Source organism: Hibiscus syriacus, unplaced genomic scaffold, assembly GCF_006381635.1.
Source record: "Hibiscus syriacus cultivar Baekdansim isolate YM2019G1 unplaced genomic scaffold, ASM638163v2 tig00110653_pilon, whole genome shotgun sequence".
Lineage (NCBI taxonomy): Eukaryota > Viridiplantae > Streptophyta > Magnoliopsida > Malvales > Malvaceae > Hibiscus > Hibiscus syriacus.
The window spans coordinates 150,270-202,895 of NW_024062813.1; the positions used below are offsets into that span (position 1 = coordinate 150,270).

The following is a 52,626-nucleotide window of genomic DNA, read 5'->3' on the forward strand; positions in this document are numbered from 1 at the left end:
GATAATATGTATATATGTTACATGTATATGTTATATTTCTTTTTAAAAATATTTTATTTTTTTAAATAATTTATAAGTAATTATTTTATAACCTATTATATATATTCAATTTTTAAAAAATATATGATAATTTTAGTATTTTTAATGTATATTTTTTAGTAATTTAAATTTTATTTTTAGTATTTTTACATACATTTTTTTATAATTTAAATAATTTTATATTTATAATTTAAAATATTTTTATTTTAAAAAAGTTAAATAAGGCATTAAACTTTTTAAAACAAACCAATTTAGCCCCTGAACAAAACTAGAAAAACCAATTTAGTACATCTGTCACGTCATCAACTACAATGAACTATCAAATCATCATTGTATAACGCTACATCAACAATGTAAATTGTTACGTCAATACTATAATAATCAACTACAAAAAACGTTAATAAAAAAATACATTAAATTTATTTTTTAATTAGAGGATCACATTCAAAGAAAAATAGTACAAGTATCACGCTAGATTAATTTTGGGCACTACTAAAGTTGTCAAGTTCTACATAAGGTACCAGTCAAACCACTTTCTTTTAACAGCAAAACATCCCACTCACGCACAGCATCGAATGAGATGTCCATACCTTCCAACCCATTCCACTCAATGAGATGTCCATACTTTCCAACCCATTCCACTCACTTAGAAAAAACTAATATACTATTATTGATCAACTAGTGGGGAATCAAAAACTCGTTATAAATAAAGTCATTCGAACTATTTGAAGGGAGGAAGCAATCAGAAAACACGAAAATAAAGGGGGCTATTCAACAGACTGGTATGTTAAGAAGCAATATATGTTAAGATGTTCCATTTGCATTTCAATTGGAAATTTCATTTCTATATATGTTGTTGAATAAAAAAAATTGAAGCTTAGAATAGAGATAGGATTAATTTACCCTCTGTTTGGAGTTTTCTTTAGCACTGTTGATTTTGTCGAGAGTGAAAATCAAAGAATGAAGGGAGTCGTTGAGTCCTTGGTCGCCTTGCATGAGATGTGGGAAGTCCGGTGAGTTGTCGGCGGCGTTGAGTGTGAGTTTGAGAGGTGGTCGTGAATGAAGAAGAAGAAAGGTTGAGAAATGGGGAAGGCGGCAGTGTTAGCATACAAGGATACAAGTGGTTTTTTTTATGAAATCACGCTTATGTGTGATCTTGGTGGTGAATATAAACCGAAGGAAACAAGTAAAAATTCTGCTACCCGAAAAATGAATTGTCCATCCCAATTGGTAGGAAAGTATTCAAGTATATATAATGGTTGGTTGATAAGTGTAATATGTGATGAACATAATCATCTTCCTGCACAACATATGGAGGGGCATCCATATGCGAGACGATTGTCTAATGATGAATATCGATTGGTTGAAGATATGACAAAGAATAATGTGCCACTACGTGACATTCGATCGATATTAAAGTCGCAAAATGAAAATAACGTGTCAACACTTAAAGACATATATAATGCACAATATAAAATTTGCAAGTCCTTACAAGTTGGGAAAAGTACGATGCAGGTAAAACATTACACATCTTTTTTTGTTTCCTTTATATTTTAACTTTTTTATTTTCAAATAATCAAAGTGTAATTTAATTATGAAAATTTGAATGCAGGTTCTTATGTCTCTTTTACACTCCAATGGTTATATTCACGACTTTTCTACAAATGATGTTACGAACGAGCTGGAAGTTTTATTTTTTGTTCATCCGACATCTTTTAAGATATGGCGTGCATTCCCACATGTGTTGATGATAGATGCTAAGTACAAGACGAACAAGTATAATATGCCTTTTGTTGAGATTATTGGTGTAACTTCTACAAGAAAGATATTTTGCATAGCTTTTGCCTTTATAAGTGAAGAAAAGATGGACAATTATAAGTGGGTGTTAGAGTGTTTAAAGTTGACACTAGATGAGTGCATGCTACCATGTGTTATAATTACAAACAGGGAGTTGGCTCTCATGAAAGCATGCGAAAAAGTTTTTCCAAATGCTACTCGATTACTTTGTAGATAGCACATTAGCCAAAATATTTTGAAGAACTGCAGGCCAACAATCAAGACGCAACGTGATTGAGACTCTTTTCTTTTGGCGTGGAAGTTACTAGAAGATTCTCCGACGTGGATATCGTACATGGAGAAAGGTTACTTGGATGAACAATGACTGAATAATTATAAAGAAATGTTTGTGTCTGTATGGAGTGACCAGTCTCTCAACTTTGGCAATCGCACAACCAGAGTTGATAGCCAACACGCCAAGTTAAAAAAGTACTTCAAATCCAAAAATATTCATTAGATCAATTTGTGGGCTATATCAATCAAATCGTGCAGTCCCATGTTACAGCAATAAATGAAAGCTTTGAAAGAAGTAGAATTTATCATTATCATCAACATAATCAGCCATGTTTCAACTTATTACGGGGTTTTGTTTCAAATGAGGCTCTTGATATGATTTTAGGAGAATTACATCGATTGAGTGATCTTGAGTTTAACTACTTAACATGTGGTTGTCAACTTCGTAAGAGTTGTGGGCTACCTTGTGCTTGCGTACTTTCAGCGTACTTAAATTCGGGTCAGTTTATTTAACTAAAATCATTTGATTATTTGGAGGTCTTGGTTTTTTAGAAACTAAAACTTGTTTTTTCAGGTGAGGATATTCCTTTGGATTCAACTGATATTTTTTGGAGGACACTAGATGTTTAATGGTCAACATCCTTAGAAAATGAAGATATTCAATGTGACGATGAACTGCACATTTCCAAAGAAGAATTCAAAAGGCAGTCCAACGCTGGAAAGAAGAGTTTCTTAAGAAAGCTATGCGATATATTCAATCCAATCATAAATCTTATTGGAGAACCCGCAATTAAAAAAATACTCGCGGGCGGCCAAGCTTGAAAAAACAAAAAAAAAAGAAGTGTGTTGAACCGAAAAATTAAGATCCTAGTAAAAGTAGTTATTCCACCAGATTTTTTGATATAGACTTGAATTTGAAACCGAAAAATATTGAAACGACGAGACACAGTTCATATGTAACAAGCGCACGCGACTTGTTCCCGGATTTAAACGAAGAACCCGCGAGACACAGTTAATATGTAAGCCAGTCGTTTGCCAGACCTGGTTCGGAAAGATTTTTGAAACAACTTCCACAAATTTTCTGTCCTTGTCTTATAGGTTTACAAGATGTAATATGTGACGAAAATTGCGGATTTCGATCAGTCGCTGTCGCTCTTGGTTTATCTGAGGATCAATGGCCTCGAATTATGTCAAACTTGGTGCGGGAGTTAGATGTTAACCATCAAAAGTATAAGTATATATTTGGAACGACAGGTTATAAAAAATCTATAAAATCGTACAATTAGCCGGAAAATGAATGGAAATGCCAAACGGGATTGATTATTGCTTCTGGATACAATAAAGTTGTTATAAGACTAGCTAATGGAGGAAACGTCGAAAGTTGTACTATGATTTTCCCGCTTTGGTCCAGTCCACCACAATCAGAGTCACATGGGACAATAGTCATTGCACATGTGAATGATAACCATTATATTAAAGCGGATTTACGCGAAGGTTGTCCTTTGCCGATGACTCATCCACTTTGGATCACATATAAAAGTGACATTGCATCTGCATGGAAAAACCCATATGTTAGTCGTCAGGAAGAGTTTCGTGAATATTATTTTTCGTATTCCTGAAACTTTTGACCTATCGAAGTAATTATGTAATCTTTATTTATTGTAATTCTAGTTTATTTATCAATTAATGTTTTAATATTTACTTTTTTATACATGTATGTATAATTAAATAAGTAAAAAAGATAACAAAAATTTTAAAAATAAATAATTATTACATAATAATTAAAAACTTTAATAAAAAATAAAAAAACATAATCATTACATTAATCTTTTGGTGTTTTAATAAAAAATTGGTAGGTTTAGTAATCTTTTGGTGTTTTAATAAAAAATTGGTAGGTTTAATAATCTTTTAGTGTTTTAATAAAAATTTGGTAGGTTTAGAAAAATAATTGGTATATTTAGACTAACCTTTAATTTTTTTTAACTACAATGGCTGCCTTTTAGGCTAATAATAATATATACTTTGCTTTCGGAAGTGGGGCGATTCCTACAAAGTTGGTGTCAATTCATATTTTGTGGATTTGATGTTCTTCAGCAATGTGTCCTTATTTCCCGGATAATTACAACGAAAACCAACGCGTTTCGAGCAGCCAAGGGACCGATGGTGAATTGGGCACTATCCGTTGAGTGCCAAATGCAGAGCCAGATCCACAGCAAGTGACCCGGTGTGCATCAAAGGTGTCCAAAATTTCAAGCTTGGTTTCAACTTCAAGCCACTATTGATTAGGTTCTTCGTTCCTTATCTGATACAATCAAAACTATGGTTGTTTCGTATTCATGTCAGACACGTGAAAGCATACAGCCCCCCAAACGTGAAAAACCATCACCCGAATCGGCGAATCCAAGTAAGATACTTGAGAATAAGAAAGAATAAATGGAGAGTATAGTAGGCAGCAGAGCGATACAGAAAGAACTAGTAATCATGTATCAATATAAAGTTTTCTGGTTTTCAGTACAAGCCGATAAAACCCATGAAACAAAGTAACTACACTTATTGATCACTTCTTTGAGCTGGCTTTTTGGAATTATTAATACGACGAACCTTTAAAATGCTTTTTTGACAAGTCCTGAAACAAACAAGAGATTAACATATTGACTACGAAATAACGTTTCGAATTTGCAGAAAAGATTAACAGAAAAATGCTATAAAGAGCAAGAAATGAAGCGAACAAGAGACCCTGCGAAGATAAAAGGAGGATATTGGGTATTCTTCTCAACTAAATGAACCATTTCAAGATTGGTGCGTAGACTAAAGGTAATTAACATATGAAGTCCCAAGGGTGAAACCTGGACAATATGTGACAATTATTTGCTTTTCGAACTCAGTGAGTAGAATATCTATGCCCTAGCTCTACAAGTCCATAGTCCAAACATGACATATTCTAAAAAATGATATGTTAAATAAAAGGCTTGCTAAAACAGCTAATCAAAACCTAGACATTTTCTCAGCCATATCAAAAGTCGGGCTAGAATTCTATGACCTACTGCTGTCAAACAAGAAAGGTTTACCAATATGATATCAAGAGGTGTAACCCCATAAATCCAAGGGGATTGACGGGGAGAAGCAATTGTCAGCTATTAGATGGAGAAGCTAAACATGACTATCATCGTCATAGTAAAATATTGCCAACGAAAGATTAGACGTTCATCATTGTAGATCAAAGTATACAAACTTACCTCGACTGGTTCCGTGTGGGCTGTCATGGGAGTCCAAATATTTTCCAAATTGTAATAAGCTCTTGCCTTCCCGTCGAGAGCACGAACTATCAGCCTACCTAAATAAAAGAAACAGTCGCACAAAAAATAAATCGTCAACGAAGTGTACAACATATAGAATCGATGTGGAATATTCGATACTATTATCGCAGAAGATTATCCTAAAACTGCTACCCGTTTGTATGTGTTAAGCCAATTCCTTCAAAGCAGCTAATTGCATAAGCAAATAGAAACATTTTATTTTTGGATAAAAATCATTACCAATGCAAGCACAGAAGGAAAGTGCTAAAAAAACAACAAAGTGAACGAAGCACGAACCCGAGTCGATGACAATCCATTTTCCTGTCTCTTGCCCTTGCACACTGGGTAATACCATCCTCTCAGCTCCTTTTTGCTTCTGCTTAACCTGTTCCAGCAAATAAACATAAGAATAATCACGGAGACGATCGAGGAAACTTGGAAATCAAAAGCAAACATTCGTACCTTGTAAATTAGGGCTTGGGCGATGTTTTTAACGTGCCACGGGGACCTCCCGGTGGCAACAACCATGAAATCGGCCCAATCGCATTGGTCCCCGACCGGAACCACCGACACGTCATATTCTCTGACGTCGCTCAGAACCTTCTCCACCTCTTGCAGGCTTAACAACTCATTGCTTCCATTCACGGCGGTTGAAGAAAACGTCCGATTTAATCGAGAAAACCTTGCACGACTCATATGCGAGAGAGGTCGAAGGTATCGATGATGCAGATATCGGGATCTTAAAGTCGACCACATCAGATCGCGACTCCTGCAGCTCTTTGAACAGACAATCGCCGCTTCCTCGGGCAGTTAGTCAAAAGCAATAACCTTGCGACGCCGTTTTAGTGTTGCTCAAGTATAGTTTTATTAGGATGATCATTTAGGTTCGATAGGATTAAATTTTTTGTTTATTCGAATTTCACTCAAGGGTTTGTTTATTTTTCCGTAATTGGATTTTGGGAAAATGTTTTATTTTTTTTAGTGTTTAATTGACAAAAAAAAATAGTTGTTTAATATAATTCATTTTCTTAGACAATTGAAATATTTTTATATTTTTGAAATTGATTAATTTTTGTAAGTTATTTTACAAATTTTTTACTTTACATAAATACTCAAAAACATCATTATTTTTATATTTAATATTAATATTATTTTGCTATCATTTTAATAAAATATTAATTATTAAGTATATTTATTGATAATTTTAATAATATAATATACTATTTTTATTGTTATAATTTTATTTATTTTATTTTAGAATTATATAATAAATTAAAAATAAAATTAATATTATTTATTTTTTCATAAAATAATAATATTGAATTGTTGAATATTTAAAATATACTCTTTAAAATATTTTTATTTTAATATTATAGTTTTTAATATTTTAATAATATATATTTTAGTAAGTACTTATATAATTAATATAGTATTATTTTTTAATAGATTATTAATATAATTGTAATAATTTATTTTTATAAAATATAATAATCTTAATATTTTTATTTATAAATTACATATATATTTTTAATGATGATATTGACATAGATAATATTAAATAAATTATTCTAATATTTTAAAAATAACTTTAATATTTTGTTAATAAATAATATTGTTTATTGTATTGGATGTTTATAATAAATAATTTTAAAAAAATTATCAACCATTGAAAAATGAATTACACAATATCATTCAAACATTGTAAAATGATTTTCAGAAAATGTTTTTCAGGAAATATAATTCATCTTACGAATTCATTTTTTAAAATCTGTTTTCCGTGAAACAAAGAGATATGTAGGATCATATAATTTTAAAAAAAAAATCAATGTGGTTCTCGTATTCTTTTTACACCTAATATATCCCTTAAACTTAAAAAACATATTTAATATTAAACAATTAAGTGATCTAATTGACAAAACTAAAAGATCGTAAAAGTAAAATGAGTAAATATAAAATAGGTTATATTTAGCTTTAAAATATTATTATTTAATTTATTTTTACTGTTTTATTTTCTATTGAAACTACAAAAGTCAACTTTATAATTTTTGTGGCGCTCAATATATACATCGATCTCTACTAGTTGTCATGTGTAGGGTTGTAAATGAGATGAGACAGATCGTGAGTTATTCGAGATCGACTCGATCAAGGCTCGATAAATACTCGGATCGAATGGACTCGACTCGGACTCGAGCTCGAGCTCGACTCGAGTTCTTAACAAGCTGAAACGAGCTACTCGATATTCGACTAGAAAAGCTCGTAAGCAGCTCGAAAATATAATATATTAAGATTTTATTTTAAAAAAATAAATTAATAATAATATTAATATCTATGTATTGATTTTTTTTAAAATACAGTAAGATTTCATGTATTTAAGGTTTATGTTCGAGTTTGAGGCTTTAATCGATTTAAGTTTAAGAATTTTTTTTTTTCATTTCGAGCCTTTTCGAGTTGCTCACAAGTTTCAGTTCAGGATTTCGAATTCGAGTCGAGCTTGAAAATTTTAAGCTCGCGAGTTTTCGAATCGAGTCGAGCTCAACAATACTCGAACTCGACTCGACTCGTTTACACCCGTAGCCATGTGATTGTTCCAACTTTATCTAAGGTATAGGAACACTCGGTGGTCTGGTAATCCTACTTTTACCCTTTTAATCTTTTTATTTATTTCATCTACTACATCAATAAAAGATAAGTATATATTATGCTCTCCTTTCAGTAGTTGTGAATTCTCATTATACTTATTTTCATTTATACATGAACAACCATTTTGATTGGTTTTCTTCTAATTTCAATGAAAAATAAAATAGTAAATTGAATTAAATCATAATATTTTAAAGTTAAATATAACTTATTTTTTATTTAATAAATAATACTAATAATTAATGATATTTTAATATTTAACTTTTAAATATTTTTATATATTAAATTCAAAATATTTATATTTAAAAAAATGAAATAAGTCCTTGAACTTTAAAAAAAATCAATTTGATTCTCGAACTTGAAAAAATAATTTAGTCAATCTGGCATGCCATTAGCCATGTGACCAACCATCATGGACTACCACGTTAGCATTGTGGATTGTCACGTCAATACCATGAAGTGTCACATCAACAATGTAACAGTCGATGATCGAAACTGTTGGTCAAAAGGTTACATTAAGTTCTTTTCTCCAAGTTCGAGAGCCACATTATTTTTTTCTCAAAAGGACATAAGCTTTCATGTACCCGTTTATCTATTTTTTTATTAATAAGTTCCATCATAAAGTGATTATTTTTCGTTATATTGATAATTTTAGTGACCAACGTATATATATATTTTTAAAAGTAAGATTAAAATAAAAGTTTATTGAAATTTTAACAATTATAACTATACTTTATCAATGATTAAATTTAGCGGTATGTAAATGAAACAGAATATTTGATGAACAACTCATGAAATATTCATACATTATTTGTTTATATTTGATTTATTTAACTAAATAAATGAGAATGGTAAAATAATTAGGATAAACAACATTATTAGTACACAACTATCATTTTTGTTATGTTTTGGTTACCTAACTATTTTTTTCAAAATTATACATAATGTTACGCTTTGGTTTATTTTTATCACCGACCATTAAAAAATTAACAAAACTATTAATGTGATATTTTTTATTTTTTTTAATTGATGACATGTCATTACTTTATGTCGACGCATTAGTACCACCGTTAATTTTTTAACGGTGGATGACCAAAATGAACTAAAACTAAACATTAAGCATTATTTTGAGAAAAATAGTTTGGTAACTGAAACAAAATAAAAGTAATAGTTAAGTTACTAAGCGTATAATTTATCCAAAATTTATGTTCATTTAATAATCGAACAAAACACAAACAGAGAAGTGTCTGATTCGTTTATGTTCATGCAAAAGCTCCTTTTTTGGCTCATATATACTCATTTATAAGCTCATTAATTTTATTCTCATTTTCCTTTTATCTTTTTTATATTTTAAACATGGGTAAAAGTATGGATTAAATTAAACACATTATGAACTTTGGAGTTCAAATTGTAAAGCCTAATGAACTTAAAGAGTAGTGATGTAATTTTACTATTTTTTAAATGTATAAACAACAACAACAAAACTCTATTCCCATATGTAATGGGGTAAGAGGGAGGTATGCTACCCCTAACTCCAAGTTGAGAGCAGCTTCCGTGGAAGACCTCCGGCAGTCAAAAAATTTAAAATAAAGATAAAATGCAATGCATCTATAAATAAATAAATACATAGTGGAACAATCTTCGTATGCAGTCTTCATATGCGCGTCTGTAATGGTAAGTAATCCCTGCAAATAAATTTCTGCATAAAAATCTCTACATATAGACAGAGATGTAAGACCCGACTAAATTTAAAAAGTGGAAACATGAAGAGAATGATACACAGAAGTCAACGATTGCAAGCTACGAGAAGGAATAAAGTCAAATGGGTAACTCTCGTCGTAGTTTGACGACCCTTGACTCCGCTACCGGAGAAGAGTCCTTGTGTCCCTTGCGCGGGTGATGCCTCTTCCATTAGTGCTCCTTCCTCCGTGCCTCCGCTCGGTCAACCGTCTCTGGAAACTTTTTCTATCCTCTCTTGACTCGCTAAGCTATCACTTCCGGAGATCCCGGGAAAGATTCTACTCGCTTCCAAGTCGAAGAAAAAAGAAGAGAGGGCATTCCCTCACAGTGATTCTCAAGAAGCTTCTTCTTGAACTTCCCCTTCTTCCTTAAAAGGAAAATCGTCCACGGAAGGCCTAGAGAGAGGAACAAGCAATGTCTTAATCAAATGCCTAGTGGCATGATCAAAGCCGATGATCGTAAGCTATGTCCTCCATCCATCACGATGTCGAATGAAATTATCCATGGAATCGTGCGCCGTATGAAACTGGAAAATAACTCCCCCTATCCTTTAAAGCCTTGTTCTGGTTCTATACCAGACAACACCCCTTGAGATGTTACACCCTATGGCTGTGACCCGCACAACTCGGCTACCCTGGTCTTAAGTCTCCATACTTTCCTATTACAGGTTATGTCCTCAGTAAGGGCTAAATCCTTCAAATCAGATCTCAAGCAGTCTTCACACTTCCACCTTGGTCGTCCTCTCCTTCTGGCACCGTCGACTGTAATCGACTCTACCCTCCTGACCGCATCCGACGGTTGTCGCCTAAGGACATGCCCAAACCACCGTAGTCTTTCATCCCTCAATTTTTTAGATACATGCACCACCCTCAAGGACATCCTAATAGCAGAGTTTGGTGTCATGTCCCACAGAGTCCTACCACATGCCCATCGAAGCATTCTCATTTCTACGGCCTCCATCCTCTTTACGTGATCCTTCTTGATTGCCCAACATTCTGATTCATATAGCAGCGCTGGTCTTATTGCCATTCTATAAAAATTTCCCTTAAGTTTTAGAGGTACCTTCTTGTCACACAAAACTCCAGTAGTTGCCCTCCACTTTAGCCATCCCGCCTTTATACGGTGTGTAACGTCATCATCTACACCCCCATCTTTATGTATCATAGACCCTAGCTACTTGAAACAATCCTTTGAGGGGAGAACGTGTCCTTGTATACAGACTTCTACATCTTCATCGTTTTGGTTCCCACTGAAGTTTGAACATAAACACTCTGTCTTTTCAATATTGATCCTTAGACATTTTTCTTCCAAAGTAGTCTTCCAGGTAGCCAGTCTACTATTCAACTCAATTTTTGTTTCAGTAACTAGGACAATGTCGTCAGCGAAAAGCATACACTATGGAACACCGTCTGGTGTCGCACAATAGATGTTGTCCATAATCAAGGCGAAGATGTAAGGGCTAATATTGACCCCTGTTAGAGTCCGATTTTCACCAGGAATGCCTCGGTGTCACCAACTATAGTCCTGACGTATGTAGTAGATCTACAGTACATATCACGAATCACTCGGATATACGCAGTTGGTATCCGTCTCGTTTCCAAGGTCTTCCAGATCATATCGCGGGGAACGCTATCATACGCCTTTTCAAGGTCAATGAACGCCATGTGAAGACCTCTATTTTTTTCCTATATTTCTCCATAAGCCGTCGAAGTATATGAATCGCCTCCGTAGTAGACCTGCCTAGCAAAAAGCCAAATTGGTTTTCTGAAACCCTAGTAACCTGTCTCAACCTAGCCTCTATCACCCTTTCTCATAGCTTCATGGTATGACTAAGTAGTTTAATACCTCTGTAGTTGCCACAACGTTGGGGATCTCCTTTATTCTTATATATTGGTATCACTGTAGACTCTCTCCACTCCTCTAGCATCTTGGCAGTCTCTAAAATAATATTAAAGATGTTGATCAAACACTTAACTCTCTCTTCTCCTAGGGCCAACCACACAGTGATAGGAATTTGATCTGGACCGACAGCTTTGTCCCTCCCTATCTTTCTAAGAGCCTTTTTGACTTCCTCAAACCCAATTCTACTTGTAGGGCAGTCATTGGCCGTAGTATGATGGTCGGCTGACCCATCAACGGTATTATCTCAACATGGAGAGGCACCGTCATTAAATGAGCCAAAGAAGTAACTACCTCAAACTCTCTTAATATCATGATCTTTCACTAAAAGAACACCATTGTTATCCTTAATAAACCTAATGCTCTCTAGATCTTTTTTCCTATTCTCCCTGGATTTTGCAAGCCTGAAGATGTCGTTTTGTCATTCTTTGTTGTCTAATATCTTGTATATTTCCTCGTATGACTTATCATTTGCTTTAGCCACTGTTTTCTTGGCTTCCCGCTTTGCCTCATTGTATCTTTGTTTAGCTCTCGATCTTTCTTCTTTGTCATTGATATGTAGAAACTCCTTGAAGTAAGTTTGCTTTGTCTTTACCTTAGTTTGGACTTCGTTGTTCCACCACCACGATTCTTTATGTTCTTTGACCTTCCCTGTCAACAAACCAAGAGTGTTTTTGCCCACTTATCTGATGGAATTTGACATATTTTTCCATAACATATATGCATTATTTGAGTTTGTAGTTCCAAAACCTGTATTAGACAAAACCTTACTCCTAAAGTCATCAGATATTGCTCCATGTAAGTTATTCCAAATGATCCTAGGTTTACCAAGTTTAGCTCTCCTATGAGTGCTCCGCCCGTGGAGTACGCGGAATACCAAAACCAACAATTTGTGTTGTGATGCACATGCCTCTTTAGGGAACACCTTACAGTCAATGCAAGCCCATCGATCCCGATTTCGAACCAGGATATAGTCGATTTGGGTACAATGTCCCCCGCTATGGAACGTAATCAAGTTCACATCTTTCTTATTAAAGAATAAGTTAGTGACAACCATATCGTGTGCAGTAGCAAATTCAAGCAACGTACGCCCCTCCTCGTTCCTACTACCAAAACTGAAACCCCCATGAACACCGTCATACCCGTCGGTTGCATTACCTATATATGGCCATTGAAGTCTCCCCCTATGAAAACTCTTTGGTCCTCCGGAATGCTCCTAAGTACATCATCTAACTGATCCCAGAAGCAACGTTTCTCCCCCTCCCCTAGTCCAACGTGTGGGGCGTACACTGAAAGGACATTCACCACTTCCGATTCTATAATAACCTTAATCATCATGATCCTATCTCGATATCTACAAACTTCAACTACATTTTCCTTGAGCCTAGAGGATACCAAGATACCCACCCCATTTCTAACGTTATCTACGCCTGAATACCACAACTTGTACCTATTACACTCTCTTGCGTAGGCCCCTTTCCACCTAGTCTCCTGAATCCATGCAAAATCTATTTTCCTATTACTAAGTACTTTTGGTCAGCTCCAACATCCTAGCATTTAATGTGCCTACATTCAATGAACAAACTCTAAGTCTAGTCTCATTGACACCACTCTGTCGAGCCCTCCCCCTATACGCCCTATGGGATCTAAAAGAAGGATATGACCTCAAGGAATCATCTATAGCCGAAGCTATGAGGAACTATGAAAAAGGAATCCAAAGAAGACAGAAGATGCACCAATAAAATGCTAGAGAATTTAGGGGTACTAAGAATCCTAGCTGGTTACTTAATAGGATTTTAAGACAAATTAACACTATCTTACTTAACTTTAGGCCAACAGCTAGAAACCAATGATTGAATTTATATCTTACTTAAATATGTTAAAGTAAGATACATAGGTCATTTTTATCTTTGTATCCAAATCCTAACATGTCAAACAAATTTAACTTATTTAGCACCCAAGATCTATAACTTTTAAAACGTCAACAAATTGGATTTAATAAACTTCTAGCTACCATAAACAGACTAAAAATATAAGCCAAAAGAAATCAATCAAATGCTAACTCTAACAGGCATATCTCACTAGAATAACATAGAATTATATTATTCAAAACCAAGAACCCGAGTTAACTATCAAACGCTAACAAAATAGTAAGGGGAAAAACAACTGAAATTGTTGGGATACATATAAAAAGAAAGGCTGAACAATGCTTAAACTTTCTAGCAGATATTACCAATAGAGGGAGAAAAAACAAGAGAAATGACTTTTCTTTTCAAAAACCTTAGTCGAAAATAGAATCGTTTCAAATCATAACAATGAAAACCCAGAAAATCAACAGGTATAGTCGAAATGGTGACACTTGCAAGTAATCTGAAACCAAGTTAAAAATGAAAAGTTCAAAACATATTAATGAAAATCCACAAAGAAAACCAATAGGAAAAGCGGAATCTTGACACTAATATAGTAGATCTAGTTGAAAGAAAAAGGAAAAATAAAACTATAGAGAAGTTGAAGTTAGATCTAACCGGAGTATAAATGTTCAAGTCAAAAAATATTTGCTATGTCGGAAACCTGGCGACAAGGGAGGGTTTTGGTCAGGGACTGGAACCGGAGGCACCGAGACACGAGGGTGGGTCTTGAACAGATGAGATCTCAAGCGATAGAGAAAAACACAATCAATCTAAAAAAATTAAATGTTGAGCTGAATGTGAGTTGTTTGGCAACTAAACAAATAATAACAATTGATACGACAAAAGAGCTGAAGAAACACAAAGCTCGTTCACGAGCTTTTCCTTCCAGATCTATATCGGCTACACTTTTGGACTGGACTTTTTACCTGTTTCTTTGGAAGAGTTATCAAGAAAAAAGAAAAATGAAGTGGAAGAAATTAGATTCTAGATCTCAGAAAAAGGGAAACGAACTTTTTAAAAGACCTATCGAAGAAAATAGAGTCGAGAAAAACCCTTAATAAAGAGAGATAAATTTTACATCTCAATAGAGATAAAGTTCATGTCAAAAGAAAAACGATATTAAAAGTATATGAAAGAAGATTAGTTCAATATCAAGAGATAATATATAGATATTAACAAAGTTGAGATTTAGGTTCCGGAAAAAAAAAACGAATTTATGTCTCAAGAAAGATAGGTTCATGTCTCATAAAAAATGATATTTAGGTGTTAAGGGAAACGAATTTAAACGTATAATGTTACTAAACGAACATGTTTGCTAAAATAGTAAAATAGTATAAAGAGTAAAGTTTAATAAGGGTGTAATTTTAAACTTATGGAATAAGGTGTTTCGCAACTCAGAGACCAGTGTTAGTTGGCTTCTGACAGAATGACACGTGTATATCATACAGTTTATTCTACCTTGGAAAAGTTCCGACATGATTAAAAAATCTAAAGGTTTTAACTACCGTGTGATCTAAGTTACAGCACGATCTGATAAAGAACCAAGCGTCACTTTTACGCCACGTGGGTTGGGAGAAGACTTGAATTCCAACTTCACTTTTTGCTCCCATAATAAGGATCTCATGCTTCACATACTCCGTTAGACTACTTTTACATATTTTAATGAAAATGTTATTAAAAATAGAGGGTAAATTATGTCTTAGTACCTAAACTAATAGTTTTAGTCTACTTTACTACTTAAACTTTAATTTTTTCAAAGTCATAACTAACATTTAATTTTTATTTTATTTTAGTACCATCATTAAAAATGTAATGTGTTTAGTATCTAAACTATCAATTTTGGTCTATTTTAGTACCTAAACTTTTAATTTTTTTCAAAACTTAAGTATAGTTTAGGTAATAAATCTGTTTCGGTACCTAAATTTTCCAATTTTTAACACTTCAGGTTTTGGTACTATAATGAAACAAAAACTAAACTTTAAGGTATGATTTTGTAAAAGTTGAAAGTTTAGATATTATAGTTTACCCAAAATATTATTACATCCGTCCAACTAAAAACATCCCTTCTTGATTTTTTGAAAGTCAAAATTTTTAAACTTTGATTATGATTATTTTATATTTAAAAAAGTTAAATTTTATTAAATATATACTTCAAAATTACTTTATTAAAGCTTTCTAAAATATATTTTTTTCATATTTTTATCAATAATAAATTTTAAATAATAATGAGTCAAAGTTGAAAAAAATTGATCAAAACAAAGCTAATAAAGGACAATTTAAGTGAAACACAGAGAGGATTTTTATTTTCACAATTTTAACGGATTATTTGAAAGATAATTCATGTATATTATTTTTCACAAATTTTTTATATGTAATTTTAATGAATTATTTAAAATTATAAAAAAATATTTTGAAATTTTTTTAAAATTTATTAACATCAAATACAAGTTTATATTTATAATTTACTCGAGACTTTAATGAGTTGAGTCGAATAAAATACAATTTTATTTTATAAGTTCATGAATAATTCATTAATTTTTTATAATTTTTTAATAGTTACCTTACAAAATTATTTCATTAAAAAGTCTAATTAATAAGTATTAGTTTACTAATATAGAATAAGAAAAATGTTAAATTACAAATTAATAGTTTTTAAATTTTATAACGAATAACAATAAAGATACTAAATTGTGAGTTAATAATTATTAATTTACAAGATTTTATGTATAGTTAAAAACAAAGTAAAAATTTTGGTTTGATTATGGTCGACTTAAAGTTATATTTTACTCGAGACTTTAATGAGTTGAATCGAACAAAATACAACTTTATTTTATAAGTTCGTGAATAATTCATTAATTTTTTTATAATTTTTTAATAGTTACCTTACAAAATTATTTAATTAAAAGTCTAATTAATAAGTATTAGTTTACTAATATAGAATAAGAAATATGTTAAATTACAAATTAATAATTTTTAAATTTTATAACGAATAACAATAAAGATACTAAATTATTAATTAATAATTAGTAATTTACAAGATTTTATGTATATCTAAAAACAAAGTAAAAATTTTGGTTAGCGTAATGAATAGCAATTCAAGTCGAGCAAAAAGAAACAAGTCGAGCAATAAGTTCTTTTAAAGTGCATGAGTCAAGTAAAATTTATCGAGCAACGAGTCGAGTCAAATAATATTTTTTTAACGAGCAAAAAACAAATATTGCTTAACTCGCGATTGACTAGTTCGATAAACACTTCTAATCATTGAAATTTTAATATTCAATATAACATTTTAGTAAAAATAATTTAACTACTTTTAAATGGTTAAAAGATGTATTTTAACCCAAAAAAAGTAAATATCAATCTAACATAAGTATAAATATTAAAATTAAATATATGATTTTGGCTTTTCTAAAATAAAGAAGAAAGCTTATTAATGATATGAATGTAACACCCCAAATTTCGGATCAGTACTTTCGAGTTTATCCGAGAGATATGCGGCCATAGTGGAGTTCGTAATTTAAATTGTTGGGCTAAGTCGAACTTCATTAGGTTGAAATTGGGCCCAATTAGCCATAAAATAGGATTTTTGCATAGTAAAAGATGACATGGAAATGATTTTGAGTTGTCTCCAAAAGTTTAAAGGTGTATCTCTAACCTTTTAGACTTAAAACGAGATTGTAATTCCTTTGTTTTGCTTGGTTAGTAAGAGAAGATGGGGAGTGCTCAAAGGCCAAGAACAAAGACAAATTGGTGCTTAGGTGATTCTTGGAGCTTTCTCCAATCAACTAGACCTAAGGTAACACATGAATAACTCCTCTCTACCTCATGTATGTTAGAAAACTGTCATTTGCTTGCTTGATGAGTTTATGTGCTTAAAACGAGCTTTAATGGTAACATGCATGTTTGATGTTTATGTTATGTTTCAATGGCTCATTTTGGTGTTAATAAACCCCATAAGACTTAATAAACACCTTGTAGCCCTTAAAAGGCTTATAAAAGACCTTAGGAAATTATTTTTGTACATAAACAGGGCATCCAGGTCTGTCAGTATCGGTATCGTAAGAACAATATCGATATTGTTCTTTGTGTAAGGCAAAATTGGGGAAAAATTAAGGGTAAGTATCGATACCTCTTCAAGGAGTATCGATACTCGGGGTTCGATATCAATATTCTTCATCAGGGTATCGATATTGGGATAAAAATTTAATCATCGAAGTTAAAAACATTATCGATACTAAGGCCGATATTGATACCCTAAGGCCAGTATCAGTACAAACGAACTGTTTTGGGTAGAAAACTTTGTTGATTTTGTAAGCTTTAAAGAGGGTTTATGGGAGCATTGAGGGTTCTTAAATAAGACTATAAGTGATGATATTAATTGAATCTCTTATGTACAACGACATTAAATGGTATGGAATAAAACTAGCCTTTGTTTGATGCTCGGGAAACAGTGAGGACACCCGAGTTACTTGAGCGATCGCATGTACTATTCGAATGTGTATGTAAAGATGTTTGAATTCTCTCCCTCAATGTTACGACACTTTTGTATCAGTGTGAATGCACTTTAGTACCGATGCTTAGGCACTTTAGTATTAGTGCTAAGGCACTTCCGTGATTCAACGACGAGCATATATTATGATGCTTTGTTACATACCCTTATGCTATGATCTATGCTTAATGCATCTTGTTGTGCATGGATTAACTTGCTAAGCAGTTGTGTTTAATTGATGCATGTAGTATAGTGGAATCGTTTATATGGCACTGAGCTTGTAGCTCAGCATTTGAAATAGTTTTCGTTCGCAGGTTAATAGGTACTAAACTCGGAAGCTTATCGACATTCTGTCAGATTCCAGATACCAGCAGTTGCAGAGGATGACTTGATTATCATAATGGACATGTATATTCATAGACCCTTTTTATATTTCGAGTCATAACTTTGGATTACTATATTTTGATAACTATTTTGGGAGCTCCCCTATTTTGTAAACCTAACTATCACTATCTTATTTTGTTTAAACTGAATGATTGTGATTTGAAAAAAATGGAATGCTTTATGGAAACTTTTGGGTTAGCCACTTCAGTGGTCCCGTGTAATGCCCAAACCCAACGGTTTCGTTTTAATCAGATTTGGGTATTACAGGTAGATAGTTTGTTGGGCTCAAAATGATTAACCGAAAATTGCCAAGAGGGGCTTAATTGGCCTTTAAAAAGCGTTGGTGTGGAGGTAATAAAAGATAGAAAATTTGGCACAATGATTATAATGGTTCGATTTCTCAACCAAGTCTACATCCACTACCTTAGCTCCACACTAAGGATTTTGTAACAAATTCACTAACTTGTTCTTAACTTTCAAGGATAAGGTGTAACCTTTACAACTCTATAATTTTTCTAAGCCTAAACTAGAACCACTCCCCTTTTACAAGGTTTGATTTGGGTAAACAAGAATACCTCACTAGGTAGGTGTTTACAAATATTTAAGCTCACAAAGAATGTATACAAAGATATTTAATAAGGCTCAATACACTATATACAAGAGAAAATGAAAAATAAAAATGAAAAACTCTTTTCCCTTGATCTTTAAGCTTGGATAGGTGTAACAACATTCTTCAAGTGTCCTTGGAGTGTTTTTCTTGTGTGGAATGAGTTGCTAGCCATTTAATGACCGTTGGGGATGAGTTATAGCCGTTGGGAAGCTTTAAAAACATGCGATAAAGGCCACCTACACATGCAGTTCCAAAACTTTGTGAAAGTATCAAAACTTGTAAACACATTGTTCTTCAAAGTTTCGAAACTTTGATGAAAGTTTTGAAACTCTTAAGTAAAAATATGACCGTTGAATAAAATCGGGTCATTAAAATAGTTTATGGGTGCAAAGTTCCGAAACTTTTGTAAAGTTTCAAAACTCTTAATAAAAGTTTCAAAACTCTTACAAAGTTTCCAAACTATGAACATTATCATAAATAGTGCCAAATAGTTACTAAATAGTGTTTGTCATATTTAAAAAGCTGTAAACATATTTTAATCACTTTAAACATATTTTAATTAACTCAAAAATATTTCATATATATAAAGCAATTAAGAACACATATTTTTCAAGTTATTTTGGACTTTGAATTATTTTTAAAATATTTGATTAAGTCCAAAATCAATTTTACAAATATTTGTTATATCAAAATATAAGTTCAACACAATTAAACCTTAAGTATGTAGCACTTGATTAAGATCATATGTACCTACTGCTTAGTACCATGTATTGGCATGCTTGTGTTTATGAGACTCATAATGATGCTCTAGATTAGCGATTATATTACTGGGCTTTGTAAGTTTAACGTTCGGATGTTACCGTTCACATGTTTTTAGCTTGGGTCATTTGTGGAGCACCGTTGCACAATGACTTCCAGCATATTCCTCAGAGTATTGTACTATAGCTTTAGTGGGCATGTGTGTATTCATAAGACCCTTATTATTATATTTAGATTTATACTTCGAAGTTTGTACTATTTTGATTTTAAATTATGTGTCACGGAGCTTCGGTTTATAAAATGTTTTTATAATTGTCTTGTATGTCTATTTGATACCTTGTTGTATATTTCAAAAGGAAAATGAACGGGTTTTGAAAATTAGGGGTTGCTTCGATGGCCTAATGTGACGTTTTAGGCCCATTTGGGTTTAGGGTGTTACAATAAAAATTTTATATTATTCAAAGTTAAAATAATATTTATTTATTAATACATCAAAAACTTGGTTGAGATTATTTTTATTACAATAATCGATTTTTATCTATTAATTAATTAATTTAGATTATATATTATAAAAATCATTATGAGGACAACTCTCTTAGTTCAGTTTTTTCCATTCACAATACTAAGATTCAAACTTTTATCATTACTTAAGAAATATAGTGCCTCATCTCATTAGATCAACTGATTGTTAGTTGAACAAAACTATTTCTAACAAATTTTTATAATCATAAATTACAAGTTTAGTTAGTGATAAAAGTAATTAATATATTAATTAAATATATTTAAAGAAATCTTTTGATCAAATTTCATTCTATATATCAATGTTAAATGATTAAGAGATATATTTGAACAAATATTGTCTTATACTTACCCTAAACTAATAAAAAGAATATTTATACAGTGGATTTTGTGATGGGTTTCCAAATATTTAAGTTAAAAAAGTTATACAACTAATAAAGCTTAATAATAGAATTTTCATTTGTTAATATATTTTAAAAAGAATATTTACTATTGAATAAGTATCTTGAATAAAATAAAATATTTACATAATTAAAAATAACGTGCGAGGACAATTAGGTTTGTATAATTTGAATAATTCAAATTAACCCAAATTTAAATTAGGTAATATAAAAATAATTTAAAATAACTAATTTTAATTTAATTATGATAATTTTAAACTAAAATATTCAGTTATTATAGTTATTAACAAAATTGAATATAAATTAGTTTATACAATAAAATTATAAAATAAAATATTCAATTAGGATACTTATATTCTCATAAACTAAAATATTCCATTAGGGTAACTATTTTAAAATGTCTAATTTTAATGTACGAATATTTATAAAATAAAATATCCAATTCAATTAAATTAGTTTGCACAATTATAATTTATTTTCCTAATGGATTAAGTTTTAGGAAAATTATAATTTTAAATTGGTTAATTTTAAAAAAATTAAAATGAACTTATCTTAATTCAATTAGGATAATTGTAAATTACAATATTCAATCGAGATAATTGTTTAAAGATCTAATTTTAATACACAAACTAATTATAAACTAAAATATTCGATTAGGATAATTATTAACCCAATTGAATTAAAATTATTTTAAATCAAGTATGAATTAAAGAATAAAGTTTTTCTATTAAAAAAATTAAAGTTCGACTTCTTTAAAGGTGACAAATTTCAGGGCAAAAGTACCCATATAACGCTACAGGGAGTGTTTAATTCCCAAACTAACGTGCTCATCCGATTAATTCCTCAAGTGGGGTGTTTTCTACAGTAGATTTGAGATCTCTCGGCGTCTTCAGGGTTGAACCAGATTTTTTTGGCGTATTTAAGTTTACTCAGTATATAATTCACCTAAAATATCAATGGCACACCACTTAATGATGTTTCCATTGTAGCCCATTCCCTCTTCTTTTTACAATAATATTTTAACACCAAAAAGTATCGGTCAAAAATATACTGGAACTTTAGTATAATGTATGAAAAAAATATATAAGTTTTTAGTTTTGTACAACTTAATATTAAATTTCAATTTAATTTAATATTTATAAATCATTAAATCGTTATTGTCGTGCTATTATTTTGTGGGTGTCTAGGAAAAAAGAAAAAATATCTCAAAATTATATACAACTTAAGTTAAAATTAAATAAAAAATAGTTAACATATATTTACATATATGTAATTTATCATGAATCTCGTACGTTGTAAGATCGAAGTTTATAAGTCCATCCTAAAAGATGTGTATGTCTTGTATTATATTTTAAAATAATATTTTTTAAAATATTTTATAATTAAATAAATTTATAAAATATCAAAACTTTTCATATTATTTAAAATGGTATTTTTAAAATTTTACTAGATCCGTAAAATATTCTTAAACAGTACCTAGCAAGTAATTAATTTATGTTAAGGTCATATTTATGTAAAAAGGCCAAATTTTTTCTTGATAACTTAAAGACGCATGGAGATCCCCATAAACAATACAACACCCTCAAGACGCCTGGAGATCCCAAACAAGACGCCTGAAGAAGCCGGGATATCCCAAGCAAAGCACCAAAAAAATCTGGTTCAACCCTGAAAACGCCAATAAATCTCAAATTTACTGTAGAAAACACTCCATTTGAGGAATTAATTGGATGAACACGTTACTTTAAAAATTAAACACTCCATATATAGCGTTATCTGGACACTTTTACCCAAATTTCAGTTGTATTGTTAATATTTTAACCCTAATAAAATAAAATAAAGGACATTTTAATATTAAAAAAAACAATTTGGAATAGATGAGGTCGATGATTGGAAGACAAAGGCATCTAAGATTTGTCCTACCGGCTTGGCTTTTACTTAATTATTACATTATTTGTCGTATTTTGGCTTTATGGATAACCAATCTCCTCTCATTTTCTATATATTGTAATATCATGGGTGAAGTACTTGAACGATCACTTAATTATGAGGTTGATGTAGAAATGACTACTATTTTTAAAATTTTATCAATATGACCACTTAGCTAATTAATTGAGTTCAATATAACCACATGTCGTTAACATTGAACATTAGTGATGATGTGACAATTAATAAAATTGTTATAATTATACAGTTGATCTTTAGTGCTTACATATTCTATCAATTTAGTCATAATTTTAATATAATTAAAAAATGATGTGACATATGTTATAAACTTGATTGCAGTTTTTTTAATTTTATTATTTTAATTAAATAATTTTCTCACGAATTAGGTGGTGACATGTGTCACCACATGTTTAAAGGAAAACAAGCATAAGTAAAATAATACAAGCCATCATAGGATTAAGAGTGGGCACACCTCAACTACTAAGGCAAACAAAATGTTTGTTATTAATTTGTCAAAACTTATATATCTTGTTTTAGATTATACATAAAAAAATTCTAAATTATAAGATAAACTACTTGAATGATCACCTAAATAATATTCTAATAAATAAATTAATAGTTAATGCAAGATTTAAAAATAAAAATGAGTTTACAATTTTTGTATTTTTAAATAAATTTTCATAATTATTTTTAAATGAGTTTAAATTATATATTCTTTTTTCTTTTTTTTACAATGATTGTTATTCACTCATCATTTAAAATAAGAAAAAACAATTTAATTTATTTGTATATGGAATATAATTTATTTATTATAATTTTATTATTTCCTTTTTTATATATAATTTAAAAAAATATATATATATAATTTTTTCCAATCTAATATCAAACTGTTGGATTGTTATTTGCCTTGGTGGTTAAGGCATGCCTAGCTTTAATCCTAAGTCATAAGATCAATTCCCCCGAGTATTAATATTTACTTATGCTTGTTTTCTCTTTAAACATATGATGACACATGTCACCTCCTGATTGATGTCACTATTAAAATTTATCTCAATAATTGGTTGACATGTGGCATATTCTGATTAGAGGATCAATTTTTTTTTGAATTTAAATTAAAATAGGACTAAATTGATAAAATATGTAAGCATTGAGGACCAACTGTATAATTTTAATAATTTTATTATCTGGCACGACTTCTTAACGACAAGTGGTTATATTGAACTCAATTAATTAGTTAAGTCATAAGTGATCATATTGACGAAATTTTAAAATGGTTATCACTTCAACACTAACCTCGTAGTTAAATGGTCATTCAAGTAGTTTACCCTAATATATATATATAAGACCACTTAATGCTTTTACATTTTTTTATGATGATTGAATGGGGAGAAATCAAAGGCTTAGATTATTCTTTGTTTTTTAGCGAATATCCTCTCATTTATTATTGTTAATCTCAGTATTTGGTTTCTTCTCATCCAACGATCCTAAAAAGACATAAAACTTTCTAATTTTACCCTCTGGAATTGAATCTTATCCCATATATATATTTTGGAGTTGGGGATAAAAGGTTATCTTTGACAAGTTCAATCTTTGATATAAGGAATTTTTATATATGGATGTGAATGTGATGTCTCATTAACACACATATATGAATTGTTATTTTTTCGTATAATAACAAGAAATATTTTTAATATTTAATTAAATAATTATTTTAATTTATATATTCTGATCCTTGTTATTTTATTTTAGGTTAAAAGATCTATCAATGAATGTAAACTGTTATTAACAAACTATTAATGCTCAAATAGAGTTTTTAAATTTTAAAATGAAATGTTACAAATCAAAATATTCAAAAAAATCATAAAAGTTAAAATAATTATTTAATATATTAAAGATCTTCCATCCTAAAATAAGACGTTAGAAATTAAAATATTTAAAAAAAATCCAAAATAATTATTAACATTTTTTTATTCTTTTCTTGTTGAATTGAAATTCAAATAGTACATAGATTTAGTATTTTTTTTTTATTTGGGATGGTTTGTTTGGATGTGGAAAATGGCATCGGAACAATTGTTGTTTTACGGGTTTAGTTAGTTAAGAAAATAGAGTTTTAAAAAATAAAAATAATGAGAAAAATAAGGCTTAATACCTAAATAAGTGCCCAAACTATATATTTTATGCCGAATAGATGCCTATATTATTTATGGCATATTCAGGTGTTTAATATTACAAATGTTACCCTTTTAAGTGTCCGTCAACATAGTCATTGCCATCATCCTAGTTACATGCCGCCTTAGTTGTCGCCGATGCACCCTTGTAATTGCGTTGGATCACGATTTTTATCATAAGGTTTGCGATGTATAAAATATCGATTTATCGTCGATCGATTGTCAACCGGTCACAATTTCATAAGGATTTTGGTCGCCGGGAGGAGGGAAGGTCGGGTGGAGCTTATTCGACGACAAAGGGCGGCGTGGATTTAGGGATTGAAATGATTTATGTGTTTTATTTTCTAAAAATATATAATTTTATTTTTTTAATTTTATATAAAATTTTCAAAATTATCAGATTATGACATATGTCACTTAACGGAGAAAACTAACACCGTTAACGGTCCGGGCACCTAAAAGAATAACGTTTGTAACATTAGGTACCTGGATGAGCCAAAAAATAATATAGGCACCTGTTCGACACAAAAGATATAGTTTGACACTTACTTAGGCATTAAGCCTAAAATAATATAAATATATAAATTTAAATTTAAAATTATTATTAAATCAGATAATACTATCTTTATTAATTTATTTTATAAAACGATTAACGATCAAAATAAAAATATAATATCATTGACGAATTTATCGTAAAAACAATTCGTGCACCGTGTCCAAAAGGTGCATTAGTCCTTCCCAACTAATTTTGTTAATATTACAAAAAAAATGATTTTTTTTAAAAAATGTAAAATATCATTGACGTATCACATATAAAAATGATATATCAATAATATACATTAATTGTTAATTAGCAAACGATTTTTATTTAAAAATTAAAATATTTTTATAAGAATAATAAAAATTAAAATGATAATTTTTATGCAACTTTGGAAGTTAATACATTTTAAATATCCCGACATAAGATGTACTAAGAGCGGATTAGATGCGATTAACCTAAAATAGAAAAAAAAAACATTTACAAAATTACGATCAATTTAAAAATATTAAAAAAAGAAAAGAAAAAGAGGATGAAGCGATCGGGTCGGGTAAACGAATTGGTCCTTGCGCGGACCCTGCGCAACCCGACTTCTGCAGCTTTAAATTACATTTTTTATTTTGTTAAATAAATTATCTGTTACCTTGGAACCAAAAAACAAAAATCTTATTACCCATAGTTTCTTGTACCACTGTAGTTTATGCCGTCGTGGCAGCCACCGTTCACGGCTGTACGTAAATCTAGTAACTTCACAAATTTGACAAGAATATTCCTTCTTAGCTTCTAAACCCAGAAACCAGCTTAATTTTCTCAAAGTCAACACCGAAATATCTAAATCTAAGCCTGAGACCTGCTGTTACTAACACTTTAAACTGCCACATTCTGCCGTTAGATTGTCACTGGATTTAAGATGAACTGTCTTCCGGTCGTCCTCAAGGTATTAACCCGTTTTGATTTTGAAAACATCAACCCGAACCTAAGAATCCTTGAAATTCCTAAAACAGCCCAACCTACTGACAGAAAATGTTTGATTTTTTTCTCTCCTTTGCCGATGATTATCTGCTTTTATTCCGCTCATTTTCTCTGTTGATTTTTTGGAAGAAAGAAAATGAAACAGTAAAAAAACTCATGGTTTGTTCTTGTGATTTCCCGGAGAATTGCGACATTTTCTGGGTTTGTTAATGTTGGTCTTGTCAATTCTTTTGATTTGTTTAAATCAACGGGTTATCATAAATTCATCAAGAGCGAATCGGTTCCTCGTTTTTATTCCGCTTTTATCCCAACCTTAATTTCTTGATCTAAGTTTTCGGGTTCTCTATTTTTAGCTTCAAATCCCCCCTCCCCCAAACACACGCGCACAAAAAAAAAAACTCTCATTATAAGTTTCAACTCTAATATTCAGATCTCACTTTCCAAGACCAAAATTCGAGAGCAGAAATGGATTTTCAACGAAAATAAAATTCTAATTCACTCTAGCCTCATTACTGACATCATTTTCAAATGATACGGATAAAATTGTGTCTACAGGTAAATTGACTTCGTCACTAATTTTGAGCGGCGCTGGAAATGTTCTGCTTGGAGGTTACTGGTGGCTGAAAATTTTGACTTTGGCTTTGGTTTTGGTCAATGTAGGTATTTTACAGTTAATTTTGATGGATATCTAGGGTTCCAAATGAGCACCCCAGTTTGGTGGCTATTTTCCATCTCAAATTCGTGGTTATTGTTCAGTTACTGCTGCTGATTTTCTGTCAATCATTCTATTCCAATGCGGGCATTGCACCCTTGTTTGAGTTATTTTAAAGTTGACTGCATTTGTTACTTGGAAGAAACACGGAAAGGGTGAGTTGGGAGTAAATTATGGGGCGCGATTACTGGTTAATTACTAGATTGGTGGAGGAATTGCTGTGATTCTTTCAGTAGGGTAGATTAGGGCAGCAGAGATGCCTCCTTCTCCTGCATTGAGAAACTCTCCAGGGAGGGAGCTTAGAGGGGGAACCCACAAAAGATGGTGTAGTTTGGAGGGCGGGTTGAATGTACATGAAAAAGATGATGACCTTGCTTTGTTCAATGAAATGCAGTCCAAAGAAAGGGATAATTTTTTGCTTCAGTCCTCGTTTGACATGGAAGATTCATTTTGTAATTTTCTGTTTTGCCTTTTGATTTCAGTTGTATGGACATATTTGCCCGTGGATCAAAACTATAGTCTGCAAGCTAACGTTATTTTTTGTTTTCTTTGGTTTTGAAATATTGTTTGCAGCTACAAAACTGAAATATTTTTCAGATTTCAAACTTGGAGTATCTGTTCCTGTTCGAGGGGAGACTAGTGAACTCCTTGATGCAGATGAAGAGAAAAATGACTATGAATGGTAGGTCATAATTTCATCTTTGAGATTTTTTAACGTTTTGTTTAGAACTGTGATATGATGAACTTTTTGGTTTGGAAAATAGTAATATAATCCGCATGTAAGTTGGCTTGTTATTGTTTTGGTGTATGTTAGAATTAAGTAATTGCCGATGGCCTCAGCAAGAAATTAGTATTATTTTTTCATTTTTATTTCATTAATTGTAGAAATGACCATCCAGCTCAGTTGGTAGAGCACAAAGTTCTTAACTTTGAGGTCGTGGGATCGAGTCCCACGGAGGGCATTTCATAATTCGGAGGTCTCTTACGGAAGCTGCTCTCAACTTGATGTTGGGGGTAGCCTACTATCTTACCTCTCCCTTACCCCATACTTATGGGAAAAAGGGACAGCCATTTTTTTTATTTCATTAATTGCAAGCTATTGTGCTATTATCCAAACTTGAAGATTTTTGGTCCTCACTAAGTGTCATTCTTGGTGATTTTGAAGGTTATTAACTCCACCTGACACCCCCCTTTTTCCTTTGTTGGATGATGAGCCACCTCCAGCTAACATTCCTCGCAGGGGTAGACCTCGGACTCAACCCATTTCCATATCAAGATCATCCACAGTAGGTTATCATATCACTCTTATGGAATGAAAATATGTGTGTTGATGAAATAGTTCTTCGACATTTCATTATAAGTTTCTCTTGAAAGTCTGATCTTATTCTTTCTAAATCTTCACCATTTGACTTCTATGAAAATATTGCAGATGGACAAGAGTTACAGAAGCAGTAGGGGCAGTGCAAGTCCAAATCGTTTAAGTCCATCACCTCGGTCTACGAGTAGCACACTCCAGTCTAGAGGAAGGCCATCTTCAGCACCTCAGTCCAGTCCAATAAGGCAACCTACTCCAACTCGAAGACCATCTCCTTCCCCTAGTAGAAGTTCAACACCCGCCCAAAGGTCTTCCACACCTACTCCACAAATTACAAGCACGGGGAGAAGGGGAGCATCTCCTGTAAGGACAAGTAGGGGAAACTCTACATCACCAAAAACAAGGGCTTGGCAGTCAAATATCCCCGGTTTCTCCTTAGATGCACCACCTAATCTTCGTACATCTCTGGGTGATCGACCAGCATCGTATGTGAGGGGTTCCTCACCTGCATCTAGAAATGGAAGGGAGGCAAGATTTGGCAGGAAATCGATGTCCCCAACTGCCTCTAGAAGTGTCAGTTCATCTTACAGTCATGATCGAGACCAATTAAGTTCATACAGTAGAGGGTCTGTAGCATCATCTGGTGATGATGATTTAGACCCTCTACAATCTATTCCTCTAAGTGGATCTACCCTTTCTGTTCCAAGGAGGCTTGGTACATACACAAATAACAGGGGGGCAACCTTCAACAAGAAATCAGCTAGAGTGTTATCACCAAGTTCTGCTCCAAAACGTTCCTTTGACTCTGCTCTTCGTCAAATGGTATTTTATTACTTTTTTAGGTTAATATGCATCTGTTACATCAATTTAGGTCCATATACAAGTGTTGAAATATAAGTAGTTAGTTTTCTGCTCTAACGTTCTGAACCTACCTTGCTTTAGTTGCTCCTAGTTTATTTAATTCCTTTCTGAATGGCTTGCAACAGAAGACTGTTCTTGTCCCTGTTTGTTTTACTAGTACAGTATAGATTTAGACTATCTAATAATGGAGAAGAGATACGGAAGGTCAACATAAAATAATTTCATTTTCGTTGGAATGTGAAACTGTGTTCTCTTGGTAGAGTATTCTCAAAATCCTGCATCATGTTCCAATAATGCCGTATATCTAGAGGTGGCAAACTTGATGGTATAGTTTAAATTGATGGGTTTATGTGATCCTATTAGTTAGTAAGCATTGTGTGTTAGAGTTAGAATTAATTGCTGGATGAAGTTTTTGGCAGTGGCCATTGAAAATTTCAGTGCGTAATTTAATCTGGTATGTCTAAAAGGGGAAAGCGAGTAAAAACTCCAGAACTTCCTGTTTAATTAGTGCGTTCTATGAGTTACATTCTGTATTTGAGTAAACTTTCGGAGTAATTATCTTTCTTTTGATGTGTTTTAATGTGTTAAATAACTCAAGAACTTCAATGCAATCTGCATGGTCAATATCTTTACTAAGCAAAAAGAAATTTATGATAATTGTGAAAGAATTCATGTGGTGTGTTGTTACCTCTCATGCATTTACTTGCTCCCAATTAGACTTTTTTCGTGCATAAGTAATGCAAATCAAGTGTGCTTGGTCATAAACACAAACCCTATAGTTTATTGTAATCAATATTTTGATGCAGGCTTATCGGAAGAGTCCTCCAAATATGTTCAGACCTCTATTATCTAGCGTTCCAAGTACCACATTTTATGTTGGGAAGGGCAGTTCTGCACATGGTTCTTTAATGTCAAAGAATTCATCTGTTACTACCAGCAGTAATGCGAATTGTCATCAAGGTTCAAGTGCTGTGCTCAATACTGAAGGAAGTAATCAACATGATGACGGGGCAAGTGAATCCGGTAGGGGACCTTTTGCCAATGTTCTAGAAGAGGGTTTTGCCTTTGATAAGATGGATGCAGTAAACCAGGATGCTAGCTATGAAACACGTAATGATTCACTTAATATTCTCATTGAAGAAGCTGATAGAGACTCTAAAATCCAATGTGACCCCGACCACTCTGGGGAGTTTAGTCATCATGGTCTTGAAGTTGAAATTACTTCAAATTATGATGCTTTGTGTGAAAGGGGAGATCTTTCAGAAGTTGATAGTTTTGAAAATACAAAAATTTGTTCTAATTGTTATAGCAGGTATCGTGTTATTGAGCAGGTTGAAGAAGAAACCAGTCTTTGCACAGATTGCACTAGGCAGCATGATATAGTTGCTGGTGACGTTTCTGATGCAAAGAATTACCCAGGGTTGCTTATGAAGGTTTCTGGAGAGGACAAACCCATTCCTGATTTGGAGATCTCAATTCATCCATCTGATTCACCGTTGCAAGTTATTGATGCAGTTGAACCATGGATTTCTCATCATGAGAAAACTATCAAGCAAAGTGAAAATTTCTCTCAAGAAAATTCTCTTGGAGGTTCTCTGGCGGAGGGAGGTGAGCAGAGGCTTGGTTATCAGCAAGAGATGGCTGAACCAGCTGTTGGTTATTCTATATCTGATAGGGACACTGGAGGTCAGCAGTTGCATTACTCTGATGAACATTCTGGTTTGAAGGTTAATACATCAGAAGTTGTAGGTATTTCAGTGCTGTTAAAGAGGTCAGGCAGTAGCAAGGGGCCTGTTGTTTTAGGTAGGACCTTTTCTACCATACCATCAGAAGATCTTTCTTATGCAAGAGACAGTTATAACAGTTTCAGAAGCTCTTTTGGACATGGGAGTGTCTCTGTATCATCCTCTGTCGAATTCTCATCTAGACAAACTGATACATGTGTACAATTGAATGCTAGAAAATCTGAGTTGGAGAATTACAGATATGGCTTGAATGCGAAGCCACAAAGCTTTACTTTGTCTCAAAGTTCAAGCAATAATTACCAAGCATTAAGTCTTGCATCTAGCACAAATGATGAAAACTTTGAGAGTTCTGTTCGTAGTCTGAAATTTGAGGAAGCAGAGGAAATAGCTGTTGTTTCTCAAGCCAAAGCTTCCGAAAATTCAGAGGTAGATTCATCATTCCCTGCTGCTGCAATTTCCAATGCTGCTGCAATTTCCAAAACTGATAGTATTGAGTGGAATGGAAGTAGCAGAGTAATCGATACTTTAACCTCTGAGTCATTAGAGGACAATTCAGCAGCACCATTTCCTCTCAATGATGATGGTGTTTCATATGAAAACGGAGACAACTTTTCAAGTAATGCCAGGATAGCCTCAAGTGTTGAAGCATTACCTGCCACTCTAGATCCTACTCTTGAAGAACATGGTATGCAAAATGATATTCCTGATGGAGTAGATGCTGTTGAGGGTGCTGGTCACACCTGTTTGACTACAATCTCAGAAATAGAAATTGACAAATCCTGCCGGAGTTCCTACAGTTCAGAACTTGATGGCTTGTCTCCAAATTCTGAGAGGAAAAAGAAGAGATCCATGGATCTGTCTGATGCTATACCTTTAGATGTGGATATTACTGCTTCTGTTGAGGAGCATGATTCGTCAGATCACACAGTTGGTGTTTTAGGTATTTAATTATTTCATTGCGGCTTTCCATCTACTTTGTACTTTCAACTTGAAGTTAAAATTTACTTCCATTCTTGAGAAGATTTTTGATATGGCCATTACCATATACCGTAAACAATTTTAGGACGCAGCATGTTTAATCCTTCATGAACTATCCATGCTAGTCATTTTGAAAGTCAGATTATTCTTTCTTCAACCATTGTTACTTGCTTGAAGTTCTATTTATAAGAGCAGTAAGTAGCAACCGTAAGAGTTACTTGTAATCCTTCATGGATTACCCATCATGATTGACCCTTTTTCTCTTTTCCTTTTGGGGCTGAGGTTCAAGTTTGTAATTATACCCAGGTCTGTGATCAAATTTACCACTTTTCTTTTAGCAGGTGCAATTTTAACATTGTACATTTAGGTTGGCTTAAAAATGGTCAAAAGTTAATCATGAATAAGTGAACTGCCATATTATTTTGATCATTTTGATCTTTCTAATAAAAGTTGTACTCTTGGTTCTATTAAAAAAAAAAAAGTTGTACTCTTGGTAAGCACATGGTTTGTCTGTTATACTAGTTTCAAATCTGTTAAGTTACATGGTTTAAGTTCAGTCACAACCTTCACAATGCTTTCCTACACCAATTTTCAGCAGCCGATTACTTACCAATTCTTGGAAAGCTGTGGATAAGGCAATTACTGCTCTGATAATGGATATGAGGATTGCCTTTTTGTTTTGAATGAACTTTTGAGGCTTCAATAAGAGATAAGAGTTGTTTGAATTTTAGATTATCCCCATTGATGTGTTGCCAATTCGTGCTCTTCAGATAATTGCTTTATATGGCAGCTATTGCCAATATTTTTTTTAGTGAACGTTGCCATTATTCCCCAAGTCATTTTTATCATTTAATCATGGTCATAAAAGTCGGGTATTTCTTCCTCCTAACCACTCTTCACAAAAAGGTCAAAAAGGGGTAGACAAGCACAGTCTAAACAGTGTACTGGCATGTACTGACAAGCACAACTTTTTAGATCACTCTAGTACAATTGATCTCTGGCGTAGGGAAAGGTATATCAAATATCATTGGACCAAAAGGTACCAGCATGCTGCTGTGATGTTTTCATTGACATTATCCTCGTATTAAATGGCCTGATTGACCCTTTTATTTGTAGTGTTTTCTTCTTAGGAGTGCTTTAACTTCAAATATTGGAGATTAATGCTTGCTTTGCAATGAATCATGCCCATACATACCTGTGCTGGTATCATGTTAAATTCCATTTACCACCATGCTGTTTTTTCTCAATATTTGGAGCGACAAACTAATTTTATTTACAATTATCTTAACTCTTTTTCATACATAAGAAGTGATGGATTTAACCTTGTGTCTGTTAAAAATGATATTCCTCAGTTTGTTGATTGGATAAGGTTTATTTTTTCAGTTTCTTGATGTCAATGCCTTTTAGAATTTAGTACTCAAAGCTGCATACCATGTGATTCTTTGCTGAAGTTCAATTCTGATTTGTTACCGAGTTGCAGTGAGATTTTGTTTAGCCTTGATGGATTTTTTTGCTATTTGACAGAGGAATCAACTGTCTTGGTAGAATGTCGTGGAGGAAGTAAGGCCAGAAGCCTGACACTTGAAGAAGCAACAGACACAATACTTTTCTGTAGTTCCATCATCCATGATCTTGCCTACGAGGCAGCTACCATTGCCATTGAAAGGGAAAGTTCTGTGCCATTGGAATGTTCCAGGCCAACTGTGACGATCTTGGGGAAATCCACTTCTGACAGGAAAGATCTACCGGGCCGAACTGTTGGTAGATGGACTTCAAAATCTAATAAAGTCAGGCAGAGGCGGGTAGAAACTGATGTAAAATCCGTGCCTACCAAGACTGTTAATGATGAAAATGCCTATGAATCTTCTAATCATAATGTTGATATTCCTGATAAGATGGACAGTATGAACCCTCCAAAGCTAGAATCTAAGTGTAACTGCTTTATAATGTGAGAGCAAGCCTTTCAATCAGACCAAACACGCAGCGCTTCACCAGCCTCCTTTTGACTTTGCTACTCCAATCTTATTTGGAGGGATTGGCAAGTGCTTTGGATTTTAAATTCATTTTGTGGTTAAATATATTGGCAATGGGTTGTCTGGTTCCAAATTTATTTGTAAGAAATGCCACCGGTTGCTGGTGGTGACATAAATTGTAAAGTTCTTTAGGTTGATATTAGTATAGGCAGTGTGGGGTGGGGGCATTTGTGTTTTTGCCCCATCACCAGATTTGTTGTTAGTTATCAGTGTTTGTTTTGAGTCCTGTTCTTTGTTGGAGAAATCGTGAATTAATACCCTACCCCCTCATTCATATTCAATTATCATGACTATTGAAAAATAACATCAGCTCAATTTGGTTAGCTTCTCCTCCATCTCCTTGGCAACAGGTATTGAGACATATGCGCTGTGTTTGACGCAGACACCCCTGCACAGAGTTTCCATGCATAAGAGGATTTTGAGTCGCAACACAACAGGTACGTACAAATTCTTCGTCCTTGGCCTCATGAAAGTTAAGATGAATGTAGACAAGATAGATGAAAGAGGGGACTTATGATAATATGATATAAATGATGTGCCATTTCTGTTCATGCTAATGCTTTTCTTTTTAAGTTTTCATTCTGGATTTGTCATCTGTTTCATTCTTTTGTACAAGTTACTGTAATAATAGAGCTTTTTACGTGTCCTTTTTCCGTAAGTGGGTTTAAAGTTGAGATTTATTCAACCAATACAAACTTTTATTCTCAAAATCGAGGGTGCCATGTCTTGTCTGGTAGTTCTACAACTTTTCAATTTTTCATCCTTTTTTGCAGAGGAAGTTTTTGTCTAAGAGGCATGGCATGGCATGGCATGGCATTAAATTCATTGGTTTTATTATATGGGAAGTGTGGGGGACCCAACACCATTGTAGCAATTCAGTTGAACATCTTGAGCTGATCTTAACACCTGATGTCCAAAGAAATTATTTTTAGCTTGAAACTTGAGATTTCCTGTATTTTTTTTTTCTTTTCTGCAGCCTTCATATATGTCATAAGGTAAAGAGTCGTCTGAAAGTTGAGAGTAGGGTTTTTTTTTCACATTATATATTTCCTGGCTCTAGGTAACCACTAACCAGGATGGATCAAGAGGGGCTGATGAGGCGGTCACCTTTGAAAATTTTAAATTCTCATATGATTTAAATATTTCTTTGTATTGTGTATTGATAATCTGTTTTCGTCCTTAAAGTTTATTTTTTACACACTGGCATTAGCATTCATCGACATTATCGTTTTTGGTTGGAAAAATGATTGGAAAAATCCGATCGCGTTTGTCCAAGCAGGCGATTGGGGTTGCTCACTCAATTATTTGATTTTCATCAAGGGACGATGGATTTTATATATTTGGTCATATGTGTACTTTGTCTCCGTGTAATCCGAGTTGTCGATGGGGCCAAGTGAAAATCATCAGCTTTCAAGTCCAGTTGTGAATTATTCAAGCCAGCTTGAATCTTTTTGTTGGATTTTGAGTCCAAATCGAGTTTAAATTTACAATGTTTGACAACCGAAATAAATATTAAAATATTATTTTTATCTTTAATTAAATAATTTAATTTTTTACGGTTGAAATTTTTTATTTCTTTGTTTTTCATTTCATTTTTAATTTCAATTTTATTCTTTTTATTAAATTTGAACTTTATACTCTCAAACCACTTAATAACGTATTTTTAATTTCTGTACAAGAAATTTTTTACTTTTAGAATTTTGTTTTAAATTTTAAATTTTATTCAATTTGATTCTCCAACTATTTTTCTTTCTTATCAATTCTTCATTTTTTTTATATTATCGTAAATAATTTATTCTCAAAATTCTTTTTTTAGAAATTAAAATGATAAATATATTATATAATTTTAGATGATTTTAATTTATTAAATAATATTATATATCTTATTTACAGTTTTATACGTTAGAAAAAGAATATTAAAAATAAATCATATTATATATATATATATGATTTTTCAGAATTATTTAAATTAAAATCAATCAGTATCATAAAATTATAAATATATTTAAATTTAGAAAAAATAGAATAAATATAATTGATTTGACTTGATTCAAATTTTATAATATTGGCTCGACTAAATTTTTTAAAAAGTAAATGATAAAATATTAATTGGAGATTTAGCTAGTTTAAATATTTTTATTTGATTCAATTTAATTAAATATTTATTCCTAATTTAATATAGTAATAATTAAATGAGTTCACTATTATTGCCAAATCACATCTTATATTTTTTTAATAGTATAAGGTAATTATAAGATAATATTTATTCAAAAATTTTTAATTTATTGACAACGTATACGTTCCATAAATACTGTTATTCGAATCTAAAACCTCTAAAAAGTAATGTTCCGTTGCCAACTTAAAAGTTTTCTTATGAAGATTAAATTTTAAATTTATTAATTTTTAATTTGGTAGGAACATATTTTTCAATTTTTGTTTTATATTAAAAAAATAACAATTTTGATTCGATTTTAGACTATAAAATATACATTAAATTATTTAACGTGCAAGAAATAAGTGTACTTATTTTGGGAGGAGACAGTGACTGGGGGTATATTCGAGACATTGATTAGGACCGCCAAGTGGCATATTCAGTGGGAACATTGCAGAAGGCGAAGACCGTTCGTTTTTTTGGTTTGTATTTGACAAACAAATATGATATGGCCATTGCTCTTTGCCCTCTAATCTTAGTTCATTTAAAGCAACGCAAAGCAATCCCCTTTGTTTCTCTCTATTTCCTGCTTTTCAAAGGATCCGTCAAGCTCGCCTCCCAATCCGCTCATCTTCATTCTCATATTCCCTTCCCAATATCCACTTTGGTATTTGCCCATTTGTTCTCTTCTTTCTGAATTTCGGGCCTTTCATCTCCTTTGTTGTTCCATCGATAAAGGTTTCCAGTATAGCAGCAGTTCGATAAGAAGGAAAGAGAATATCGAGGAGCAGGGCACACATCATTCTCTTCTTCAATGACTTCTTCCTGTGTTTTCACAAATTTCCCTCTTATTGTGCTTTTATTGCCTTTGCTATTGCCCAATCTATGAAGTTCTTCACCTCCTGGTATCTCCAAATCTCCTGTTGTTTTAGCTTCCATCAATCTTAAACTGTTGTTTTGTTTCTTTAATAACATCTGAGAATCATTTCACTGCATGTTATGTGTATTTTATTAGGAGGGTAAATAAATCGACTTGGGCAATAAGTTTGTATTTGTGTTCATTTTATTTTTTTAAGGTATTCATGTTCGGTTGACGTTCGATTTTTAATATCATGTTTATATTTGTTGGTTTATATGTTCAGAAATGATGAAATTACCCCACTAGTCCTTGAGCTCTTTATACTTCACAGATTGAAATCAAAATTCACTTTCTGTTCAATTTAGTTACTATCTCGATAATTATTTAAAATATAAAAAAATATAAAAGTAAAAGGAGAATTGGGTAAACGAATCTGTAGACAAGCTTATAGATGCTTTGTTCATGAACATAAACGATCTGAATACACTTTTGTTCGTGAACATAAACGAACTGAACACACTTTTGTCATACTCATTTATTTAATTAATTTAATAAACGAATGTTATTCAAACGATTTTCGAATAGTTCATCAAATGTCATCTACTTTCAATCAACTTGTTGCCTAGAGCTTTTAATTGGGTAATTGCCGTTTTCTTCATTGATGGAATAAAAGGTGCCTTAGATAATAGCTGGTTGATTAGTGATTACATTTACCAAATATGTCTAGTGTGGACATTATGTTCTTGAGTCCTGGTGGTCTTTGATTATTCAAGTTGTAATTCAGGTCAGCTCTAGCTTGATTCAATTCCTGTTTTGTAATGATATCTTTGTTGAGTTTTAATGCCTTCATTTGCATTATTTTCATCACCCAATGGCTAGATTTTCGTTACGAGACGGGAAGAAAATCTAAGTACACATAACCATTTTGCAGGTACAAGGAAAAGCGATGGGATATCAGCCAACTTGTGGGATCCGGTGGGATGCCTTCGTCCCATTCTTCAACGGTCACTGCTCTTGCTACTGCCATCGGATTCCAAGACGGTTTCGGAGGATCACTATTTGCAACTGCATCGATCTTAGCATGCATCGTATGATCCTTTGTTTCTTGTTTTATGGTTGCCTTATAAACAACATTGAATGAGAGTCTGGCATGATTCTTAGATATTGCTTTCTTTGTCCCTGCTGGTGCTAATCTTGGTTTCCGCCAGATATCGATTTCTAGTACTTGAGAAAAATGCAACATGGCTAATGATCTTTCAATCAATGAATGTGTTTCTCGTGTCACCGATACCGCCTGCTTCGAAGATTGAGTTTTGATTGGAAGGATTTGATTTGCAGGTAATGTTTGATGCAACTGGTGTGAGATTACACGCTGGAAGGCAGGCAGAGGTTTGATTCTGAGTAATTGGATGTTATAGAAGCTTTAGTTATGAACTGCATTCTCTCATTACGAAATGGGATGCATAAGCAGTTGGTTTAAACTTGATTTCTTTCTTGTATCCATTGACAAATTGTATGTTCTTCAGCTCCTGAATCAAATTGTTTATGAATTGCCTGCTGAACATCCTCTGGCCGAGACCAGGCCGTTACGTGAACTTATCGGTCACACCCCTCCCCAGGTACGTTTTCGTGGCAGATTACCAACAATAATTACTCGATCCACACTCTTGTTCTTGAACATCCTTTAGTTTAAGCTTCTCAGATGTTGTGGTCCTAAGCCTTGTTTTTATTCTGAGCAATAGATGTTTCAAATGTTGTAATCAATGGCTACATAAATCTGGGTTATCTTTTTAACACTGATGTCGATCTACATACGGATTCGAAACTGCAATGATCTCCGGTATTGCTTATGGTAACATCGGGTGCTACGAGCAACTTCATCTGAGATAGCCACTTATAATTTTCAACCTTCCATCTAAATTACAGGTTTTTGCTGGTGGAGTGCTTGGTATTATAACATCTGCTGCTGGCTATTTTATTTTCCAAGCAGCCTAGTAAAAGTTGATGCTTTATATTTGCTCATAGATATCATTCTACAATAGCTTCGATGTTCGAACTTCGATTGCCATGGAGACGGACTGCGACTCGCAGACCTTTGCCCTCGATGGAGAGATGTTTATAAAATCATGTTTTTTTTTTACTTTGGAGTTTCAATTCATTTAGTCAGTAGCGTAAGTTCTAAATGATTTGTGTGGTGTAATGATGATAGTTTGATACATATTGCTCAATCTGATCAAAATGTAAATTGTTTCCACTATTTGTATATCAGTTCTAGGGTATCTTACTGGAATATCAACTTGTTTGTTTGATTTTGGACCTGTGGTTCAGTCCTAAATGGTGAGCAATGGTAGTTCTTCCCCATATGCTCATCCGGCCAGACTAGAATGGCTCGTTGCTCCGCCGTCTGACAAATTCTCTACCATGACAATGAATCTGATGATATTTTTAACTTGTATAACATCCATATAGTTCTTCCGAGGTGCTAATTTCCCGTTGCTCCCAGGCCGAAATCCGGTAACGCAATCGACCGGCCAAAGCACACATACCTTGGTAGAACCTTTATATTCTTCAGAAGCCTTAAATGAAGCTTGAACAACATCATGCTTCAAAGTGGTACACGGTGAATATAAGTCATATTATACACCATAACAATTAGGGATGATTAAAACTCGGTTCGGCTCGAACTCAACTTATAATTTCGTAAATTTGACTCGAATAAAAAAAATTTAAATTTGAATTGATTTATAAAATTAAAGTCGAATAACCCCAAATTTTTAATAACTAATGGATTGCTTTTCAAATTGAAGAGTCCCTCAACTTTGATATGTATATTACATATGAAAAAAATATGAAATAATATATATGAAAAAGTCATTTAAATTGAAATCAAATAGTATCATAATATTATAAATACCTGCAATTAAATTTAAACATAAACTCAAATTGACTTGATTCAAAAAATTTAAAATAAAATTTGAGTTATAAAATAAAATTCGTCAACTTAAATAACCCAAATTTTTTTAACTCGACTCAATTGAATGCTCATCCTTAATATAAGCATAACAAACAAAAGGAAGAACAATGATCACCAATTAACTGAAACCAAAATATATATATTTGTAGACACCCGTTTTTATCCGGATCAAAAAAAATATTATTAAATATCATTATTATTATTATTATTATTACCATACCCACTCAACTTTCCATCATACCTAAAAAAACCCACTATTCATTAAATAAAAACTCCACCCATACAACTATCCACTAAATATTAAAAATATAAACCCCCCCCCCCCACTATACTCCAGTCAAAAAGACCCATAAAATGACATGTAATAACCATTTTGAGGGGGGGGGGGGATGGACGTGGGAAGGCCATATGAGAGAGAAAAATTGAAAAAAAGAAAGAAGAAAAAAGCTTATGTGATTTTGCCGTATTTTTTTGTCGGCGATCAGAATCTCCGATTAACGTTTCGAACGGTGAAAAGTTGTGCAAGGCCAACACAAACAACACACTAAAATATCAGGACGATCAGACGGTGGACGGCGACGGATCGAAGAAAATAAATACGAACGATTTTTTACTTCTTTACGGCGATCGGTACCCCGATCAACGTTCCGAATATTGAAAAGTTACAGAAGGTCAACACGAACAACATACTGAAAAATCAGGACGATCAGACAGTGGAAAGAGGCAGATCGGAGAAACTTAAGCCGAACAATTTTTTATCTTTTTATGACAAACGGAGCCGATTCACGCAAAACCGACTCTAGATTTAAGATGAGGAGGCCAAGATGGACTTCCCGGTTAAATTTGGTAACCATCGGCCACCGGTGACGGTGGTGGCACGACTGCACGACGATGATCGGCGGTGGCGGAACGACGGCGTGGTGGCGGCACGGCGGTGCGGCGCTGGTGGCCGACGACTCATTTATGTTATGTATTTTTTGGTATAATTTCTATTTAGTCCCTGAACTTTTATGCATGTTTTTTTCATTCCAGCACCTGAATTTATGTGTTTTTCTGATTCTGACACCTTAGTTTTTGTTATTTTATTTTAGTCACTTAAGTTTCTGTTTTGCTATTTATGTCCTTTAAATTTATGTTTTAGCTGTTTTAGCCTTTGCTAGATCTATTATTCGAGTAAAATAATTTCTTTAATTAATTAATTTGAAGCAAATTAATCAATATTTAATAAATGAATCATATTTTAACTTGATATTTGATTCAGGATTTCCACCATTACGAAAGTGTGTAAGTGACACAGTACTAATTTTGGGCGTTGTGGGAGTGTTAATCCTTCCCCAGGCATAGCCGACTCCCGAACCCGTTTTAATCGAATTTTTGGTAAACGCAAACCAACTTTTGTCTTAAAAAACGATTTTTCTTAAAATTATTTTTTAAAAGACGTTTTTAGGTATTCAACCTACCTAACCCAAAGGTTGATGGCGGCTCTATCTAATTTTTCCAATTTAATTCAAAATCACCAATTTTCCAAAATTAAAAGTCGTAACTGTTTTTAAAACAATATTTAATTATTCTACCTAAAAAACGATTATGACAACCTTCAAAGAGTTTGCAGTGGCTCGAGATGAACAGTAAGATTCTCATGGCAATGGGTACATTAATTTTTCCGAATTTGAAACTGTCGGGTCGAGACCAAGAGTTGTAGGAACTGCCAATGCTGCTCTGGAGTTCTGAACTCTAAAGTTGTATCGAAAGCAACAATCCGACAATGTAATAAACATGGAAGTCAACGATCCATGTTGAAATCCTATAAATGGTTTATCCCACCGAGTTACATCCTTCAAAGAAATTGATACCAAAGATTGTGAAGTCACGATTATTTATACATTTGATTTGTGAATACTTTTTCAGAATGTTTCTTTAAATGATTTTTTAATGTAATTTTTTTTTTAATTTGAGTCAATAATCATTTTTTTAAACGTGATTTTTTTATTGAAAAATGAGTTGATTAAGAATGTTTCTGTTTTTCAAACCGAATTTTAAGCCAAAAACACTTTAATAAGCATTCCCAAATAATCCCTTCGGGATGGTGGTGGGATGTTCCAATGAGGAGGAATTTAGTGGATTGAGAGTTGGAACAGTGGATGGAGATGATGGCGTTGTTGTGCGAATTGCCCATTGAAGCTTCCAAGGATGATGCTTGTGTGTGGTCAAGAAATGGAGAGGGATCCTATTTGTTCAACTTTTGTATGAAGCTTTTGTATGCAGCAAATGAAAATGATTTTCTGTGGTCCAAAAACGTATGGCTTGGTGTTTCCCCTCCTCGCGTTGAAGCTTTTATTTGGCAAGCAGCTCATCAGAAGTTGACCGTTAAGGTGGAACTCTTAAAGCGCAGGGTCGTGCTTGATGATTCTCTATGTTCGTTGTGTGGATCAACTCTCGAGTCGGTGGACTTATTTGTTTCATGTGGAGTGGTGATATGATCTCAATTATGAGTTTCGAGTCATATATACGATTGTTCTATCGTGATTCTAGTAAGAGATTGAAATATTGCTTGCTTTGAACGGAAGATGATGGAAGTTGTAGTTTGGATGGAATGAAAGTATGGCGAAGGTATGGGTTGGTAATGGCTTGGAATGTGTAAGATGGATTGAAAAGAAAACGGATTGTGACCCTCTAACTATATGGAGTTAGGAACCAACAATATAAAGAGATGAAATCGAAGTGGAAGTAGATGAAACGTGACCCACTAGCTATAGATGAACTAGGAACCAACATTATAATAAAAGGAAATGGATGAAGACTACAAGACTATCTTGAAGCCGATAAAGTTCTACAAGAGAAAAAGAATGAAAGCAACATCTCAAAGATGTTTTATATATTCAAATGTGTGTCTAAAATGATCCCAAAGGTGCATATTTATAGTATTTCTAAGCAATATGAAAAGACTCAAAAGATGAAAACATTCTCATCAATTTAGCAATAAAATGCACTTGAATGATTTGTCTTCTTATCTTCAAGGTTGGCTGAATATTCTAGATCATTTTGGGACGAATCTAGACAATTTGAAGCTGAATTTGACCTTAATTTCGTTCGAGGGGTGGAAGACTCTTGCTATTTCATGCTGAAAATTGTCTTAATAAGTGAATTAAATCACCCTTAATTGCATGCTCCCTTGAAAAATATGAACAACCCTTGAATTTAGATGATAACAATCAGCTTTGAATGCATTGAATGGATGAATTAAGCGTCCTTCAATGGATTGTCACTTGGTTGAAGTTGAAAAGACTCTCCCTTGGCTCAAACTCATCCAAATCATCCATGCATAAAATTCCCGTAACAAAATTCCAGCCTGCACTGTCTTCAATAAATCGATCATATCTCAAGCTTCCGATATTGGATTAAGGTGATTCAAAAGGCGTTGGAAAGCTAAGAGATAGAGAAATAATTTCCAATTGATTTATAGAACCAAACACATCTGTATTGCATCCAGAATTGGAAGACATTCTGACTGACATTCTTGCATCTAATGAAACCGTTCAACTTCTCTCATGCACCTAGACACAAAGGTGAATTTTATTCAATATTTAATTGAAAACATGCACGAAACAATTAAAAGTTAGTTTAATAAATGAACTAGTTTGATGAATGAACTAGTAATGAACTACATCCCTAAATGAACTAGATGATTTAAATGCAATGCATGCTTGAATGAACAACACACTTATTAAATGCAATGAATATTATGCAAACTTCAAATTCTCACGCAAATTCATGCATAAACAGTGTAAAGTGTTCCTCCCTTATTATTCCTCCTTTATCACGTCCCAAACTTGATGTAAACATACTCTCCATGACTGCTTGAAACTCTTTAGCCCTTGCTCGTGTGATGGGGCCACTTGGGTACTTCTCCGGGCCTTTGCTATTGGCGATCATATCAAGTGGCGTGGGATCTTGGGATGAAGTTTCTAAGGTTATGGAATGTGATGTTCGTGTTTCCAGAAAGTCTGACTAATCTTATTGATGTGTGGGGGAATTTAGTTATGAAATCGAGTATTTGGGCCTTTATTCCAAGTGCGATTTTGTGGTTGATATGAAATTTAGGAATGAGATTTTCTTTGAGAAAAAAAGTTGGATTGTGCTCAACTGTTCTTTTTAGCTAGATATAGAGTTGCTTCATGGTTTGCTGCAAAACATCCTAAGCTTCTGATCCCAGTTGACTGTCTTGTGGGGGATCCGTCTCTTGCAGATCATTGTCCAAGTGTCCCGAGAGGTCCTTCTGTTGCTTCGTCATGGTGCCCTCCTCCCTCTGTTTTTTAAGGTTAATGTAGACGGGGAAATGGATAATCAATGGAGCAAAGGGGGTATTGGTGGAATACTTAGAGATTCAAATCGAAAGGTTTTAGGGTCATTTTCAGAGAGCATTGGTTCTGGACCTCCTATCTTGGTAGAGCTTATGAAGGTGAAGGCTGGTCTAAGTTTATTTCTGGATTCTGCTTGGAGCAACAAGGGGCAACTCATAATAGAAGCCGACTAGGTATAAGTTGTGAAGTGGATCATGGAGCCTGGTTCTTGTTCTCCTTTGTTTGGCTCATTGGTGAAGGAGATTGCTGCTATAGTACTGGAGAGGAACGTGATTTTGAAAGTTATCCCGATATGTTCGAATTGGGAGGTTTACAGTTTAGCTAAATCAGGAATTGGTTAAGGATGGTGGTTTGTTACTTGTGTCAGGGGTTTAATTCTGTATTGGGTAGATTTTTAGATGGTCTTTGTTGAGTTTGGAATTGTGTTTTCCGGGTGATAGGTATTGCGTTTAGTTATTAGGAGTGTTTCTGGAATTGTACGAGGTTCTCTGTTGTTGTTTTTGTATGGAATGTTGGTTGTTGAGTTTGGATTGGTAATAAAATTTTGATGCACTATTTTTCTCCTTTTTAATGTCCGTCGAGATAAATTTCCGTAACTTGACGGTGATGAAGGGATTTTTAACGAGACCTCTCATTCTTATAAAAAAAAAATAAGCATTCCCAAACAACCCTACATCTTGTTAAATAAAATTAAAGTCATCATAGACTTAATTTAATCAAGACGGGACAATAAATGCTTAATCACCCTACTATAACTACTAGTATTTAAATCTGTATCTCTAGGAACAACAAAAATTCCTTTAATCACTGAGGTAAGTTAGTTCGTGTAAAATATTTAGAAATTTATAAAATTCAAAATATTTTTTTATCTTTGACAACACACACCATATAGACGTAATTGTTCGAACTCAAAATATTAAAAAAATACAATACTATCTTTAATCATTAAGACTACTCAACATCAATGGTGCCATCTCATCCATCATTGTGGGAGACTATTCCGAAATCGTGAAGGATTCTGGCTACTAGGTTTTCACATGTTGATTGAAGTCGTACAGCCTTATAAACTGAACTTTTGGTTATTTTTGTTGGTCTTCAACTCTTCTTTTAGGATTAAGGTTGAAAGTTTCTGGTGGTCAAGCTTGTCTATTGATAAATATAGCATATAATACATCACATAGTCCTAAAATTTAAGGACTCACTTTAAAAAATATCAAGATTTTATATTTTTAAGAACGTTCGAAGGATGATATTTTTTAAATAAAATGTCATAATTACAATGTTGTTTTGTGACATTGTCTTAGTTTCATATGTTTATAATTTTTATTTTATTTTATAAGAAACAATCATAATATAATAAATTTACATATTATATAATTTATTTTTAGAGAAAATCGCCTCAGTGACCAAAAAAAAGTTATAATATACGATTTTAACCAACTTTTTTTGGATTTGCCAAAATGACCAACAAAATCGCAACGCGAAATAAAAATCGCAACGCGATCCCCAGAATCGCAAATCAGTTTCCAGAATCGCAACGCGATTCTTGAAAATCGCGATGCGATAGTACAAATTCGCATTGCGATTTTCCATAATCGCAACGCGAATATGAAAATCGCAACGCGAACACATAAATCGCAACGCGTATCAGTAAATCGCAACGTGTATCCGTAAATCGCAACGCGTATGGGTAAATCGCAATGCGTATCCGTATATCGCAACGCGTATCCGTAAATCGCAATGCGTATCCGTAAACCGCAACGTGTATCCGTAAATCGCAACGCGTATCCGTAAATCGCAATGCGTATCCGTAAATCGCAACGCGTATCCGTAAATCGCAACGATAATCCGTAAATCGCAACGCGTATCCGTAAATCGCAACGATAATCCGTAAATCGCAACGAGAATCTGTAAATCGCAACGATAATCCGTAAATCGCAACGAGAATCTGTAAATCACAACACTGAAATTTTGGGTATATAACACTGAAATCATAAACTAAATCCCTAAATCGCAACTCATTCCATCTCCATCTATCACTCTCTCCGGCGACATCCGTTCCTATATCCAACGACATCCTTCCCCATCCGGCAACAGGTCTTAGTTTCGCATCTCGTTTGTTTAGTTACAACCATGAAATCATCTAATGTTGATCATGTTTGGATAGATTTGTGTTTTGGAGGGTCATGGGATAATGTTAATGGTGTTTTACAATATATGCCTTTACCCATAAATCTTCAACTAAAATTGTCTTTACAAAAGTTAACTTATGAAACTCTAATGCTACGTGTTTCAAATAAATTGAATTTAGAGCCCCTAAGTGGATTTAGGCTATCTTATCAGAGAAATGGTAAAGTTTATTTGTTAACCGACAATGAAGATGTTGAACGATTCATTGCTTACATTAGTGTTTCACAAGATGATGTTACATTGTATGTTGTTGAACCTAGAAGTAGTATTGTTGGGTCAGTAGCGGTAGTAATCAACTAAGTTTTTCTCAAAACCCACAACCTTTCTCTAATCCAAATCCCAATCAACTTTCAGCACCAAATTCCGGTTTTCGTATTGACCAGTTAGACGATGATGAGCCAACAGAAAAAATTGTGAGTACTAGTCAGTATTCGAAATTTGGTCTTGGTCAATATCCGGACTTTGATATTGGTCAATACACGGATTTTGATGATGTTTCAGAAGAAGAAACAGACCATGCGTGTAATGATATTGATATTGGTCAATACCCGAATTTTGATGATGAAACAGCCGTTGCCGAAGAATGTAATGTTGATGATAATGAGGAGGAAGTTACGACTGTGAATGAACATGTTGAACATCCATTCTGTAATTCATATAATCCTGAAGAAGAAAAAGAAGAAGAAAAAGTCCCCGAAGAAAAGAAAATGCCACGGGCGTATAACTGGAATATGCCAGAATTACTTCAGATACCGGAAGAAGAGTTGATAAAGAAAGCAGTTGATTGTTACACAAAAGTTATTCGTATCAAGAAAGATGATTGTTTTGATACAAAGGAAGACTTGAAGATAGCTTTATATACGAAATGTGTGGAAGATGGCTATCAACTAAAAGTTAACAAATCAAGCAAAGATCGTTTCGAAACAAGGTGTATGATTGACAAAAACTGTACGTGGCGTATGATTGCAAAGAGAATAAAAGATTGCAAAATGTTTCAAGTTAGGACTTTTATTGATAAACATACATGTTCAAGAACCCAAGTTTTTCCTCACCATAGACAGGCAAACAAAAAGGTGTTGGGTGGTTTTCTGGCTGAGTTAATGTTTTTGAATGGCAGGGTATATCGGGGACATGAAATTATGACTGACATGAATGCTCGGTTCAAGATTAGTATATCATATTCTCAAGCTTGGAGAGCCAAATGTTATGCCTTGGAATTGTTGAGGGGGTCGCCAGAAGCATCGTTTGCCCAACTGCCGGCTTATTGTCACAATTTAAAGCTGAAAAATCCTGGGTCGGTAACTCATATCAAAACAGATAGAGATGGACGCTTTGAGTTGCTGTTTATCGCCATTGGTGCTACGGTTAGTAAATCAATATAATTTTGTTGACTCATTTTTGTTAGTTACATGCATTTCACATTTAAATGATTATATTTCTTGTGTAAATTATTTTGTAGATTCGTTCGTTTATTACTTGCATGCGCCCAGTTATTATAGTTGACGGAGCACATTTGAAAGGTCGATACCTTGGAGTAAACTTATTAGCAGTAGCCATGGATGCTAACAATGGGATATTGCCAATAGCTTACGGGGTTGGCAAATCTGAAACCTCTGATTCATGGACATGGTTTATGGGGCATCTTAGGGATTGCATAGGTCCTATTAGCAATCTGACAATCATATCCGATAGGGCAAACTCAATTGACAACGCTGTTAGAAGGTGTTTCCCAGATGCTTTTCATGGACTTTGTGGTGTTCATTTGTATAGAAATCTAAAATCAAGGTCTGCTGGTATAAAAAAGCACAAATGGACATACTGGAAGGCTGTAAAAGCTTATCGGGAAGTGGATTTCAATAAGCATATAAATTGTTTAAGACGTGTTTTGCCTCAGTGTGCTCAAACACTAGAAGATGTCGGGTTTGAAAGATGGTCAAGAGTACATCAACTTGGAGCAAGATATGGTTTCATGACGTCTAATAGTGCAGAATCAATCAACGCTCTAAGTCGTCATTCCCGGAAATTACCCATTACTATGTTAATGGAGTTTTTTCGAGCCTCTATTCAACAGTGGTACTACAAGAAAAGAAACCATGCAGGTATTATTTCTTTGAATTCGTAACTTATCATATTTATATATTTTACTAAGTATTGTTTATTTAAATTTACAGGAACATTGGAACATCGTGTTACACCATGGACTGAAAAAAAGATAACGAAACGTGTTGTGAAGTCAACGTCATGGAGAGTTGAACCATGTTCAAACACTTTGTTTCAAGTACTGGATAATAACTTAAATGGGCTAGTCGATCTAAATGCAAAGACGTGTAGTTGTATGAAATGGCAAACATCTGGTTATCCGTGTGGCCATGTTATAAAAGTTGCTCTTCATTTAAACCAAGATGATTCAAGCGCATACGCTATGGATTGCTACACTACAGAAGTTTATCGACAGACTTATGCCGAGATTGTCTACCCTATTCCACATCCTTCTGAGTGGGACATACCAGATGACTTACAAACAGTTTTGCCACCAGCCATGGACAGAAGGCTACCTGGCCGACCAAAAGTCACGATCGTATACCGTCTAAGGGTGAAGAGAAGAAGAGATCGACATGTAGTCGGTGCAAGGAAAGTGGTCATACAAGGTTGACATGTGGATCACCAGTGCCATCAAAATCATCTTTTCCTCTACCAAAATATGGATCCTCATCAAAATCCAAAGCTCATATGGTGTGAACTTTGTATTATGTAAACGTTGTTATTCAGTTGTATTATGTAAACGTTTTAACATTTAACATTTTATGTGTATTATGTAAACGTTGCCATCAAAAGCTCATATGCAAACGTTGTATTATGTGGATTTTATGTGTGAACTTTTAACATTTTCAGTTGAATTAATGACTCAGGCCAACCATTTTGACTTAACCAACTCTTGTTATTCAGTTGTTATCACTATTAGGCATGCATTTGACTATCGCAACACGGAAAATACAATCGCAACGCGAAATGAAAATCCCAACATGAAAATCGCAACGCGAAATGAAAATCGCAACGAGAGAATCGCAATGCGAAATGAAAATCGCAATGCGAAATGAAAATCGCAACGAGAGAATCGCAATGCGAAATGAAAATCGCAATGCGAAATGAAAATCGAACCGACATAATCGCAATGCGAAATTAAAATCGCAATACGAAATGAAAATCGCAATGCGAAATGAAATCGCAATGCGAAATGAAAATCGCAACGAAAGAATCGCAATGCGAAATGAAAATCGCAATGCGAAATGAAAATCGCAACGAGATAATCGCAATGCGAAATTATAAACGCATTGCGATTTTCATTTCCGCATTGCGATTTTCATTTCGCATTGCGATTCTCTCGTTGCGATTTTCATTTCGCATTGCGATTTTCATTTCGCATTGCGATAGTCATTTTGCCTTCAACATAATGCAGATTGAAATCAACAAAATCAACCATTACATTTCAATCAATTAAACAAGCACAAATAAGAATTATGTTCGCATCAATTACACAAATCAACTTTTACAAATCATCTTTTACAAATCAATTAAACAATCAAAAAATAAGCAATAATTCTTATTTCCGATCATCTACTATTGAATCAACTTTTACAAATCAATTAAACAATCAAAAAACAATCAATTAAACTATTGAATCAACTTTTGCAGCTCGACATCATTTTCACGCAGTTCACTTCTGAGATTAACCTGCAGAAACCAAACATTTGTTCAAACAACACTTTCTACGCAAATTATTGAATTCTAGTTACTTAACCAAACATTTTCATTTATAAGTATATAAACTTACCAATTGTTTATGGACATTTTTATAACGCGGATGCAGGTAGGCAGCGTCTCGTATATATCGATTTAGCCATATAATGCCGAAACCACAAGCCTACTGCAGCTTTATCTCTATCGGTGGGAGGTAGATACTTGATGCTTCCCGTCGTCAAACGCTCCAACGCCAAGCATACGAGAGGACCACAATCTCCTCTGGCTCCGCTCGTTTGTTGTGGCGCGGTCTCGTCTCTAATAACTGTAATATTGAGCTTCTTTGGCTTCTTGTTTCCAGAACGAGTCCAATAATTGATCGCATCCAAGAATTTAGCCAAATGAGAGCTCCATCCCTTAATAACATCTCTTAAATCAGCCAATGATATGTAATTTATCATGCTGTCATACACTATTGTCTTAAGGGATGGGAGCTGAAGCTCGACGAGAATCCAATGTTTACGTTCCAAAACAGGGATAAACACCTGTAATCATAAGTAATAATTCATTCATTTGCGCACTTATTTCATAAAACCTTTAAACTCAATCTAAAATAAATACTAACCTTATCGACCTCCCACCATGCAGGATAAAGTTTAGCTTGTCCATTGCCCAAATCAAATGATTCATCTCGTGCATTCTTCAAGTGAACGGCGTGAAAAGACGTCGGCATTATTGTATATCGTATATTTTTATTTTTCTTAAGTTTTCTTATTATTAGAAGACGTGTCACCCACGCATCGATATGCTGTTTTACAAAAAAGACATATATTAGTGACTTACATAAATTTAAAAAAAAATTAATCAAATTGAAATATAAGAAAATATAAGACTTACCCCCCCATCGAAATAGCCATTGTCTTCGACCCCTAATAATACGCCCCACCAAGGCCGTTCAAGCAACAAAAAGATATCATCGGTGAGCTTGCATATGTCAGTGAAACACCCCTTGCTCCGCTCATGTAGATAAAAATCAACTGCGGTCTTAGCCCAAAGGGTGTTATCCAAAATTGTGTCCGGTAGTTGTTCCCTCTCCTCTTCAGATACCGGTATGGTACTGGCCGTAACTCATACGAGAGCCAACTCTCATCCATCATGTCCGGAACCGGTGGGGGTTTCTCAATACTTCGATATATTACCCCATGTGAATCAGACTCTGGAATGGTGGGAGGGACCTCTTCAACGATGACAGTTGCCTCTTGAACGGTGGGAGGGGACTCTCGAGGAATGATATGGGGGGCCTCTTCAACGATAGGAGTGGACTCTTGAGGGATGACAGGCGAGTCGGGCTTCTTCTTGCGGTGTCTTCGCACTATTGGGGTGTACGGAGACTTAATAGCACGTGCACGCTGTCTGATGCGTGAACTCCGTCGTGCAAGCATAACCCGACGTAAAGCATCCACTCTATCGGGCCGCTAAATAATTAAATACAAAAATCAGTAAATAAACAGACATGATCTTTAAACAGTGAAAACAAAGACAAATATGTTTCAAACTTGCATGTATTCACCCAAGTCATTATTCTATCATAGTTCACAAAATGCATCAGATAACAAAGAAAAATATGTTTCAAACTAATACCCTGAAGTTAGTATTTGTCTTTGTTTGTCTATTGGTTGAAGTAATGCAATCCATTCAAGTTTCAATTTGCAGAAGAAGAAATAGTTTACTTTCGCAACACGAAACTTAAAATCGCAACGCGAAACCAAAATCGCAACGCGAAATGAAAATCGCAACGACAGAATCGCAATGCGAAATGAAAATCGCAACGAAAGAATCGCAACGCGAAATGAAAATCGCAATGCGATTTTGGTTTCGCGTTGCGATCTTGTCGTTGCGATTTTGGTTTCGCGTTGCGATTCTGTCGTTGCGATTTTCATTTCGCGTTGCGATTTTGGTTTCGCGTTGCGATTTTAAGTTTCGTGTTGCGAAAGTAAACTATTTCTTCTTCTGCAAATTGAAACTTGAATGGATAAATTTACTTTCAACCAAAAGACAAAACAAAGACAAATACTATTTCACAGTGTTAAAGAATACACAGTTTAGCAGAATTGGCAGCAACCGAACAAATTTACTTTCAACCAAAAGACAAAACAAAGACAAATACTATTTCACAGTGTTAAAGAATACACAGTTTAGCAGAATTGGCAGCAACCGAACAAATTTACTTTCAACCAAAAGACAAAACAAAGACAAATACTATTTCACAGTGTTAAAGAATACACAGTTTAGCAGAATTGGCAGCAACCGAACAAATTTACTTTCAACCAAAA

The 52,626-nt window shown here is 33.5% G+C and overlaps 2 protein-coding genes and 1 pseudogene across 4 annotated transcripts; 2 read left to right on the forward strand and 1 right to left on the reverse strand.

The window, feature by feature from the left end:
- Positions 1-4,615: 4,615 nt before the first annotated feature.
- Positions 4,616-6,151, reverse strand: LOC120137200 (protein Iojap-related, mitochondrial-like). The gene is made up of 4 exons (XM_039153009.1): positions 5,868-6,151; positions 5,703-5,790; positions 5,346-5,443; positions 4,616-4,735 (listed from the first exon to the last, which is right to left on the reverse strand). Exons 1-4 carry the CDS (start codon positions 6,099-6,101, stop codon positions 4,697-4,699), a joined length of 459 nt encoding a protein of 152 aa, XP_039008940.1. The 5' UTR covers positions 6,102-6,151; the 3' UTR covers positions 4,616-4,696.
- Positions 6,152-26,054: 19,903 nt separating this feature from the next.
- On the forward strand, positions 26,055-34,312 carry LOC120137206. Of its 3 annotated transcripts, XM_039153013.1 has the most exons (8): positions 26,055-26,340; positions 26,931-27,539; positions 27,661-27,769; positions 28,253-28,373; positions 28,517-29,224; positions 30,070-30,777; positions 30,961-31,948; positions 33,511-34,312. In XM_039153013.1, the coding sequence occupies exons 2-8, from the start codon at positions 27,344-27,346 to the stop codon at positions 33,936-33,938; spliced, it is 3,258 nt and encodes a 1,085-aa protein (XP_039008944.1). In that variant the 5' UTR covers positions 26,055-26,340; positions 26,931-27,343; the 3' UTR covers positions 33,939-34,312. The 3 variants fall into 3 exon arrangements, with proteins under 3 accessions (XP_039008944.1, XP_039008943.1, XP_039008945.1); XM_039153012.1 differs by lacking the exon at positions 26,055-26,340 and having other exon boundaries at positions 26,801-27,539; XM_039153014.1 differs by lacking the exons at positions 26,055-26,340; positions 26,931-27,539; positions 27,661-27,769 and having other exon boundaries at positions 28,253-28,377.
- A 2,408-nt stretch (positions 34,313-36,720) lies between these two features.
- Positions 36,721-39,316, forward strand: LOC120137207 (annotated as a pseudogene).
- The last annotated feature ends 13,310 nt before the right edge of the window (positions 39,317-52,626 follow it).

What these genes read in the sequence shown, in the direction of transcription:
- LOC120137200 (XM_039153009.1), bottom strand. Translation starts at nt 6,101, where the DNA reads ATGAGTCGTGCAAGGTTTTCTCGATTAAATCGGACGTTTTCTTCAACC. An exon ending in CCCAAGCCCTAATTTACAAG is followed by an intron (nt 5,791 to 5,867) that starts GTACGAATGTTT and finishes TTGCTGGAACAG; the next exon opens with GTTAAGCAGAAGCAAAAAGG. An exon ending in CCCACACGGAACCAGTCGAG is followed by an intron (nt 4,736 to 5,345) that starts GTAAGTTTGTAT and finishes TGTTTGTTTCAG; the next exon opens with GACTTGTCAAAAAAGCATTT.
- LOC120137206 (XM_039153013.1), top strand. Translation starts at nt 27,344, where the DNA reads ATGCCTCCTTCTCCTGCATTGAGAAACTCTCCAGGGAGGGAGCTTAGA. An exon ending in ACTCTGCTCTTCGTCAAATG is followed by an intron (nt 29,225 to 30,069) that starts GTATTTTATTAC and finishes ATTTTGATGCAG; the next exon opens with GCTTATCGGAAGAGTCCTCC. An exon ending in CGTTGCAAGTTATTGATGCA is followed by an intron (nt 30,778 to 30,960) that starts GTTGAACCATGG and finishes GGTCAGCAGTTG; the next exon opens with CATTACTCTGATGAACATTC.